The sequence below is a fragment of the Gymnoscopelus microlampas genome (assembly GCF_963454915.1).
Source record: "Gymnoscopelus microlampas genome assembly, chromosome: 19".
Taxonomy (NCBI): Eukaryota; Metazoa; Chordata; class Actinopteri; order Myctophiformes; family Myctophidae; genus Gymnoscopelus; species Gymnoscopelus microlampas.
Window position 1 is genome coordinate 47,701,135 of NC_139956.1, and position 72,089 is coordinate 47,773,223.

At 41.8% G+C, this 72,089-nt stretch overlaps 2 protein-coding genes across 2 annotated transcripts in view; both read left to right on the forward strand.

Annotated features, from left to right (window-relative positions):
- Window positions 1-33,302: 33,302 nt before the first annotated feature.
- On the forward strand, window positions 33,303-38,325 carry LOC311035135 (uncharacterized protein; the record flags this gene model as incomplete). Its single annotated transcript, XM_084043217.1, has 5 exons — window positions 33,303-33,397; window positions 33,954-34,270; window positions 34,539-34,658; window positions 35,720-35,845; window positions 36,647-38,325. The coding sequence occupies 5 exons, from the start codon at window positions 33,303-33,305 to the stop codon at window positions 36,928-36,930; spliced, it is 942 nt and encodes a 313-aa protein (XP_083899343.1). The 3' UTR covers window positions 36,931-38,325.
- A 33,283-nt stretch (window positions 38,326-71,608) lies between these two features.
- fga (fibrinogen alpha chain) overlaps window positions 71,609-72,089 on the forward strand; it is a 12,457-nt gene continuing 11,976 nt past the window's right edge. The window contains exon 1 of the mRNA XM_084043001.1: window positions 71,609-71,708. Coding sequence (XP_083899127.1) covers window positions 71,652-71,708 — 57 coding nt within the window. The 5' untranslated portion in view covers window positions 71,609-71,651. The remainder of the gene's footprint in view (window positions 71,709-72,089) is intronic.

A 72,089-nucleotide genomic window follows, 5' to 3' on the forward strand; every position in this document is an offset into this window, starting at 1 on the left:
TGTACACTGTACACTGCCCATGGAATAAGCTATAGGAAACTATTAGAACTGTGTTCTCTGTACACTGTACACCGCCCATAGAATAAGCTATAGGAAACTATTAGAACTGTGTTCTCTGTACACTGTACACTGCCCATAGAATAAGCTATAGGAAACTATTAGAACTGTGTTCTCTGTACACTGTACACTGCCCATAGAATAAGCTATAGGAAACTATTAGAACTGTGTTCTCTGTACACTGTACACCGCCCATAGAATAAGCTATAGGAAACTATTAGAACTGTGCTCTCTGTACACTGTACACTGCCCATAGAATAAGCTATAGGAAACTATTAGAACTGTGCTCTCTGTACACTGTACACTGCCCATGGAATAAGCTATAGGAAACTATTATAACTGGCCTCTGTGTACACTGTACACCGCCCATAGAATAAGCTATAGGAAACTATTAGAACTGTGCTCTCTGTACACTGTACACCGCCCATAGAATAAGCTATAGGAAACTATTATAACTGGCCTCTGTGTACACTGTACACTGCCCATAGAATAAGCTATAGGAAACTATTAGAACTGTGCTCTCTGTACACTGTACACTGCCCATAGAATAAGTTATAGGAAACTATTAGAACTGTGCTCTCTGTACACTGTACACTGCCCATGGAATAAGCTATAGGAAACTATTAGAACTGGCCTCTGTGTACACTGTACACTGCCCATAGAATAAGCTATAGGAAACTATTAGAACTGTGCTCTCTGTACACTGTACACCGCCCATAGAATAAGCTATAGGAAACTATTAGAACTGTACTCTCTGTACACTGTACACTGCCCATGGAATAAGCTATAGGAAACTATTAGAACTGTGCTCACTGTACACTGCCCATGGAATAAGCTATAGGAAACTATTATAACTGGCCTCTGTGTACACTGTACACATCCCATAGAATAAGCTATAGGAAACTATTATAACTGGCCTCTGTGTACACTGTACACCGCCCATGGAATAAGCTACAGAAAACTATTATAACTGGCCTCTGTGTACACTGTACACCGCCCATGGAATAAGCTATAGGAAACTATTATAACTGGCCTCTGTGTACACTGTACACCGCTAATAGTAAGTAAGCTAAGGGAAACTATTCTAACTATGCACTGTGTACACTGTACACCGCCCATAGTTGCAAACGCAGTGAGCCACTTACTACCAGTAAGACTCCCTAAGCGGGAGATAAGCGACCGTCAGGTCGCAGTTATAGGGAAAGTTGCATCACTGGATGGCCTGGTGGTGGCGCTAGAGGGGTCCATGTGAGAATTCAGGGCCGGAGGTTGAAATTTATCCCCCAAGGAGTGTGTGTGCAAAGTTTGGCGTAGATAGGGTCAATGGTCGCGGAGATATAGCAGGGCGAGAAGTGTCCAAAAATGTGTTTGACAAAGGTCGGGGGGAAGGCTTTTGCAGAAAATAGCAGCTCGACAAGCTTACAATGCGTCACAGTTGTAAGCTTGTCGAGCAGTTATTTTCTGCAAAAAGCTTTTCCCACAATAACCAATTTTATTGGATTCAGCCCGCCTCAAATATTCATAATGAGTCTTGCTTGGAACAAAAGGATTGTTTCTTTGAAATATTTAATCAATTTAAGGTGCAGAGGCCGCATTCTAAGCCTGAGCTAGATTTGGCCTCTGGGTTTAGAAGGGGGGGGGGGGGGGGTAAACATGGACATGACGCGTGTCTCCATATTTGGGTGTGTTTTCACAATTTTGATCAATAAACTAAACTAGAGACACTGGGCGAGGAGCATAGCAATACACAAATAACCTGAAATCTGCAGATCTACAAGATAAACTTCCAATAAGCATGAACAACAACCGCTTAAATGGATGTCAAACTAGGCACACTTTTCGGTTTTTGATTCACTTTACAGTGGAATGGACATTCAACATAAGGATTAGGATATTATCAGTGTCAAGCAAACACCCCTCCAAAAGGTTTGGTCTTTCCCGATGGGAACACCCCTCATCAAATGGACCCTTCCAGGCCAGTTGGATCTGCACAGTGAACAGGCTGCAGTGCTACACAGACAGAGAAGACAGAAATATACAGGAATCAGGTAACCAACACTTAACTTTGTTTAAGCCACTGGTTCTCTAAATGTAAAGGTCTTCTTATGTTTATACACGGAATGGCACATGAAATAAGTCCTTTGCTCAACAAACAAACTCTGCTGTCTGCTCTCTGGGTGGCTTGATCAATAATAAGTCACAGGTGTGTGAGCTTCTCTCTGGCCTAGAGCCTTTCTCTAGGACAGTGCCTCAGAATCAGTTGATAATATTTGGAATTCACCAACATCACTTCATTAAGTTTAACCAATTAGATCCTCTTAGTAGAGCCCCCAGGAGGGGTCCACGCGCATCCCCCTTATTTTTTAATTTATTTTTTTCTAGTTTGGATTTATTGCATCCTTAGGACCTCTAATATAGATATTTTGATGATCCCAAGAAGAAAAAGTGTCCCTATTGTGTTTTTCTTTTTTTTCCTCAATGTTTTATAACCCCTATGACACCTCTGTACAGTACAGTTCAAAAACACTGAAACAAACATGTGTATAGATTGACCCTGATGCCCGGATACCTGGAATTGAAAATATATGGTCAGAGTGCCCAAAATTGAAGGGCTCTAATGCAACTCCGCCCACTCTACATATTAAAGTCCACAGAGTTGAACGTTGATGACCAACACATGTTAGGGTGCCCAAATCTGAAAGTAGGGAGTCAAATGACCTGATATGTAAAAAGGTGATTTGCAATCTGAAATCTTTCTCTTTATGATAACTGTACAGAATGGAACCTGAAGACATTCCACGACGCTGTGAGGAGAAGGAGGAGGAGGAGGAAGAGGAGGAGGAGGAGGAGGAGGAGCTGGAGGAGGAGGAGGAGGAGGAGGAGGAGCTGGAGGAGGAGGAAGAGCAGTTTGAGATAGTTCTGATTGTCAGCCCGAACTCGAAGCATCGTGGAGCTTCAGTCTGAAATTTAGGGAGTTAGTCACAGAGAAGCTATTGCTTTACTATTTTACTATATTGTGAAACTATTGTAATAACATCTGTGTGATGTTATTACCCCTGAGTCCCCTCAAGGAAGATTTTGAAAGGAAAGGACAGAGTCCGTCCGTTCTCCAGATATATGACGTGACACTCACGGGTGGCAAAATCGCACCGGAAGTTCGATGAATAACATTGCAGTGGATGGAGCCAGCTGGAGCAGCTCATGAACAAACATTATTTCTGAATGATTGAGATCATTGTAAAATAATCGTTTCAGGAAAATAAAAGAAAACATATCACTCATTTTTTTCTGCTCTTGTTTTTCCATGTACACTCTACATACATTTATGTAGGTATCCATGTACACTCTACATACATTTATGTAGGTATCCATGTACACTCTACATACATTTGTGTAGGTATCCAAAGAGCAGAGAGAGTAAGATTCTCGCTGGGCAGCCAGACTGATTGACAGTCACTGATTGACAGCTGTCTGCCAATCAATCAGTCAACACCTGTTGACAGCTCACACACGAAAATACCAAAAGTAAAAGTACTCATTATACAAAATGTCCCAATTCAAGTTTTCAAATGTATACAAATCTTTTGAAAATAGCAGATCTACAAGCTCACAATGCATCAAATTGTGATTTGTGATGCATTGTGAGCTTGTAGATCGGCTATTTTCTTACTGTATGTTTTGTAATAATAATCAAATCAATGTAATACTCAATAATCAAATAATAATTAAAAAGTAATGAAGTACATGTACTCAAGTACTGTATTTAAGTACAATTTTGAGGCATTAGTACTTTACTCGAGTATTTCCAATTTCCAATACTTTTACTTCTACTCCACTAAATCTCATATTTTTACTCCACTACAATTATTTGAAACATGTATGTATGTATGTATGTATGTATGTATGTATGTATGTCAGACATTTTTTATAATAAAAAAACCCCGAATATATTATCAAACATCTACAATGTGAACTATAGTGTTAACAGAGTGACAATGACATATCACATGAGTCATTGTGAAACAATTATGATTCATGGTCACACACTATTTCAGTAATATAATTAAATTGATATATCTTATTGCATTTATTTCATTTTATTTGAATGCAGGGTCATTAAAATGAGTCCATATAAAAGAAAATATGTGTTGAATTAACTGTGGAAAAAGTCATTGGTTAAAGATTGGAGTCATTGGACTAACAGCTATATCACAAAACTTGAAGAACAAGGCACTGGATTAATTAAGCTTGGCTGTTAGCCTGGTCCTGACCACTTTGTAGATTTTGATTATTATTACAGTTTTCGGTTTTTGATTCACTTTACAGTGGAATGGACATTCAACATAAGGATTAGGATATTATCAGTGTCAAGCAAACACCCCTCCAAAAGGTTTGGTCTTTCCCGATGGGAACACCCCTCATCAAATGGACCCTTCCAGGCCAGTTGGATCTGCACAGTGAACAGGCTGCAGTGCTACACAGACAGAGAAGACAGAAATATACAGGAATCAGGTAACCAACACTTAACTTTGTTTAAGCCACTGGTTCTCTAAATGTAAAGGTCTTCTTATGTTTATACACGGAATGGCACATGAAATAAGTCCTTTGCTCAACAAACAAACTCTGCTGTCTGCTCTCTGGGTGGCTTGATCAATAATAAGTCACAGGTGTGTGAGCTTCTCTCTGGCCTAGAGCCTTTCTCTAGGACAGTGCCTCAGAATCAGTTGATAATATTTGGAATTCACCAACATCACTTCATTAAGTTTAACCAATTAGATCCTCTTAGTAGAGCCCCCAGGAGGGGTCCACGCGCACCCCCCTTATTTTTTTATTTATTTTTTTCTAGTTTGGATTTATTGCATCCTTAGGACCTCTAATATAGATATTTTGATGATCCCAAGAAGAAAAAGTGTCCCTATTGTGTTTTTCTTTTTTTTCCTCAATGTTTTATAACCCCTATGACACCTCTGTACAGTACAGTTGTCCACATATTCACTTGTACTACAGAGATTCCGGTCCTTTAGTGATAGCTAAGCATGACAGTCCATCTGTTTCCTTAACTGGTGCAAATATCTTTGTTTTTGTTTCTATTTAATTGGTATTTTTATGCTAATGCCTACTTATATAGCATTACTATGCTTTGATTTAACCTGTACATCACTTTGGGTGGCCAGGTCATGTTAAATGTGCTTTATAAATACATTTAGAGTTGGTTGAGTTAAGATGCAGTATAAGTGTCTATAAATACAGTGCAGTGGTCAATGCGTGTGGTCTACAGGTGCAGTACAAGGGTCTATGTATACTGTATTTTGGGTTATTGATTCAGTACAGAGGTCTATAGATTCTTGGGATCATCAAAATATCTATATTAGAGGTCATAAGGATGCCAAAAATCCAAATTAGAAAAGAATAAGGGGGTGCGCGTACTACTATGTATACTTAGTAAAATAACTGATGTGTGTACTCGATTGAGTCATTACTCTATCTACACCAACTCTCTTCACCAAAAATAGCAGATCTACAAGCTCACAAGGTCACAACGTGATAGAGGTGTGAAAATATCCTCTTAATGGAGCTCCCTCCCTTATCTTTTCAAATGGGGATCTGCAAACGTGTGTCAATTTTGGGGCCCTTGACATGAAAAGGTTTGGTAGGCTATGTGATTCGTAATAATGTTTTGTCTCTGAGATGCTAAATCATCAAATGGCGGTCTATTTGCTCACGATATGTGTATATACATGGAACGCATAATAAGCGTTAGGTTATATCACCCATCCCAAAATAATGGTGGGCCCCAGTGGTTGAGTTAGTAAGGGTGGTGGTCCCTGGCTCACAATCAGTTGAATCCCTGATTTATAGACATTCTTTGTACAATAGCATTCTTGCCAATATTGTAATCTTTACTTGCAAATCAAACTACTTTGCCATGCCTTATGACATCAGCCAATGTCTCTATCAGCAATATTTACAATCAATTCAGGCTAAATATGAGAGACAATAATTTCTTTCCTGTTGCAGTCTTTGACAATGCCTCCCTCTCTCTCCCCCCCTCTTAATTTTTAGCATGCCATACTGCTACCTGTGTGGTACTTTGTACACGGTGGGCTACCTGCCCACCCACCTCAAGGAACAGCACCAGGTAGAAAATGGGCGTGAGCGAAAAATTATGCTGAACCTCTGCAATAGGAAAACCCGGATTCGGGAATGCCCATGCCCGATTCCAGAGTGTGCTGCCGACGGAAAACAGTTGGAGAGACACGTGGAATCGGTCCATAAGAATCTCGGCCATGCCCAATGCATAGTCCTATTGGTAAGCCTTCAGGTTGAATTTAGTGTGAGCTCAATTCAATGCTTTTCATGAAGATTAAAAATATATATTTATATTATTATTGACTCAGTTTTTGCGATTTTATCAGACATTTTGTCTGACTGACTTGATAGCCACAAACATGGTTTTACATGCTATCAATTCCAAGGGGGGCGGTCTGCTGTGATGTCACATAGCTTTATAAGTGCCCTTCAAGCTCCTCGTGATTGTCCATTTAAAAACTTTGAGCAGAATTTATGGGTTAATAAGGTAAACTATAAATAATGAAATGAAATGCCAACTTAGTTACTACACTACATATAATTGATAACTAGTGTTTAACCTGCATGTTCCACTTTAAAGGACCAGGTCAGGAGGATGCAGACGAAGAAGCTGCTCCAGGAGCTTCGCGATAGCAACCCCACGGTTCCGATGGTGACCACCTTGGACAATGTATGTGCCACATTTTTTACATTGAAAATCTTTATTATCCACTTGAACCCTGTGCTGTATGGGTGTCCGGAGTCTCTCAGGGTTCAATGCTTGTGTATTTCCAGTTTTCTTTCAACGTGACTCAACGCGACGCGCCGTGCGCTTGTCGGTCTGTAAATGTCAGTGAAAGCTTTCCTCACAATACCAATGCTTGGGTTTAAGTGTTTAAATGTGATGAATATGTACATGTGTGACTTCGTTATGGTCCGAAGGTGCATTATGTCAGTTGTAGTTGGCCTTGGGTGTTTTAATTATTTTCTAATATTGCCCCCTTTTGAAAAAAAAAAACGATTGGACACCCCTGGAGTATACGTACTATATGTTGGGCAATGGAACAGTGAGGTTACCTTACAGAAATGTTGTTTATTCAATGCATTTTTTCTAAAGAATGGTAAACAAAATATAACACTTTTATAACTCATCAGTTTTGGGGTCAATGTAAACACATTTTGACTTTTAATATACTGTCGAAAAAAGGAAGTTACAGGAAAAATAATAAAGCATTGCATTTTTCAATTTTTAATTAACTTGTCAAGTGCAGGTCAAACTCACACAAAAAGACCGCATGTGGCCACCGGACCACCTAATGCCCTGATTTGATCTATATAGTGCTCCAATTGTGGCAAACCCTCTGAGAAGAAATGTTCGGAGGTTTACTAGATGGCGTGCATATCTTTGCTTTAGTTAATGTTTTTGTTCTTTGACTGGCACTCGTCAGATGTCTTTGGATGTCTGTGCTTCTCCTGACCATTATCTTCTCTCCCTCTCACAGGTAAATGAGGTGATTATGGACGAGCTGATTGTGGACCAGCCAGACGATCCAAGCCCTGACCACCAGCAAGCCGAACGTTGTGACAGGCTTGGATGTCGGGCCCTCCGGCAACAAGTGCAGGTTCTGCAAAGGCGGCTGTCTGCCAGTCAAAGGCAGCACAACAGCCTCAGGGCCAAGCTCAGAAAAACCAAGAGAGACTTCTGGGCCTTCAGGAGGGTTGCCCAATTGCAACAGAGCTCTCTGCAGGTGGGACATTCATTTGTTGTTATCTGTCAAGAAACTGAATGTTAGGTGTCATTGGACCTTCCAAAAGGACAATGATCCAAAGCATACCTAAGTCCTGGAGGCCCTTGTCCATGAGCAATGGGCTAAGACTGAACACTGTTTTCTAAATAGCTGCTCGCTTGTACGTTTTACAAATAAACCTCATTTGCAGTGGGGGTGGAATAATTTAGATTGCAACTGTTTAACTTGCTGTACTAAACGAAGTCCAGGTTGTTTAACTGTAGTTCACTTCTCCACACCAGCCGAGTCCAGAGTCCCCCAGGTATGAACGAGGACCAGGCACTGACGCTGAGCTGATTCAACACAATGATGCCATGGTTGCGCAGAGTTCCCGGTTCCACTATGACGCCCTCCATGAGCGGAGTCCACAATATGACGCTCCGTTGGTGTCCAGTCCAGACCTTTATGGGCCTGGACCTTTCCCCAGTGAGGACCAAGCACAGGACGTGGCCACAGCTTCCACATCCCAGCAGATGGAGACCCGCATTGAGGTATTAATTTCTAATAAATTCACTTTTCCACTCAACATCAGGCACACATTATGTGGAGATGTCTTCTGTTTGTGTTTAATTTATCCAATGGTTGATTTGGGCTGGTACATTACTGAACTTTGTTTTATTGAAAGGGTGGGCAGATGGTTACCGCCGGCAGCCCTTCTCACATGGCCACACCTGACCCCTCTCATACCCCAGTAAAGGTATGAACCTCTAATAATTTCACTTTCTCCTCAACATCATGCACACCTCATGTAGAGATGTCTTTTAATCACATTCTGTTCATGTATAATTTAGGCAATTGTTTTTGTAGTGTGGTGTTTTACACATACACATACAACATAAAATCTAAATTGTCAATCGTCTATGGCAAATCAAGTGGCAAGAGTAACAAAGTGAGTTTAACATTGTTTAAGCCAATCGGACTGCATTAAATCAGGACTTTTCAATGACTGTATGAGACGTCAAGGCCAGACAGTAGTTTTTTGCCACTCATTATAGTGTTTATGAACAACTTCCAGGTATGATGATGATGTCACGCGCATACCCTCCTTTATGAGATTTATTTTAATAGAAATAGGATAGAATACTAAACTTTGTTTTATTTTGTGTGGACAGATGCCACCCGATGCAATGGGCTCTGCCGGAGCTTCAAAAAGGAAGGGGACCCCAGTAAAGGTATTCACTGTACCATGCAACAAGCACAATTCATGTAGTGATGTCTTTTAATATCACTCTGTTTACGTATAATTTATTTATGCTACACCGGCATTCCTGAGTAGCAGCACATACATGCACTCTACAGGTGCTGCTCAATTAATTAGAATACTATTAAAAAAGGGTTGATTTTATTGCAGTATTTAACTTCAAATAGTGCAACTTGCATAATTCCACATGCTTTGCGCATACAATGAAATCTTCCAAAACCATTAATGTTTTTATCTTGACTTTTTGTAGATGTGTTGTAAGAGTTCAAATTGGTCTTGTCTTCATTATACCATGGTCTAAGAAGTACTTCACTTGAAAATAATTCTTATTAGTCATTGATGTCAGAATGCTATGTTAAAGTGTCTGTTTAATCATTAAGTTCTTGGTAAGGGTAATGTATTGAAAAAGCATGGCAACTCCACTGGTAAACAATCCACTGTATCCATAAATATGAGTACTGTATGTTTGCTCTGTGTCTTGGTGTACATTCAAGCAGACATTCTGTGTCAAGCACACAATCTGTTTGCATGCTCGTCACTGAAGGTAGCAGAATCTCACCTGTGATTATTATTATTTTTTTTCCTTTTAGACGGTGTCATCTAAAAAGGGCTTTAATTCATTAAGTCTGGAGTTGACTACTCCAGACTGGCCCTGGTCTGTTAGGGGGCGCGGAAACCCAATGCGCAAACTCCTAATGCCTGCATCCTTTGGTGAGTGCGAGTCTCTCTCTCTCTCTCTCTCACGCACGCACGCGAGCACGCTCTCACACACACACACACACACACACACACACACACACACACACACACACACACACACACACACACACACACACACACACACACACACACACACACACACACACATTAAAGTTCTCAGTCCCCAAGACTGATTTCAGTGTTTTTGATCTCATAGATTTCAACGAGTCTTGTATGGCAGCGTATCATGCACCAAAAACAGGGAATCTACTAGCTTACAGCATGTGTGTGTGTATGTGCGTGTTACATTGTCTTTACAGAGAAGGTCCTCGAGACTTTTCAGCACGCCCGGCAGGGAGCTGAACCCAGTCTGAATGCACGAAACAACGCTGGATCCAAGGTGTCACGGATAAAGTCCTTTATAGTGCACATGAGCCACGGAGTCCAAACAATGTCAGACTGGAAGTTTCTCGCCAACACCGCCAAAATCAACAGGTGATATTAGGGCCAGTCAATTCTATTGTATTCAATAATAAAAAATGACACCAGTGTGAACTGACCAGTGCCTTTATTAGCCATACCTTAGGTAGTTTTCTGTACTGTGCTGTTGCACTTTGAGAACCCAGTAGTCAGGAACGGTATTGTTTTTCATGCTACACACAACCCCAGCCAGCCAGCCACACACACTGTCATTCATTGGACCAGTTGGCACTGGTCAAAAATAGTTAAAATGGGGAAGTATTGACAGCGGGAAGTGATACAGTGTTGTGTAAACAGCGCTAGATCACATTGTGTCATTATGGCATACATGTTGAATCGAGTGAATAGCAGCAATCATGTGGCATTTTCCATCATGACTGTTTAGCTAATAAACAAAAAGACAAATTCAAGATGTGTTCAAAAGGTAACATCTCTCTTTGCATGTGCTGTATGCGTTGTCTCATGTTGCAGCTACTACAAGAGCCTAAGGCAAAAATTGAAGCCTACATCCGTGCTACACTACGTGCAGGGAATAAAGCAGTTCCTGAGCCATGCAGAGAGGAGCCACGTGCCAGGATGTCGGCTCACAAGGGCTGAGTGGTATTCCATCGACCAAACCATGTCGGCGTTGGTCAAAGGTCAGTGCTGGTCTGGTTAGAGTGTCCGCCCTGAGACTGGGAGGTCGTGGGTTCGATCCTCTGGCCGGGTCATACCAAAGACCGGTAAAAATGGGACCCAGTTCCTCCCTGCTTGGCGCTCAGCATCCAGGGTTGGATTGGGGTTCGCTGCGACCAATGTGGTGTGAGCGTATGAATTGGCTCTGTAATAGCCTTGCGGCGTCGCAGGTTCGACTCCCGGGCCTGTTGACCTTTCCGCATGTCTCCCCCCATCTCTCTCCCCCTTTCCTGTCTACCTACTAGTCTATCTAAAAACAAAGGCAACCAAAAGATTCTAACCAATTAGATATTCTGAATTTAGAACTTACAAAATGGCATTGGGCATGCAGGAATGACATTGGCCACAGAGACAGATTATTGTACTGGCATGAATCTATTATTTTTCCTGTTAATCTCTGATGTGTAAAATGATGCATATACACTGTATATGCATCATTTCACACATATCGCATACTGTATATTCTACAGCATGCGAAAGAAATTGGTGCCAATTCTCCCCACACCGATTATAAAGTAATCTCAAAACCACACCAGTGTGGACTGACCAGTGCCTTTATTAGCCATAGTTTAGGGTAGTGTACTGTACTGTGCTGTGCTGTTGCACTTTGAGTATACAGTGGTCAAAAGCGGTATAGATTCTTGTGCTACACACCCAGCCACCCACCCACACACACACACACACACACACACACACACACACACACACACACGCAATGTCATTTATAGGACCAGTTGGCACTGGTCAAAAATTAAAGTTTAATATGTCACATCAATTAGTAATGCATTACCCCCGTTTATAAAGTAGGAGTGTTATATTACGTATTTCCACGATTGTGTAGTATAATGAGTAATGCCGGTATGTAATTTGACGTTATTCCCTCCAACACTGCTCAAGGTGTCCGTCCGGCTGTGGTTCAGCACCAACAAACACACAAGAGGCTTAAACATGAGCAGATCCCGACTAAGGAGGAGCTCATAAGGTTCCAGGAGTACGCTAGGGACAACATCCCAAAGGTCTTGGGTATGTTCAGCCTCTTTTATATTTATATATATATATATATATATATATATATATATATGCAAAAACACAGCACCAATGTTTATTGATCACACTTCTGTCGTCCCCTCCCCCCGACCTGTTAATCCAGATAAACTCAAGAAGACGGGGGGGGCGAGGACAAAGGCCACGAGAGACCAATTCTACGGCCTACTGGCAGGCTATTGGTCTACACTCTACGGCCACAGGCCCTGTGTTTTAAAAAATATGGTAGACGAGGACGTGCGGGAAGCGAGGAGGAGCAGGGAAAAGGCGGTGATGAGGACCAAAGGCCCAGTGGACTTCTTGATCCTGGTGAGTGCTCAATTATATATTCACTTAATTTCTGTCACCATATTTTAACTAATCAGTTGACCTTCATGCAGGTGGCATGGTAGCTGAGTAGTTGCAACTGCTGCCTCATTAAGTTACCTTTATTAGCACTAACGCTTTCATTTCAGCAGAGTCCTGTTGTTACTTTAACTAACTTCTCATCAGCTCTAACGCTTTCATTTCAGCAGAGTCCTGTTGTTACTGTAACTAACTTCTCATCAGCTGTAACGCTTTCATTTCAGCAGAGTCCTGTTGTTACTGTAACTAACTTCTCATCAGCTCTAACGCTTTCATTTCAGCAGAGTCCTGTTGTTACTGTAACTAGCTTCTCATCAGCTCTAACGCTTTCATTTCAGCAGAGTCCTGGTGTTACTGTAACTAACTTCTCCTCATCAGCTCTAACGCTTTCATTTCAGCAGAGTCCTGTTGTTACTGTAACTAACTTCTCATCAGCTCTAACGCTTTCATTTCAGCAGAGTCCTGTTGTTACTGTAACTAACTTCTCATCAGCTCTAACGCTTTCATTTCAGCAGAGTCCTGTTGTTACTGTAACTAGCTTCTCATCAGCTCTAACGCTTTCATTTCAGCAGAGTCCTGTTGTTACTGTAACTAGCTTCTCATCAGCTCTAACGCTTTCATTTCAGCAGAGTCCTGTTGTTACTGTAACTAACTTCTCATCAGCTCTAACGCTTTCATTTCAGCAGAGTCCTGTTGTTACTGTAACTAACTTCTCATCAGCTCTAACGCTTTCATTTCAGCAGAGTCCTGTTGTTACTGTAACTAGCTTCTCATCAGCTCTAACGCTTTCATTTCAGCAGAGTCCTGTTGTTACTGTAACTAGCTTCTCATCAGCTCTAACGCTTTCATTTCAGCAGAGTCCTGGTGTTACTGTAACTAACTTCTCATCAGCTCTAACGCTTTCATTTCAGCAGAGTCCTGGTGTTACTGTAACTAACTTTTACCTAATCCAGCACTAACACTTTCATTTCACCAAGGTCCAGGTGTAACTGTAACTTATCCATTTCAGACAGCCTTGGTGCTTTGGCGCAGGGCCCACCTTCTGTCTGGTCTGCGCTTCTACAGGACTGTGTCCCAGGTATAGGAAAGTTGTTGTGCTCCATCACGGTTCAAAGCCTTTTCGGTTTGTTTCCAGATTTGCACTGCTTCTATGATCCACTGGTAGCAGTTTGCACAGCTTCTGTTATCCACCCATATGAAATGAGAACTCCCAGTCCATCACTTGTTTTTCTTTGCTGTCTTGATGCACCGGTTGTTAAAAACTGTCTTTCTCACATTTTTTTTTATGGTATTGTTTCCTTGTAACGAACAATCGGCCTGTCGCTCATGTGTAGCCATGAGACAGATAACCTGCCGTATTAGCAGTAAGCAATACTTAGCAATACTTAATGTCACTGCAGACATCACTTGGTTCTGCACTGGACTGGCGAGTGGGAGGACCAGGTTCAAATCACCACCTGTGCACATCACTACACCTGTCTTGTATAGGATAGACTCTCACATCACACGTTAAAGGAAAACTTCACAGATTTTCAACCTAACTTCATATCAACTGGTCAAAAAAACGTTTTCCCCCAATTGGTCTGTGACGTAGAAGGGCTGTGGCCGGTTCAGAAAGTGGACTTAAGTGACATTGAAAACCTCAACATGGGGGGGGGGGGTGGGGGGGGTTTATCATCATCATTAGTGAGGACCAATTGATATGAATATAGGTTGAAAAGTATTAAATCTGTCTCACACTTTGTCACACTTTTTCAGGTTCTAACTCACCCCACGTCTTTGAGTGACCACAACATATATTTGATTTCTTTATTTTATTAATTCATTTTCTCATCATATGGTAGGTCAAAGAACACAAGACCGCCAAGTCCTTTGGGTCAGCCTACATCCATGGGACAGAGGAGGAGTTCTCATGGGTGGAGGAATGGCTCACTGTGAAGGTTAGTGAAGTTACATCAACATCATCATCACCTTTATTTATACTCGGAAGTAGAATTGAGGGCAAGTCCTCATTTTCAGGCTAGCCGAGGTTACAGTAAAACACAGAGTATCACAACCATAAAAATATATAAAGAATACAAAAAAATGGCAAGCAGCTATTGAAAACGACAAATAGTTAATTAAAACAAGTACATTTGCGATTAAAAGTATTGTGGAGCAATCCTTTGAACTCACCAAGAGAAGGCAACGTGGTCAGTTTTAATGACTTTTGCAGGCAGTTCCAGGATGTTGGGCCGCCAACAGAAACAACTGTCCTGCCCAATTCTGTTTGGGCTCGGGGAACCTTTATTTGTACTCCGGTTTTGTGCAAACAAGCAATTGAAATAATTTTCCTTGTCTTTAGGAGCGGTTCAAAGGAAAGAAGAACAACTATGTCTTTTCAACTGGGGGGGAACAGGCCTGCGAGCAACTCCTCAAATTCTTTCGGAAGGAGTGGAGTGACTGTGGCCTCCCTGGGAGGCCATGGTTCATGCTCATCCGTACGGCTATCTCCTTTTATGTAAGCAATATGGCCCAACATTGCGCAACACAATTGTTTTTATATATTTAATAACCTTTCACCTATTTGATATAACCATATTTATTCCTCTGTCTTTGTTTTCCATGAAATAGGCGCGGCAGGCCATGTCTGTGGAGGAGCGCAAGAAAATAACGGACTTCATGGCACATGACACAGAGACAGCCGACCGGTATTATGCCTACAACCCAAGCGCGCAGGAGACTGCAGAGATCCGCCGCCTCATGCAGCAAGCTCTTCATGGACCTCAGCCAGAGGCCTCCATTGAAGAGCTGCAGGGCCTTGTTGACGATGCCGTTCAGGAGGGTATCGCAGAGGGGGAGGCCATTGAGACGGTCTGGGAGGAAGTCCAGAACCAGGCAAGTTGACTTATAGGGGATTCACACTAGGCCAAGTGGTTTTGTTATCATTCATATTCTCCTAAATAAGGACAAGAAACCTAAGATTTTGTCTATGTATGTAAACTTTGGAGCACAACTGTATCTGTTCTCTCTCTTTACCCAGTCACAGAAGGCCAAAGAGTCCACCACCCAGTCAGCAGGGCCCAAACGCCCTCCCTCCAAGAAGTGCGGGAAGAAGCGCAGAGCCAGCAAGGACAGTGAGGGGGAGCTGACCGAGGCGACTGAGACTGAGGAGGAGGGAGAGGTATGTTGAGTTACTTGGGTCCAGCAGGTTCTTAGAAAATAAAAATATTGTTCCCATCTCATAATGTCTAATAATGTCTTTAGATTAGTGATGAGTGACCTTCTAAAGCAGTGGTTCTCAGCCTGTGGTAGAGGAGGGCCAGTGGGGTCGGAGGGGGGGGGGGGCAGATGACAGTGAAGTGATGATTTATGGACTTGTAAGACTCTCAAAGAAAAAGGCTGTTATTGCATGAAAAGTAATCAACAAACTAGGCTAAAAACACTGGCCAAGTTGTCAAACAATATGTTAGTTAAGTTATTGTCCACGAATGGAAATGTGTCTTTTGTTTCATTTACAGAACACAAAAACATATCAACAGCAACAGCATCAAACACTTAACATTTAAATACAAAACATCTTAGCAGCAAAGAGAAGGGGAAAAACATCTGTATAATGGGCAGGTCTACAGAGATGTTATCATTAGCTGCCTTAATGGCATTAGGAATGAATAATGACTTGAAATATAATTTTTGTTTTGCCTTTGAAGCCTCGTAGTGTATGCCTGAGCCAAATAGTTTGAACTCACTGTTTAGTGGGAGGCCAAAATTGTGAAAATAGCAGATCTATGGGCAGAATGAATATCTGTGTTCCACAGAGCCTGAATCTGTTGAACGGAGTCACACAATTTGGGGGGTCCCCAGTTCTAAGCGATTATTTTGGGGGGTCAATTCTGCCTGGTCCACAAATTAAATAATGTCTCTGTCTGGTCTATACTTACCCATTATCAATGTATAGGCATAAACAATAGGAAAAAATCATTCTGCTTCAGTAGTAGGTGAAGTGTCAAATTAGGGGTTTTTCATGGTTTTGGATCAATTTGTTTACACAAATTTGTATTTCTATTTTTCTATTCTTTTTTCCCTTCTCACTTGAAAAATTCTCTTCAGGTAAAATGCCAGGAGTCGGGAGGTTCCTATCTATCCACCACAGAGAGCGAAGGAGAGGTATTCATGGATATGTCAATCTTTGTTTTTATTAACATTCCTAATCCAATAGGGCATGCCATGGAGACACACTTTTTTATGTTTTGGCGAAGTCAAATCAGGTTTTCTTTTTATAGATTTTGGTGTGTACAACACACAAGGCAGTATGTATACTGTAGCCTATATATACATGCAGTGGATATATATTACTCAATGCAATGTTAACTACAATTATGTCAATCATAATTTTATGGATTTTGCTAGGTTGACCAAATACTTGTTTCATTAATCTTCTACACCGACGAGACGAGTTGCTCAGACATGAGACTAAACTGTCTTAAGAAAAAATAGAAAAAAACTTGACAAATTTCTGTTTGTCCACCCCCCAGTCAGACACTCCAAGTGGTGTGGGAGAGACGCCCCCGCCTCCTCCAAGGAAGCAGAGGTCTAGCAGCAGTAACGGCAGAGCAGAGGAGGACACGGAGAAGCCACCAGCGGTATGTTTTTTTTTTTTAAACTGATGGCAGTCTCTGGATCACATGGTTTGTAATCCCAGATTACTATTTCGATGTGCATTCCAGGGACTGGACTCCTTTCTAAATTGCTTCAGACTGCAACTCTGTGAGCCCCTGAGACACGCACGCACACACGCACGCACACACGCACGCACGCACACACGCACACACGCACGCACACACACACACGCACATGTCCTGTTGCATCTAATGCATCTATTACTATTCACAACACCTCTCATGGCATCAGAAAACCGAATGACGCCATCTAAGGGCGTGTATGTGTAATTGCAGCTTCAACATCTTTTTTCCAAAGTGATGTGTGCTGTGTGTGACACAGTGATTTGTTCTTTAAGCAATGAGTGATTATGGCTCTATTAAACATGGACTAGAGGACGCTTTAAACAGACTTTTCCATGCAGTTGTTTTGAGGATTTTGTTGTTGGGAATATGAATGGTTTCGTCTGGTCTCTTACATTTAACAACTTTAGCAGTGGTTTCAGCAATCTTCTAAACAAGAATCCAGAGTTTGACCTGCATTAAGGCTACATCCATTGAATGCCCTTTCTATCTATGGGACAAATTGATGCTCTTTGGGATTGTCAGAATTTAAACTAATTGAACATTTGTGTTCTACACCTAAATCTGAAAGTTGACATGTATGGCCAATAATTTGAATTGTCATATTTGGTTTAGACTTTGAAAGGACGGCCGACAGAAAGCACTCGCTCACAAACTATGGAGCATTCGTTAACATTTAATGGAGCGAGTGAGTCTGTAAACCTCCCTTGCAGTCATACTTGGTTGGAATTGATCTGGACACATAGGATGCTTTCAGTCGTTGCAGGGATTCTTATAACCTTCTCATCTCTATCAACAAGAAGCTGAGGAGAGTGTATGTTGTCTTGTATATTAAAAATCTGTTTGTCCACCCCCCAGTCAGACACTCCAAGCGGTGTGGGACAGACGCCCCCGCCTCCAAGGAAGGAGGAGGACACGGAGAAGCCACCAGAGGTATGTTTTTTTTTTGTTTTCTTTTTTAACTGATGGCAGTCCAAAGCTAGAAAAGTAAAGTGCCAGTGCATTATAAGAGACTAGCACAGAAAATAAACCTACAGGGATGCATAGAAGTCATACAGTATACAGAACAGATCACCTGTTATAGGTTTTGTTATGGAGCATAACTGCAGAGGGGACGAAGGACCTTTTGATCCTCTCAGTAGAGCAGCTTGGCATGAGAAGCCGGCCACTAAACTTGCTCCTCAGGTTCATGATGCCATAGAGAGGATTCTCTGTATTGATGAGAATGGCATCAAGCTTTTTCTTAGTTCTTATTTCCATAATGGCCTCGAGGGAGGCAGGGGTAATGCCGATTATGGATCCTGCCTTTTTAAGCAGTTTCTTAATTCTATTTTTGTCATCAACATTAATGCTGTTTCCCCAGCATACAACGGAGTAAAACAACACGCTGGCTAGGATGCTCTGATAGAAAATTCATAAGAGTCCTACTAACACCAAAGGATCTTAGCTTCCTGAGGAAGAACAATCTAGTTTGGGCCTTCTTTACTACAGCATTAGTGTTTTCCTTCCAGTTGAGGTTTTTGTATAGATGGACACCCAGGTATTTGTAAGATGGGACCATTTCTATTTGTGAGCCTTTAATGGAGATAGGAGTTACTGTGGCTTTTTTGATCCTAAAATCAATGACAAGCTCCTTGGTTTTACTTAGGTTGAGATCCAAGAAGTTCTCCTCACACCAGCTGACACATTTGTTGATCTCCTCCCTGTAGGCTTGGTCATTATCAGTTAAGATATGGCCTACAAGGGCGGAGTCGTCTGAGAATTTTTGAAGATGGAATCTTGACTGATTAAGCCTGTAGTCAGCAGTGTATAACGTAAACCAAAAGGAGGATAGCACTGTTCCCTGGGGGGCCCCTGTCTTTGTATGGATGGTGTCAGACAATGACTTATTAAGCCTGACATACTGTGGCCTTGATATTAGATAATCCATAACCCATGGAATGGTCGAACTATGGAGGTTATAGTTCATTAGCTTCAAGGCCATTAAATGAGGCTGGATGGTGTTGAACGCGCTAGAGAAATTGAAAAACATAATACGAACAGAGCTGCCAGCTAACTATAAGTGGCTATATATGCTTTGCAGCATGTATAGCAGCGCGTCATCAACACCCACCCTTTTCCTATAGGCAAACTGTAGGGGGTCCTGAAACGGACATACCTGCCTAGTGAGGGGCTCTAGGATGGTCCTTTCAAAACATTTCATGATCTGTGAAGTCAGGGCTATAGGCCTAAAATCATTAAGTTCATGGACTTTTGTCTTCTTGGGGACAGGGACAATACAAGATGTTTTCCAAGACATGGGTTTGGAGACATTGACAATGATAGAGAGAAGATGTAATGTAACACGTCACACAGCTGGTCAGCACATGTTTTTAATGTGCGGGGATGAACCCCATCAGGACCTGCGGCGTTGTTTGTGTTAAGCCGCTTCAGCTGAAGACGGACCTGATCAGCAGTGATGGTAATCGGGGGACATGTATTATCATCGTCTCTCTGAAATAGGGTAGAGGAAACCTGTGCATGTTCGTTAGAAAAATCATGCTTATCAAACCGGGCAAAAAACGTATTGACCTCATTTGGGGTTATCCCTTCCTCCTGAAGGCTCTTACTGGTCACACCACATCCAGTAATGAGCTTTAAACTGTTCCACACAGCTTTACTGTCCTGATCTTGTACCTTTTCCTCTAGCTTAAGGCTATATTCTCTCTTGCCCTGCCTGATGATTCTTTTCAGGTCTTTTTGTGCTGCTTTCATCTTAGTTGTGTCTTTACTATGAAAAGCAGCCTTTTTTCTATTTAGAGCAGCTTTAACTTCCTTTGTCACCCAGGGCTTATTGTTAGAGAAACATTTAATGACCTTACAAGGGATAACAGAGTCGACACAGAAGTTAATATAGCAAGTGACATGATCTGTAACAGTGTCCATATCATTCCCTTCATAAAATATGGACCAGTCAGTACAGTCAAAACAACCTTTAAGTTGCTCACAGGCTTCATCCGACCATACCCGTACTGATTTAGTAGTGACAGGCTGCCTTTGCACGATCGGGATGTACTTAGGGCTTAGACTCACAAGATTGTGGTCTGACTTTCCCAGGGGAGGTAGAGCGGTCTGAGGAGAGTGTATGTTGTCTTGTATATTAAAATTATGTTTTGATTTATCCTCTAGATTGCTTCAGGGGAGGAGCCCAAGAAGTGGGTTCGATCTAGTCCGATTGGAACCAGAGCACGACCTCCCAGAGCACGACCTCCCAAAACGGTGTCCCCAGGCAGAGTGTCGCCAGGCAGTGCCATTCTAAGGCCGAAGACGACCATGACCTCACCCTACAAGCGCAAATTGGAAATCCATCAGCTCCAACAGAGACTGAGAGTTAGAATCAAGAGGCTTAAATTTGAATAGTTTGCATAGTGTAAAGTACATTTCATAATCATAAATCATATTTTGTTTCTGATATTCACGTGTCTTGGAATGTTGGGGTTTTGTTCATATGCCCCTTAAAGGGCAAGACCACTTTGGTAGAGGTTTGGGTTGTGTAGTTACCTTGCCATGATGTAACTCCAAAGGTGGGCAAGAAATAAAAAATAATTGCTGCATTGATTAGAAATTGATAATTCAAAATATGCTCCTCATTGACTTACATTGTAAGGTAAAACTGCTCTCAAAGTCACTCTTTTAGCACAAAAACGAACACAAACAAAGTTGATTCAGACAATATAGAACATCACCAAACCCAGTACTGTTTTTTTTTTTAAATAAAAATGTCAACTTCCTGTTGATTTTGCCATTTTTAATGAGTAGAAAACCCGGACTGGATCGGCGGATCCGGATCCAGATCTTCAAATAGTAAAATCAACAGGAAGTTGACATTTTTATTAAAAAAACAAACAGTACTGGGTTTGGTGATGTTCTATATTGTCTGAATCAGCTATGTTTGGGTTCATTTATGTGCTAAAAGAGTGACTTTGAGAGCTGTTTCATCGTACAATGTAAGTCAATGAGGAGCATATTTTGAATTATCAATTTCTAATCAATGGAGGAATATTTTTTTATTTCTTGTCCACATTTGGAGTTACAGTACATCATGGCAAGGTAACTACACAACCCAAACCTCTACCAAAGTGGTCTTACCCTTTAAATAATTGTTTAGATTGGTTCTTAGTGATCTGGGTGTACAGTGTAAAGATGATGTCACGCACTTGTGGCTCTACCTCTAAAAACACTTAAAGGTGCTGCTGGAAATTTCCAGCAACAGTTCAAGCCCCTGAGATTATCTCCCCTTTTTGTTTATTTAAAAGCTGTATTTTGTTTATGTTGCATTGTATGGAAAAATTATAAATATACACTGGCAATAGAAATTGGCATTCAGTGTACTTGTATAAGCCTATTTTCACAATGTTGGTCTCTTTCTTATGTAATATTTAACAATTTGGCCTATTGGTATATAAAAAAGGTAACTAGAAGTCATTGCATTTAAATGTGCAGATACCCTGTGCGGTATGTTTGTTTATTTACTGTGAAGTGAGAGGAAAATGTTGCACATTAAGCTAATCATATGGAGACCCACTGGACATAATTTGGGAATCCCCAGTATGGAAACAACTCTCTCAGGAGAGCAGTGCAAAGACTAGCCATGGTCTGTGTAGAACAAGGTGTCTCTGGGGAGGGGATGGGAGGCTGCCAAGTGGGATGAGACATCTGTGACAAGGCTCAAGCCCCATGCAGGGGCTGCTGATGTTCTCTGTAAATCTTTGTGAAATGTGCTGTTCGTGGCATTCCAGAGATTTCACCTTATTTGTACCTAATGGCCCTGTAAGAGTATGCAGGGACGAGAGGAAAGTTGGATGGACTGAAATGTCACATCCTGTTCAGCTAATACCTTCATTCACAATTTTGGAGAATAAGTGACTATTTCTTTGGTTTTTTGTTAGATCTTTATTTGCTCAGCATACACCAGGGTTTCCCAAAGTGGGTGCCGTGGCACCCTAGGGTGCCTTGATGCCTGTCCAGGGGTGATGAAGAATAATTTGATAATGTTTGGAATTCACCAACATCACTTCAGTAAGTTTAACCACTTAGATCCACTATGCTTAGTAAAAGATCTGATTTGTACTGTACTTGATGAGTTATTTTTCCATCTACACCAACTCTCTTCACCAAAAATAGCAGATCTACAAGCTCACAACGCATCACAATGTGTTGTGAGCTTGTATATCTGCTATTTTTGGTGAATGTTCCCCTCAGAATAGGGACTCGATTGGGTAGGTTCGAGTGGTTCAAAGGTCAATAAGTCATTTTCAGTCAGTACAGATGGAAACTGAGTTTCCATCAGTTTTGACATGCTCCAACTCAGTGACATGCTGTATCTCAGGTGCATATTTTGGTATATGATATAAGATTCTAAGCATTAACAGAGTAATTCAGGGGTGCCGTGAATGAAAAGGTTATTTACAGGGGTGCCCCGAGTCACAAACGTTTGAAAACCCCTGGCATACACACACATTTTCACATTTCATTACAGTTCATTATATTGGTACTTTTCTGCAGGGTTTATTCATCTGAATTGACCACAGGAAGTATGTTACACATCTATTGTGGGTGTTATGTGGGTATTCACATTGTTTTGTTTCTGTTGTCATGTCAGCATCATTCAAAATCAAAATAGAGAAAGACTTTAGATTTGAGTCCCAAGCTCTGGATGTGTGGTATTGGTCTTTCAAGCACAGGCTGTCTTCTTTAACGCTGTAATCTTTAACGCTTCTGAGATATTAACATACAACTTAACATGTACTCTGATCATCGATATGTATGTTTGGTGTCATGCCACTGCTGTAGGCCTACTGTGTTTCATTTTGGTTGTGTACATCAGACCCTTCCCCCTGTTCTGTTGGGAAGGTAACGCAGCGAATTGTTAATAAGGGTGTTCCAACTCTAAATGCTGTGCTCGGGAATCTGATGTACAGTTTTGGACCAGGCTGATAGACTCCAACAATGACAGCATTAGGACTTTAACCATGCCTAGGCTAAGCAGCATGAGATTCTCATGTCTCTGGAGACACTGGAAAAAGTGTCTGTATGTCTGTTAGATGTGCTTCCTTTTCTTTTTTTCTGTTTTTGTGTTTTTATTTATTGTTATGTTGGATACTGTATGGACCCATGTGAGTCTGAAATAAAGAGTGATTGATTGAGAATCAGCATCATCAAATTACTCTCAGGCACCGTTATATGCGGCTTACTTTGAATATGGATGGACATGACAGAAGTTTTAGATTTTCACAATATGTCTGGAGCGATTTATTACAGATGTTATGCCCCTCACAAGTTTGGGGCCGCAGGGGGCGCACGGGCTGGTCGGCGGGGGTCCGCGAGGGGGTCCCCGGCCGCGCTGGAGGTGTCAGAGTGGAGCGCACGCGAAACGAGCTTGCGGATCAGCAAGTGTGAGTGAAGCTGGTGTCCACCAGGCGGCGCCAGTGCAGCGGGGGGTCCACGGGGGTCCCCCGGGCCGAGGGAGAGGGTCCCGGGGGTCCCTGGGGCCGGCGGGGGTCCGCCAGAGGGGTCCCCAGTGGAGAGCAAGGCATGGTGAGGCCTGGAGAGCCGCGGGGGTCCGCGAGAGGGGGTCCCCCAGCCGAGGGAGAGTTCCTGGGGGTCCTCTGGGTCCCTGGGGCCGGCCTGGCCGGCGGGGGTCCGCGAGAGGGGTCCCCCAGACAGAGCAAGGCATGGCAAGGCATGGTGAGGCTTGGAGAGCCGCGGGGGTCCGCGAGAGGGGGTCCCCCAGCCGAGGGAGAGTGAGGGGGCAGAATCACAATCTATTGCCTGCCGTGTACAGACAGAATCACAATCTATTGCCCGTGTACAGTGCAGGATCATGCACTGTACACGGGCAATAGATTGTGATTCTGTCTGTACACGGTGGGCTGTTCCAATAGCTTTGAAAATAGCCTGCCACACTGTGGAAATGTGCTTGAACTGCAAGATTCCTAGCAGTTATAAAAAGGAACACATAAAAAGGAATAAAAGATCATCCAGAAGGCTGATGGGCGATCAAGTGGCGTCCATACGTAGATGGGGTCCCAGAGAACATGCAAAGCCCACCCCCTTATTTTTCACGCCCACAGGATCCATATGGTTGGCCATGGAAATTTGGTGCCGTACACCAGCAATAGAACTAAGTGTCGTGTACGCAAATAACGATAGGGGTAATAATAATAATAATTATTATTATTATTACTAGACCATACCCGGTGAAGGGCGCAGACGAAAGTCGTTGCAAACGTGGGGTTAATGCACGTCCTGTCGCGCGGTTTCTCCCCCGCGCGCGTCCCGTCGTGGCACCCCCCCCCCCCCCGGTCGCTCCCGTCGCGGCCGGCGCGGGGGAGAAACCGCCATATGAAATCCGTTTTATTTTTTTCCCAAATTCTGTTTTTTCCATTTTAATATTTCTGAATTCTGTATTTTGCTTTTTATGCTCATTTTTACCATAAAAAAAGTGTCTGGTAAGTGGAAATGAATAAATGTTCAAGATATAACAGTCCATACATGTCTCTGAAAGAAATCTACACAATTCCAAATCTTTAATATTTGCAAATTATATGCAAACATAGAACAGTATATAAGTACATTAAATAGCACCAATATAGGCTTGCTATTTTAATATAGCAAAATATAAATATAAAAACGGATATATAAATACTATGTTGTTATAGTTCTATATATATATATATATATATATATATATATATATATATATATATATATACATTTGCTATATAAAATAGCAAAATAGGCTTGCTATTTTCTGTTGCCCTGCAGCAGGCTTGAGTATATTTTTTGATGGCATTTTACACCACTAACAACATTAATCAGAGAATCACACGTCTTTGTCACAACTCGTGTTTTGTCTTTTTGTAGTTTTATTTTTAACCAACACAGTACAAAGTACTGGACACACAGATGACACACAGGTCATAGATGACACAGGTCATAAACCTGGAAATACAGGAAAATAAACATTGTATTACCATATATTCATAGCATATATGATTCACAATTAAACAGCAGGTAATGTAGCACAGTCTATCACAGTAGAACCGAAATAGCAGAAAATGACTACAATACCCATGAGGCATTCTGAACCATGAGCCAACAACGCGTCGCCCCAGCTACCATTAAGTTACAGTGTCCAAGTTACAATACACCAAAATAATACTTTTCAATTGACTACTTGGGTAGCACTGATAATATTAACCACAGTAAGGTTCATAAAGTTTGTTGATGAAATGTTTACATTGTTGATTAAGTCACGATGACGACGTTAGCATTAGCGTTAGCCGCATGCTAGCGCCAAACGTCCGTTAGCTTAGCATCACGCTAACGGCTCATATTAAGTTGGTTTGGCTAATAAACATTAATCCCAACTAACGCCAACACAGTAATGGATGTAAACATACACAGACATGCTTTGGACATTATTATCAGGTTGCATGTTGGTGGTATAGGGTTCGTTTGGTTTGGCCTCGTTTTCATAGACCTCGTTGCTTGTTTCTCTCGCGAAACCTGGCAACGACGCATGCGCAGTTTGATCGGAGACCCAGGACTCCATCCACCCACCCACCGTCAGGTTACTAGAATTATAGTAGGATTATTATTAATATTATTATTATTATTATTATTATTATTAGAGTGTTGTGATTACAATGTGCAAACATTTCAATATGCTTTTTCTATGTTGTTCATCTTGGAGAGCTAAATAAATACCACAAAACTTCGCCGCCTGTCTGGACAATGGACTCATTCCAATTAACCCCTGATCTGCATAAGATTCGCTGCCTGGTGCCTCAGTCGCTTTTGAGTTTTTATTGTTGTTGACAAATAGCCACTACAATAGTGTTATTATAGATAATTATATATAAAACGACATACCATTTAAAAAGTGGTATAAACCAATTTTGCATACCACTCCCAGGAACGGTGCATACCGGTTTGGAAAGGCACATACCGTTTTGGAAAGGCATACTGTACCATTTAAAAAATACGGTATATGCCATTATATAAAACAACATACCATGGTATTAACCTTAAAAAGTGGCATAAACCATTTTTAGAACGGCGGGTGCCCAGTTGCCCACATGTCCCTAGTGCCCAGATGGTTTTGGTGCCCACCTCTCCAGGTGCCCACATGTCCCTAGTGCCCAGTTGTCCAGGTGCCCACATGTCCATGGTGCCCAGATGGCTTTGGTGCCCAGTTGTCAAGGTGCCCACATGTACCTAGTGCCAGTTGTCAAGGTGCCCACATGTCCCTAATGCCCAGTTGTCCAGGTGCCCATATGTACCTAGTGCCCATATGTACCTAGTGCCCAGATGTCTCCACCCCTAATTGCCCACTAGTCCAGGTGCCCAGATGTCCCTAATGCCCAGTTGTCCAGGTGCCCACATGTCCCTAGTGCCCAGATGCCTCCACCCCTAATTGCCCACTTGTCCAGGTGCCCACATGTCCCTAGTGCCCAGATGGTTTTGGTGCCCACCTCTCCAAGTGCCCACATGTCCCTAGTGCCCAGTTGTACAGGTGCCCACATGTACCATAGTGCCCAGATGTCCAGGTGCCCAGTCGTCCAAAACAGCCATAATAGACATTAATATAATTTATTTAATAGAACAACTGTGTGATGGATGACTGCAGATGAATATGATATGTTTAATATACATACAGTAACAGTAGGCTACTGTGTGATGATTGCAAAAACATTCCGTTCTGTTTTCTCTGTAATAAATGTGTGTGTAAATATCATATGTATAAGATTTTTTAAAATATATATTTAATTTATACAGATATCATAGGATTTATGATATAGATTTAAATTTGTAATTGTTTATATGAATCAGGAAGGATACATACGAAGGGGGTAGGAGTAAATACGTCTTCATTTCTTCCTATTCCTTTTTGAACATGTTGGGGATTATCCCCAAGCATTTATTTATTGGGGCGGTGTAGCCGCCCCCTATAAGTGAGTCTTGGACACCGACCAAAAGATTTGTATACCCCCTAACCCTTCCATTGTTAATGCAAATCGATACTTTTGCAAAGTCAGCCAATCACATTACAGCTAGTGTCATCACCACTAACTGTAATGTGATTGGCTGAATTTGCACATTCAGGACTGTGATTGGCTAGCGAAACACATGACACATGTGCAGCCCTATGAATAGCAGTATGGACTTTAAAAAAAGTCATTTAACCTTTTTTTTAAAGTGAGTCATGTTGTGATGACCACACACTGCCCACTTCACACTGGGTGTGATTTTTGTTATATATTATTTAGTTTTGCTTCATATTTTTAGCGGCGCCAGCCACTCTATATCTGACTTTGTCCGTGTGTATGTCCGTATGTCCCTCCGTATGTCCGTCCGTCTGATTGGTCAAGCTTCACGTGACACGTGGCTGGGCTATAAACACATATTGATGACAAACAGTATGTATGTTTGAGCACGGGGCTCATCAAAGGTGCCGCTTCCTTCACACAGGGTGTGATTTTTAAATATATTATGGCTTTCATTGTTATTTGTTAATTTATCAAATCAAACCAAATTATTATGAACATAAACGCAGTTATCATCATCAACAAAATAATAATACATTTGACCACTGACCAGCTGTATGGGCTGGAAGTTATTTTTTTGGTGTTTGATCGCTCTGGGTTTGATTGCTAAAGCCTGACTGGTACGGCAAGACACGCCCCTTCATTAACATACCGTCAATGAAATACGGCATTAAATAAATGTTTAAATAAATGTTTAAATAAATAATTAAATGTTTAAATAAATAATTAAATAAATAAATACGTAAATAAATACATAAATAAATACATAAATGTATAAATCAATAAATAAATACATAAATAATTAAAAACATAAATAAAAACATACATATAAAAATAAATTAATACATAGATAAATACATAAATATATAAATAAATAAATACATAAATGGTGACACAAATTAATACATTTCAATATTTAATTGTATATTTCTTTGCACAATTATTTATTTATTTTAGCATTTATTGCTTTATAAATTCATTTATTTATTTATGTATTTATATCTAGATACGGCAGCTTTGGCATTCCATAGCCTGGAGCCAGCCAGCCTGCCTAAAGCCACCCCTTATATATATCCAATAATGTAATTTTAGCTATATATATATAGCCATGAAAATGAATTTGGGATTTATGGACTGTCGGAATGGCGGGACTAAATGTCGGAATGGTGGTATGTCGGAATGGTGATACGTCGGAATGGCGGGATGTCGGAATGGTGGGATGTCGAAATGGCGGTATGCACCCGTGTGTGGCAGTCCTGAGACAGGCATTAAATGTGGCATGGTCCAAGTATTCCATGTTTGGGATTTCTATAATTTATCTTATCAGTACAGACAGTGCTTCCATCTTACATGCCACTTAGCTGCAAAGGTGATAGGGTGCATATTATACTTCATACGGTTATTTTAGACTGATGGCTTTTCCGAGGACAGTGTTACTTGAGCTAAACTTGTGTTTTTGTTTGTCAAAGAAGTTTCAATAGTACTCAAGTACAACTTTGAAGTATTTTTTTTACTTTACTGGAGTATTTTCAGTACAATTTACTTGTACTTCTACTCCACTACATCTCAGAGGCAAATGTTGTGCTTTTTTCTTCTAACAGAGTATTTCTACACTTTTACTTAAGTAAAAAAATGGAATCCTTCTTCGACCACTGAACACACATATAGCAACAACAGAACAAATCCAACCTCTTCCTTAACTCTCAAGTCAAATGATTGTCTGCAATGTGATATACTTCTTTTTGATTTCTTCTTTATCTTCGTCTTCTTTAAAAAGTTAAATGCTCCTTTAACATTCTGTAGTGTTCTAATCTATTACATTCCTTCTCATTTGTACGTACGAACTGATGTTGAAAACGGCTCATTATTCCCTGGGGTAAGTATTAAAGTCCCTATGCGACCTGTTAGTCTAGTCTCACGCCAAGCACAAACACGCACACTCTCAATCACTCAAAATAATATTTCACACGCCAGACAGAGTTGCAAACAATCAACTCACTGTCAATCAACAATGCTTTGTCTTTAAGAAGACAATTATTACTCGCATGCATACATGAAACAGGAGCAGAGAGATAAGTATATGAATGTCAGAAATGTACAAACCTTCCTCATACTTTAGAAGGCAGTCATTGCCTCGAGGAATGGGATCTGAAAAATCTAACATCCTGATCACATGACCCGAGAGATAATGTGTACCGCTTTGTGTGAGTCTTGGACACAATCTTTAGGAGTTTGCAAAAAGTGTGTTTTGAAGAAAACGTATAATGGCGGAAATCGTAAACTGGCACTAGTGGCCTTTATATGGAGAGTGAGAATCCAAAGAATTCAGTGAAAAACAGATTTGTTTTTTACGAACTACGGTTCAAGAGTTATTGGCCAAAACGTTAAGTGGGCTGTTGTAGGACCACCATGAGGTCCATGTGAAAAATGGGAGGTGGAGGTTCTTCCTTGTAGTGTTTTCCATGGGTCCAACAAAACGAACCCGAACCGAAATGGACCCGTGAGATTTGGTCCGAATCCGAGCCGTTCTTTTTATGGACCCGGACCCTAATTGGACCTGTGAAATTTGTTCCGAGATTTTACAGACCCAACCCAGGCACCCCTTCAAAAAAGCGCATATGAAACAAACACAAAAATAAATAAATATTAATAGGTATTCATTTAATAAGCGTGACAAAATATTTTCTTAAATAAATGTGGACTTTATGTGCATATGTGCACTTTTACCTTAGCGCTAGGTATACTCTTGGTTAACTGTTTTAGCAGAAAATGCACTTAAGACTTCTGGTGACTAGTAGTTTAGTTCCCTACCTATGTTGAATGCACTTATTGTAAGTCGCTTTGGATAAAAGCGGCTGCTAAATGACTGTAATGTAATGTATGAAATAATAGCGGACCTATTGAGCAATGACCACGGCTCATTTCCACCACGTTAAAAAGAAATGGTGGTATTAAGCTTTTAGTCTTAATATTTTTAGTTTTAGAGAGAGAGAGAGAGAGAGAGAGAGAGATACTGTACATACTGTACATACTGTACATACTGTACATACGAACAGCGCTATTATGTTCAAAGGTAAAAAACATACATAAAAACAATAATAAAATCTTCATTAAAAACAGACGTAAGGTCATATGTCGTGTGTGTGTGTGTGTGTGTGTGTGTGTGTGTGTGTGTGTGTGTGTGTGTGTGTGTGTGTGTGTGTGTGTGTGTGCTGGTGGCAGTCCTGAGACAGGCATTAAATGTGGCATGGTCCAAGTATTCCATGTTTGAGATTTCTGTAATTTAGTCTCATCAGTACAGACAGTGCTTCCATCTTACATGCCACTTAGCTGCAAAGGTGAGTGGGTGCATATTATACTTCATACGGTTATTATAGACTGATGGCTTTTCCGAGGACAGTGTTACTTGAGCTAAACTTGTGTTTTTGTTTGTCAAGGAAGTTTCAATAGTACTCAAGTACAATTTTGAAGTATTTTTTACTTTACTGGAGTATTTTCAGTACAATTTACTTGTACTTCTACTCCACTACATCTCAGAGGCAAATGTTGTGCTTTTTACTTCTAACAGAGTATTTCTACACTTTTACTTAAGTAAAAAAATGGAATCCTTCTTCGACCACTGAACTGAACACATATAGCAACAACAGAACAAATCCAACCTCTTCCTTAACTCTCAAGTCAAATGATTGTGTGCAATGTGATATACTTCTTTTTGATTTCTTCTTTATCTTCTTCTTCTTCTTTAAAAAGTTAAATGCTCCTTTAACATACTGTAGTGTTCTAATCTATTACATTCCTTCTCATTTGTAGGTACGAACTGATGTTGAAAACGGCTCATTATTCCCTGGGGTGAGAATTAAAGTCCCTATGCGACTGTTAGTCTAGTCTCACGCCAAGCACAACCACGCACACTCTCAATCACTCAAAATAATATTTCACACGCCAGACAGAGTTGCAAACAATCAACTCACTGTCAATCAACAATGCTTTGTCTTTAAGAAGACAATTATTACTCGCATGCATGCATGAAACAGGAGCAGAGAGATTAGTATATGAATGTCAGAAATGTTCAAACCTTCCGCATACTTTAGAAGGCAGTCATTGCCTCGAGGAATGGGATCTGAAAAATCTAACATCCTGATCACATGACCCGAGAGATAATGTGTACCGCTTTGTGTGAGTCTTGGACACAATCTTTAGGAGTTTGCAAAAAGTGTGTTTTGAAGAAAACGCATAATGGGCTTTACAGTGGGTGACCATTGACTTTGTCGTTCATTTTCTTGCTTCTCATGCGTTTCATGCAGGGCATGTATTATTTCCACTCTGTGCCACTAGGGGCAGCAGCGGTCTACTGCCTACAGCTGCCTACAGCCCACAGCAGACAGCAAGAATATATGTGTTACTAGTTACTGTATATCCTCTCCAAACTGTACATATCTTTATCAATTGCACATGTGTGCATTGATACAGTCTTGTTGTTTGCAATGCACTTTAAATGAAGTCTGCACCAAGTGAGGCTTGAACCGGCTACCTTGATGTTGTGAGACATTCACTTAAGCGGGAAGCCATTGGACCAACAGACCTGATCTACTAAAAATGGAGGTCAGACAGGTGATAATATTTCACGCAGTGGCTCAGGGGTAGAGTGGCCGGGTAGAGTGGCCGGGTAGAGTGAACTGGAAAACCGCAAGGTTCCCAGTTCGATCCCGGGCTGGGGCGCTCCCCTAGAGTTAGTGTCGAAGTGTCCTTGAGCAAGACGCTGAACCCCTAATTAATGGTAAATGGTAAATCAATCAATCAATCATCAATGTAAAGCGCTTCGGATAGAAGCGCTATAAAAATGCACCATTTACCATTTACGCAAATAGCTGAAAAATCCTGGGTTTAAGTGTTTTTCAAACTGCTCAAAATTGCGGACAATCTAAGGGCGGAGCTTACTGGTAAAAGTGATACATGTGTTCCTCATGAGTCAAGGCACATGTGTAAGCAGGTTTAATGGCTGTCGGTCAAATGAGGCATGACTTTGGCCTGTTTAAAGTTTGCATTTTCAAAAAATTGCTATAGCGCCCCCCTTTGACCAATTGGAGTAAGATTGGTTTCAGTGATATTTGGAATGACCCTGTACATTACTGCAAATTTTCAAAGAAATGTGAGTCTGCATGTATGTGTTAGGGGCAGATGAATAATTGTCATAAAACTGCAATATTCATTGGCTCATTAAAGCTTCATTTTTTCACTTAGAAAAAATCTGCTTGCACCGTTTGGTCGGCATAGGTCCAAAGTTCATGTGTAAAACGTTTTGTGCAGATTGCTCAAAAAACCCAGGAGGAGATAGATTTTATCAGCTTTTCATGTAATTCAAAATGGTGGGAGATCTAAAGGTCAGAGGTCAAAAGTCAGAGTGAAAGTTGTTCATCATGAATAGACGCATGTGTGTATCAAAGTTTTATGGCTGTAGGTCAAACAGGGCATGAGTTGTACCTGTTCAAAGTTGGCATTTTCAATTGAGTGCTATAGCGCCACCTTTTGACGAAAGATTGTGAGAATTATTTCTTGATCGTTTTTCATGACCATCTACCATATGGCCATGAACCGTGCATACGCTTTCATAAAAAGCGTATGCACGGTTCAGCCAGAACTGCGAAAAGTGGCAGAAGAAGAAACGGAATAATGCCAATAACAAAACGGGTCCATGCTGGAAGCCTGGCCCCGTAATAATGCCAATAACAAAACGGAGACATGCTGGAAGCCTGTCCCCGTAATAATGCCAATAACAAAACGGGTCCATGCTGGAAGCCTGGCCCCGTAAATATGTGATCGTATGACCTGAGGTTCAAGAGCTATTGGGCAAAACGTGAATATGCCTGTTAAAGGGCCACCATGAGGCCGATATGAAACATTTGGCATTTCTTCCATGGCCTAGTGGTAATGTGTGTGCAAAGTTTCACAGTAATCGGACGCTGCATTCATCATTTGAGGCATTATGTTCAAAACGGCCACTCTGCAAACCTTGGAAGCCAATCTTAGCCAATCAGGATGGAATATGAAAAATCGGCCCTTGGTTGTGAGCAGGGATTTAAAAACCTCAATGACTGCACTGGAGTTAGTGCCTTGCTCAGGGACACTTTGACACATGGCTGGGGCCTCCGGCATCCCAGGCAGGCTCTCAATGGGCCAAGGACCCATTGAGAGACAAACCAGGGACAACGCGGTGCACTGTGACGCATTGTGAGCTTGTAGATCGGCTATTTTTGACGGGATAGGGTTGTTAGGGTTGAAGTGGTTAATGTAAAAGAAAATACATCACAAAGATGCAAAGATGCACCCAAAGATTTGGCGGCCCCCCTGTAGTAACTCCCACTGTTGAAGACCCATGGTGTAGAGAGAAACCAGGAGGATATGTCCCAGTTGGACACGGCTATCGATAGGTCAAAGGTTAAGATCACAATCAAGGTCATAGTCAGAATCAGCTTACAATCTTGGTCAAAACTCAGGAATGGAGAGACGTGCCAAACGTGCCAAAATTCTAAAATAAATCTACAAAATTGAGGAGCAGGGAGACAAAATACCCCCAATTGTATAAGTTATATGGTATTAACAAACATACTCTACCATACATATTGTATAAATAATATTGTATTAACATACTCTACCATACAGATTGGACACAAGTAAATTGTATTCATTTTAGAAAAAAGTACAGTACTTGGGTTAACGTACTTAGTTACTTTCCACCACCAAGCATTTCCTGATAGATGGGGATTCCCCTTCACCCTCCCTGTAGATGTTTGTTGTCAGGTGACAGCTCTGGCTCTGCTTATATAAAGGCCTTTACCCCTACATCCTCTGTCTCAGTGTATCCAGTGCTACCCAACAGGTGCATCAAGAACATAGACATCCTCATGATGGCAAAGACACACATCCTGGTCCTCTTGACCTGGACAGTTCTGCAGTCTGTCGCCATATGCGACACCGCCGACACCTGCGTTGCAGTCAGGCCGTGCGACAACGCCAAAAACATCGGATCTCTGGAATCCACGACGGACAAGAAATTGGCTGAGCTCGAGGCTGCAGTGAACACACTGACAAAGCAGAATGCAGGTAAGCTCTGCCAATCAGATACCTTGAGAATTGTTTTGTTGATAAAAATCCAAAATGCAGTTCACCATAAAATAATATTATCTGACATTAACCATTCAATTTGATATCTCTAAAATGTCAGTGATACAATGTGTGCGTGTATTATCATTTTACCACAGCTAGATTTAATGCACAGCTGTAGATCATGTTTTGCTTACTGTGCAGTTGGGCATTAACACAAAGCATTTAGTGAAGCCTTTTTACTGGATATCTCTTAATGTGTTCACAGATCTCACGTCTAAAGTGAACGACAGGCAAGGAAGTTGCGTTGACTTTGCAACACTGAAGCTGGAAACTAAAGCACAACTGACCACCTTCAGCAATGACCTCGGAAACCTCAAGAGAGATGGTAAGTTAATAGTGATACCCGGTGAAGTGTGCAGGCGAAAGCAGTTGCAAACGTGGGGTTATTGCGCGTCCTGTCGTGCGTCCCGTGTATATATATATATATGTATATATATATATATATATATATATATATATATATATGGGAGACTCCTTTTACTGAACAAACACTCAATGAGTAGCCTACTATCAGAATACAGAGCTATTTAACACTTATTTTAACCAAAGTAAATCACTTACCCTACCTTTAAGAACTAGTAACAACTAAGGGTGGTGAGTGAGTTGAGTCCCACGCACGGAGAACAAGATGTCACCAGGCAGTATCACACAAGATCTGAAGTTTAATACACACATAGAGAATATATATATAGTATTGGACACATGATGTGACCAGGAGATATGAGACAAGGACAAAGACAGAATGGATAGAATAGAACATGCATCTCGTATCATTGTGCACAGACGTCAGTCTCTCTGATAAAGTAGTTGATGGTCATCGTATCACGGATATCAATATGCTTACGTAGATGAGATTCACCACATGTGTGTACTGGGTCAAGCAGATAAATGTCATAGTGATGTTTGGAAAAAACATCACTGCGTTCATGATTTGAGACATTTTATTAAAAACGGGCCACTCCTGCAAACTTTGGAAGCTAATCTTAGGAAAAATGCAGACAGCAGACACTCTAGTGAGTTTTTTACATTCCCGATACCTGCTACTATATATGTGCTGCACACAGAATGTATAATTGTTTCCTTGTTCAATTTGCAAGTATGTGCTGCACCGAGAAACTACCTTGTTTAAGATGACGATGATGATGATGTTTTGAACCCGGTTTCCTGCTTAAGTGATGATATTTTTAATATGGAGATAATAGAGCCTGCCTGCTTGCTCAGGGGATACATTGAATCTTGACCATCAGGTCACAATTTGTGTCGGATTTGAATGCTGTTGATTGATTGAACTGATTCATGGATTAACCAAAAATGTCAAAGAAAATGGAGTGAAATTATGAGAAATTGTAATGTTTTCTCCCTGCTCTCTTTCTCTTTTGTTCTCAGTTGGTCCGAAAGTGGGCTTTTCAGCATCGTTGGCAGATAGGAATAATGTGCTTGTTGGTGGATCCCAACCCCTCGTGTTCAAGAATGTCTTCATCAACAACGGCAATGCCTACAACCCTGCAACAGGTACTGAGAGCCACCTGAAATTGTGTTGCAGATTAAACTTTTTCATAGATTTCATAGATGGCTTCATAGACTTGTTTTGACAGCACTATCATTTCTAATGGATTCATGTTAATGTGTATTTTCAGACATTTAACCACTTAAACCGTCAATACTTAGTAAACTTTGGCTCTGTACTTGGTTCGCTCTTTATTCCCTTCACGCCAAACCTTTTCGTCGTACAATTGGCGATCTACAAGCTCAAATTCGCTTGTGAGCTTGTAGATTTGCCATTCAAGGGTTTAAGTGGTTAATGTAAAAAAATACAGAAATTTGTGCTCAAGTGGTTAATGTAAATTCACTTGACAGTAGTACCTACAGTCAAAGGTTATGCTAAAAGGATATAACATAAAAAGGGGAGGGGGCTTGTTTCCATTGTGGTCCATTATTGCACTCAATTCATCAGTATACATAGAACGGACACGGCCCCTAATGATTCCATATTAAAGGAATAGTTCAACCAAAAAGTACTTATTTTCTATCAATTACAAACCCCATGAAGCCTTGAATTCATGGAGATTTTTTTTTGTTTTTGACGTATTGCTGAGCCAATAATTTGGTATATTTCCGGTAGGAGACACAGACTCATTTGAGTCTCCTACCGGATACATTGCATCTTTCCACCGGTAATGAAATTATTGGCTTAGTAATGCGACAAAAACAAAAATATCTCCATGAATTCAATGCTTCATGGAGTGTGTAATTGATAGAAAATAATATATTTTTTGGGGTGAACTACTTCTTTAATGGTGATGTGTCTATCAGGTGTCTTCACTGCTCCGCTGAAGGGAGCGTTCCAGTTCACCTTCACAACGTTCGGCTACAGTGCTCATTACTCCGGGGCCAAGCTGTTGAAGAATGGCCATCAGCAAGTCACCACCTGGCAAGCCAAAGGAAAACATCACAGCGACAGCACCAGCGGAGCAGTGATTCTGTCACTCAATGCCGGGGACAAAGTGAATTTGATCAATTGGGGGAACGATTTTCAAGTATTCGACAATGGGAACCACCACTCTACTTTCAGTGGCTTCCTGCTCTTCCCACTGTAGACTGTACTGCCTGTAGACCAAAAGTGTTCTCAACCTTTTCAGGCCATGACCCCCCCCCCACCCCCCTTATATTTGAACTGAGGACCCCCCACCATGACAAGCACTTGGAATTAATTGAGCATTACAAGCATTACATTTAGTTTGACTCGGTTCCACAGATAAATATAGTAAAATATTGTGTGGCGTTGTGAACTTGTAGATATTTTTTCACAATGTTTACCTCTTACGTGACATTTGACAATTTGGCCAATGTGGTCCTAATAAGACCTTAAAAGTCATTTGATTGTAACTTTATAAATGTGCAGATACCCTGTAATACACTTACACTGCACGTTGGTTTGTTTACTGTTGAGTGAGAAAACAATGTTGCACATTAAGTTAATCATCTGGGGACCCCCCAACATAATTTTGGGATCCCCCTGGGGGTCACATCCCACAGTTTGGGAACCACTGCTGTAGCCTGTAGGCCAGTGGTTTTCAAAGTGGGGTCCGGGGACCCCCAAGGGGTACTTGGGGGGCTCCAGGGGGTCCCCAAGCAAAATGAGTTAATATAGCATCAAGATCAGTTTAACCCCTTCAAACCTATACCGTATATACATGTGGTATTTGAAATTAGCTGATCTACAAGCTCACAATGCGTCACATTGCGAGCTTGTAGATCATATTCTTGAATCGTTTTAACAACACAACTCATGTGTATATGAGGGTCTGCAGCCAAAAGCATATTAATGTTGGGGAATTGACATGAAGAAGTGTGAGAACCACTGGTCTATGCAGTTGAACACAAGAGGAAGTGTAGAACATAATGCTTTTTCAGATAAAACACCTAATATCCAATAGTGAAGCCTTTCTTGCCTTTCTTTTATAATTAGACTTAAAGGGGTATTTCACTTTAAAACACGTCTGGAGTAATTTTAACTTCTACTCTGGCTTTTGTGTTTCATCCAGGACAGTTTGTTTTAAGTTGCTTGATTCAACATTTAAATATTTGATATTAATTTTAATATTCATGACACTCCACACTTGTAACTTCAAACTCCATTTGAACCATTCCGGTGACTGATATTATCCTAATGCCTTATTTGTTCAATTACTTTTTTTCATTTTTAAATATCTACATATTTTTAGTTTTTGTTTTTAGTTTTATTAAACCATTAAATACATATTGAATGTATAACTTTAAACTGGTCTGGGGTGAAACACAAAAGCCAGAGTAGACATTAAAATGACCCCAGCAGTGTTTTGAAGTGAAATATCCATTTAATTGACCTTGCCTAATAGTATCTTCTTGATGTCATCCTATAGTTTAAGTCCTACTGGTTGTTTGGGTCTTACATTAAAGTACATTATTCTGGTGTGTTTTCCTTCTAAATAAATAATCCACTGTGCATTTAAGTTGTGTGGCCTGCCTTACACTTTTTCATAGATTTGTTTAGACTTGTTTGACAGCAAAATCATCAGTGTTGTATAGATTCATATTTTTTGTTTGTTTGTTTACACATTTTATGTTCTATTAATATGTTGGCAATGGTGGAAAAAGTATTCACCATTTTTTTCACAAGTAAAAGTATCAATACTGCAGTGTATAAAAACTCTGTCAGGTATCGGCAGAGTATTTATGTGACCTGTGTATGCAAATAGCATGTGCCATTCCACGCATATGATAGGCATTCCATGCATATGATAGGCATGTTTGCTGTGTAGCTGTGTGTGAATCCACGGAGACGATTGGTGGGGTAACTTCACATTTCGGAGAAGTTCCTCTTCTTGGCTGTATTCCGCTTCCTCATGTTAAAAAAACAGGTGGGGTGAAGCTCCGTCACATTTATCAACAGCCGGCAATTTGTACGCTGTAATTCACATGGTACACCTGCCTGATAAATCACACGTGGACGTGGTCGTAAACTGATTCCTGGGCTCTAATAGGGCTTCAGAAGTGCACTGCCACAGGACTAGAGATTACATTGTTGCGGATTGTACTGCTCAGCAATGCGTGTTTTTAACAATCTCGAGGTCTTACCAATGCACAGACATTTTAACGGGTCATCACATTGGCTGTTGAACATGAAATAATGCCTTTGATTTTATAATTTTTCCCTGTATGAGGGTGATTGACCGAGTTAGAAATGCGTGTGAAATTGCGCTGTTGGCAATGGCCACAGGGCTAGTTGCCAGATGGAATAGCGCTCAGAAAATGTGAGGGTGCTGGGGGAGGTAAGTCGGCCCGCGCGTACCAGCATATTGAGCAGATTGGGGGGCAGACAGGAAGCCCCTTATTTTGAAGACATTGTGCCAGCTGCTGGGAATCAGTTGATTGGGACCCAGCTCAGCTGTGGCACAGGGGTTAAAAACACTGCCTGCCTAACTGTCTCAGGTAAGGGAAGCAAGGCTTGAAAGAACCAGTGCTACAACGTGGGGACAAAAGTTAGTTTGTGTTTGTTACGGACGGAAGGGATGGAGATTATTAAAGGAGCACTGGTGGGGTGAGAAGGGGTGGTGAGTGATTCCATATCTGCTGAAGAGACATGCTATGACACTAACAGATCATTGTTTTTGATTGATTTCTGCCACTTGCGGTCAAAGTGTTCTCTTTTATTTTTATTCCTCTCATTACACAGTAGGTTCTGATATTTATTACTTGTCACCGTCAACCAGCTGAACTAGTTTTTTGGACTAGGTAATACCATATTATGTTCCATAGTTGATTCTGTTTTTCATGCTAATTATCAGTAGGTTTATAATGCATTAAAGACGTCATATAAAGTTTTACCACATTGTTCGAATGAATGAATGAATTAACAAATGCATTAAATAGATACATACATAAAACCAGTCTCTACATGCCAGTGGAACAATGGAAAAATAAACTTTCAAAACAGATGTACATGATAATGGATTAAATAATTAGGGAAATGGCACTTTCGATGTTGTATCCTGACAGCAGCAGCCATTCAACAGAGAGGGAGGGTGGGGGAAAATTGTTTTTCATGTCATTGTTTTCCATTGTTGACCTGTAGACAGTCCAGAAACACAACTGTCCAGTTCATCCACACTGAACCCAGTGTTGCCAGATTTTGTGCCAGAAATAAGCAACCAGTGGTTAGATTATTTTTTGTTCTGTGTGTGCGCCAGGCAGTGCATCTGTCTCCCTGCCTGTGTGTTGTTTGAGAAGGGCGCTAGGACCCAACGACCCAGGGGGTGCTGCTTGCTTGCACGTGTGTGTGTGTGTGTGTGTGTGTGTGTGTGTGTGTATGTGTGTGTGTATGTGTGCGTGTGTGCGTGCGTGCGTGCGTGCGTGCGTGCGTGCGTGCGTGCGTGCGTGCGTGCGTGCGTGCACATGACATGACATGACATGACATGACATGAGATGCGATGCGATGCGATGCGATGCGATGAGATGAGACACAAATGTGCGTTTTTTTTTACCGGGTTTGTTAGTTTTTTGGGTGTTTTTGTTAAATTAATTTGGTTAATTTTTTCTTCATCCCAAAAGTTGGGGGGGGGGGGGGGGGATATCCCTCCCCCAATGAAACTGAGTATGTCCAAATTTCTATAGCTGCTTATTCATAGTTAGCACTGAATTGATTGCAAACTACAGTGTATATACACACAGTCAATATCATTACTTGACTGAGTTGACTAACCTGTACAGGTGAGGCTGACTTTTAATAATAAGGGTAATAATAATAATAATAATAATAATAATAATAATAATAATAATAATAATAATAATAATAATAATAACAATAACAATAACAATAATAATAACAATTTCTGCCAATAATGATATCCCCATAACCAAGACACCAGGGTTAACTTGGTAAAAGTGTCATCTTTCCTGGTGCCCAGGAAGCACATATGGGCACAGCGTGAGGCGTTGTGAACTTGTAGATCGGCAATTCTTGGCATAAAGGTTTGGTGTATAGGGAAAAAAGAGCAGACTAGGTACAGAGTGAAAGGTCAAGTTTACTAAGTATTGACGGTTTAAGTGGTTAATAACAGAGTTTGTCTACAGGATAAACCCTGAGGATGGCAACAAATGCTCTGCCACACAGGGACAGAGAACAAGGACACCAAGAGGGTGGTGCAGAGGAAGATGATGTCCATCAGCAACATGTTGACATTCGGTCCTTGGGGGAGTTTGAATGAAAGACTTAATTAATTGAAAATCTGCCCCCCCCCCCTGCACTCTGTGTGTGCTAAGCCGTCACAGGGGCCTCATATGTTGAAGGCCCCCAAATACAAAGTCCACCATTGTGTGGACTTGTGCTCTATTTTCCAGACAACTGTGCATGTTTATCTCACTGAGCCCTTTAACACCTACATTATGGACTTCAAGTGAAATTGTGTTAGAAAATGTACCAAGACCCTCCAACTTCAATCAGATAGACCAGTATTCTGTTGACAGACATATATCGTCGCTTTCGGGTGGAAACCTTACATGTAGAAAACATACTTTAAACCTGTATATCAATTGATCCAAAGTAGTTATTATTTAGTCATAACCTCTTGTTAATACTTTTCATTGGTTCAATAGGTATAAAACCCACAGACAGACTTAACCTAATAATTTTTTTGGTCTCACTAAAGCCCAAGTTCAGGGGTATATTATATTATTCAGTCATGTGACATGCTCACTACAGTGGACTACAGTACAAGTACTTCCATGGGATGGAGCAGCAACCCTCTGCCAGGCCGGCCGGCCAATGGCTGGACGGAGTAAAAGCAGGAGACTATGTTTCACTCCTACAAATTACAAATTCAAACATTTTTCAAACGAATTTCATAATTAAAATGAAAAAATAAATCCACAAATTTAGCTTTTAAGAATAAGTGAAAATAGCCGATCTACAAGCTCGCAACGCGTTGCAATGCGTTGTGAGCTTGTAGATATGCTATTTTCACTAGTTTGAGTCCCGGGGAGACAGTGTGTGTGTGTGTGTGTGTGTGTGTGTGTGTGTGTGTGTGTGTGTGTGCGTGTGCGTGTGCGTGTGCGTGCTATCCGTCCGTGTGTCCATCTGTGAATAAGTGCAGTTGCAGTCACCTAAGTGCAGTTGCAGTCGCAACTGCACTGCAGTTGCAGTCCACCCCAAACGCCACTGACAGCTTTTATCAGATGCTTGTGTACTCTCTAACAAGACAGTAAATCTGTAGTGTGCACACGTATTGGACATTTGGACCTTTGAATGGCAGTGACTCTCACATTATATGAGGATATTTTGTTCTGTACACAGCATATCGTAGAGTTATTGAGGATCAAAGTGCAAAATGTACAACATATCTAAACTGATCTGCTGCCCCTTCTTCATGGGCTGGCAGATGTCTATGAGAACTCACAGCATTAAAGGAGTAGTTCACCCAAAGCATGACTATTTTCTATCAATTACACACCATGAAGCCCTGAATTCATGGAGATTTTTTAGGTTTTGTCGCATTCATAAACCAATAATTTGATGACGGGTCATCGGTCAGTAGGAGACTATTTGAGTCTCCTACTGGTCTTCAAATTATTGGCTCAGGAATGCGACAAAAAACGAAAAAATCTCTATGAATACAAGGCTTCATGGGGTGTGTAATTGATAGAAAACAAGTATTTTTTTGGGTGAACTACTTCCTTTAATCCTCAAAATAAAATGTATGTGTGTATATACATATATACACATATAACACACATGATATGGCTGATCATTGCATACAAGGACATTCAAATGTATGGCAACTTGATTGTTTATTGTTTATTACGGATCCCCATTCGTCATCACCGTAGTGAATACTGTTCTTCCTGGGGTTCACACAAAACAAGACAAAATGTATGTTACAATACAATATTGGAAAACTAAAAAAAAGTGCTCCTCGGAGCACAAGTCTCCGCCAGGTCAGGTAGGTTATTATGCCTCCTGGTGGCGCTATAATAGGCCAATGTGAAAAGGGTGCCATTTCTTCTTTCTTCACCTTTCACGGCAATCGGACACTGCATTCATGATTTGAGGCAGTTTGTTCAAAAATGTTGTTGTTGTTTTTACTCATTTTAACATCTTTTATGTATTTTTACTCATTTTAAGTATTTTTACTCATTGTAAGTATTTTTACTCAGTTTAAGTATTTTTACTCAAAAGTGTGTGTGTGTGTGTGTGTGTGTGTGTGTGTGCGCGTGCGTGCGTGCGTGCGTGCGTGCGTGCGTGCGTGCGTGTGTGCGCGCGCGTGTGTGTTGCACTCCTGTTTGTGTATAATTAGTGTAACTACTTGCATCTTTGTGTTGCAATCAGCCGCAGCTGTTGAGGTCATGCTCAGGTCATGCTCATACGGACACCCGTGAGGCCGTGCTCATACGGACACAGAGCTGTTGAGGCCGTGCTCATACGGACACAGAGCTGTTGAGGCCGTGCTCATACGGACACAGAGCTGTTGAGGCCGTGTTCATATGGACACAGAGCTGTTGAGGCCGTGCTCATACGGACACAGAGCTGTTGAGGCCGTGCTCATACGGACACAGAGCTGTTGAGGCCGTGCTCATACGGACGGACACTCATACGGACAAAGTCATGTATAGGGAGTGGTTGGCACCACTCAAAAATGTTTTCTTTGACATTGTAATGTACAGTATTATTAGACAGAGGGATGGTCTTCCTGCTAGGCCTTAGGCCTGTCACACCTCCAACAGTGCCCATGGTGGACTATGCATGGCATGGGCGTCCTCTTCCCTGAGCCAGGCCTAAGCCTGACCGTATACCAAAGATGTACTGTTCTAATTTACAGTACAATTTACATGATACTGATTTTAATTTATTCTCCCTTCTTTTACTTATTTTTTACACTTTTAAACTCCATACATTAGAGTTTCACCTCATATTTACATGTAGTTGTGTTGTGACAATAACATTGATTGTTTGTTTGATTGTTAGTTTGTTTGTTTGTTTGATTGATTGATTGATTGATTGATTGATTGATTGATTGATTGATTGATTGATTGATTGATTGATTCTATGGGCACATTAAATGGGTGGTTTAGTGTTAAGAAATGGCGCATTTATATTGCACCTTTTATCCAAAGCGCTTTACAATGTGCATTACATTCACCCATTCACACATCGATGACAGATGCAACCATGCAAGGCTCCAACCTGCTCACCGGGAGCAGTTAGGGGCTCAGTGTCTTGCTCAAGGACACTTCAACACTAACCCAGGAAGAGCTGGCGATCGAACCGGAAACATTTTGATTCCCAACAAGCGGCAGCTTATACCTCCTGAGCCCATTATTACCATTACGGTAATAATGTAATCAATGTTAAACATTTGGCAAGCAATGGAACAGGAGCGCACACCAGTAGTGAGGAGGTGCTGACCACAGGAGATCAAATATTTTCAAAGAAAGGAGGTCATACAGCTCATAGCCACGATGCTATAAATGATTTGATTATTTTACGGTCTCGCCTCCTGTTTTTTTAAGGTTTCGACAGTAAAATGTCTTCTTCAAGGTATTTATTGCGGCTGTATCTAGGCTGTTAAAAAGGCCGCGAGGAGCTAAACATGAGAGGTAGAGACACGTGTATGACACGCACGCAAAACAATTCAGGTCCACTCCAATCCTTGCGTTTTGACCATTTATTCTCCACACGACAACACGTTAAGTACCACAGTTCCCAGCAAACTATTAATACTAAACATGGATCTTTTTTTGCGATACGGTCAAATGAAATTGTCATCTCCCACGCTCACCCCCTCTCTCTGTCCAAATTCCCACACTACTGGGCCCAGGTGAACGCCATGATTCCTTATTAGCACGGCAGCGCCCCAGCTCTGTGATTACGCCCACCACCTACTAGCAGTGCAGTGCCCAATATGTCAATCAATGTGAAATACTAATGTCAATAATAATAAAACACGAGACTTGTGCCAAAGTCACATTATGGCTCCTACAGTATTCTTACCCTGTGCAACCTCCTTTCTTTGAAAACAATATTAAACATTTACAATTCATTTCAGAACCCACGAAGGCAGTTCATTAATGATTGAATCTGTGATTTCAGAGAACGGGTGTGGCTCCATTATTATAATATATTGTTTTAACATTTTCTGAGCACAAATGCTGTTCAGCCACCCCCCCGCACAATCACACATTAAAACCTGTGACTTGTCCAGTACAATCACAGTCACTGTTGGCCAGTGACGGAAGAAGTACTTCCATGTTTTACTTAATACTCAATACTGCAATGTACTGTAGATATACTCTGTTACAAGTAGAAGTCCCATATTTAAAGTACTTTAATAAAAGTACAGAGGTATCGGCATCAAAATAAACTCAAAAGTAAAGTATAGTAGTCATTGGGCAGAATGTCCCATTTCACATGTTCAAAATGTATTAAAAAACGTATTGAAAATAGCTGATGTACAAACTCACAATGTGTCGCAATGTGTCGCAATGCGAGTAAATGACTAAAAATACAATATTTTCCTTTGAGTTATAGTGGGGTAGAAGTAAAAGTATTGAAAATTGTAAATACTGAAGAAAGTAAAAATACCTCAAAATTGTTACTTTACACCACTGCTGTTGGCCACTGAGCATCAGTGCTTTGCTCAAGGGCACTTCAGCAGTGTTGAGGGAGGGGTGAGTGCCTGGTGGTCATTCACTTCCACAGCCAGATTGTTCCGGTCCAGCAAGCAAGCGCCTCAAACCGTAAGGATAACGCTGCCCCTTGTTCATCTTCATAAGCTCTATTCAGAGGGGTTGGGAAGACCCAGGTTCTGGAACCCCCTACTGTATGTGTTGGTGACTGAAGAGAAAAAATAATGTTTCTGCAGTGCATAGATAATACTCCTGATAATTATGAGTTTATAAACCCATTAAGACCTGAGGCTGATTCTACAAATGCCTTCTAAATCAGTAGTTCTCAAACATGTTTGTGCCAAGGACCTACAAATTGATTATGTTTTCGGCCGCGGAACCCCATCTGAAAAAGTTACAAAAGTATTTGTCATGTTTCAAACACTTTCAAGATTTTTCAAAAATGTAAAAATAAATAGCAGATGTACTGTACAAGCTTGCATCGCTGCACGAAGTGAAAGCTTGTAGATCTGCTATTTTTGAATAGCCAACGCTAAAATCTAAAATGACACAGTTTTAATGGGTTAATGATCATATGAGAATGAATAAAACCGTAATTGGACATTGACCTTTATTTTCGATAAGCCTCTTATATTATTTTTCTTGATTCACTGGTAACTACCGTTGCAAGCAAATGTCTTTGTATGCCTTATATTGCACTTTGAATTGCCTTTGTGTATCAGATAACTAAATGTGGCTTACCTTTACAAGTAAGTGGTGGGGTTAGATGTGTGCATACTGACCAGAAATGTTATGCCGTAGCCAAAGCTAAGCTGTGCTCTTCATCTCATATCCAAAGTATTACTATAGTGATGATGAAAACAGATGCAATTGTGTCCTTCAGTGTCTGTGTTTGAACTGGAGTATTTAACCCATTAAAACCGGCAAAGCATCTATATCGTTTTAGATTTTACTATGTATACAGTATATATAGCAACATACGTTTTTTCAGAAAACTCTTAGGATTTAGAACAGTGGTTTAGAACAGTGGTTCTCAAAAATAGCAGAGATACAAGCTCACAGCGCGTCAATTTGTGCCGCGCTGCAAACCTGTACATCTGCTATTTTTGGAAATGTTTTGAAAAAAAGAGTTGATCTTTTAAAACAATAATCTTCTCTTCTGGGTACCGCAACCAAATGTATATCATTTTGGGGATCCTTGGCACAAAAGAGTTTAAGAACTACTGATTTAGAAGGCATCTGTAGAATCGGCTCAACCACACTGGTCCCTGTAACAGCATAATAAAACCTTTCAAACATTACCCAAACCAGTTTGTCTTACAGTATATCAATTACCAGAGAGACTCTTATCTCTACCTGCATGTTCAAAGTTAGATTTTCATGTGATTTTCTCTGAAATCACATGACCACTGAGGGACCTGCCTTTTCATGATGTAGGTAGAACTGGCTTCAATTCTCCACAACTTCATCTGACAACCAGACAGAACAGGTAGGAATTATACATAACAAACTTAATGATGACTTGTTTCTTGATATTCTGCGCTAAATTGAGATACATGTGGTGTATATGAAACAAAATATAATAGCCTACATAAAAGTCACATGCCAGCAGAAATGCCTGGGGAAAAAAAGTCACTTTTTATTTTTTATTTTGTTTTACATGTAGGTTTTTAAAGTAAATAAAGACTATAGACCTTTAAAAAAAAAAGGGAAAAATAATCTGTTGAGGATACTGTTACATGACATCTGATGTCAATCTTAACACACAGTCTGGTCCAGGGGTCAGTAACCCCTGGACCAATTTTCTAAACCGAAAATCCTTTCTCTCACTTATGCCAGTGTGCCAGTGATCACCCTCCCCTGTGCCAATGTTGCCTACCCCTGGTCAACAAAAAAAAAGTGTTCAAAAATATCAATGATATGAATGGTAAATCATCAATTCATCGATTTGCACACACACACACACGCACGCACGCACGCACGCACGCACGCACGCACGCACACACGCACACACACACACACACACACACACACACACACACACACACACACACAAGCTTCCACACTCCCTACACAAAATAGCAGGTCTACAAGCTCACAATGCGCCACAACGTGTGTGTGTGTGTGTGTGTGTGTGTGTGTGTGTGTGTGTGTGTGTGTGTGTGTGTGTGTGTGTGTGTGTGTGTGTGTGTGTGTGTGTGTGTGTGTGTCCACTGTAGCTGGAACTGACGAACACCACATCCAGAGACCAGAGTCTCCAACACCAAGCTGTGAGTCTAGTGAGGGACGTGGGTCTGAAGATCCTCCTTACTTCAGCATGGGACATGGACCGTCAGACTCAAAGTAAGATCACTGATCTCTCAATGTTAATTGTAGTAATAAAGGTATTATTAAAGTAGGCCTATATCAAAGTGCAAATAAAGGTATTATTAACCTTATTTGTATAGCGTATATATATCACAGTGCAGATAAAAGTATTATCAACTTTATTTGTATAGCGTATATATCACAGTGCAAATAAAGGTATTGTTAACTTTATTTGTAAAGCTTATATCGCAGTGCAAATAAAGGTATTGTTAACTTTATTTGTAAAGCTTATATCACAATGCAAATAAAGGTATTATTAACCTTATTTGTATAGCGTATATCACAGTGCAAAGACATTACAATTTACATGCTAATTAAACATAAAAGAATGAAGGCAAACATAAAGAGAAAGCTAGGAAAGGGTGAACAGATTTTTGTATCATTTTATTTGCAGTGGGAACAATCACCATGTCCAGAGACCAGATTCTCCAAACCCCAGCCGTGTAGCTATGCAGAGACGTGGGTCTAAAGATAGACCTTCTGACCTCAGTCACAAAGTAAGTTGAATGATCTAGAAGCAAAGGAAACCAAAGTTCTGCTTGTGGTGAGGCAGACTAGGGAAAAACTGAGGCACTATGTCTTCAGATGAAAAAATATTGATTTATTTTAGCAGATGAGCAACAAGCTGACCGACGCGTTTCGACACTTAGGTCTTCAACAGGGTCTTAACAATCAGGGTGATTAGTCACTCTTTCAGAGTAGGTTGTGGGTGGCAATCACCAATGAAAGGATTACACACAAATTACATCATCATATGCAAAATAAATGAAAATACATAATTTGCAAAAAAAAAAAAACATAATAGCCTACTTATGCACACCATAAGTGACAAAACCAACACCAAAAGTAAAAAGTTAACTGGGGAAACAATCATCACAGTATCAGGAAATCAGCTATAAGAACGGCAAAAAGTCAACTTCATCATTTAGGCCTGGAAATGTAGTGGCTTGTAGAGTGACAATTCAGAAAACCTGCCTTCAGCACCTTCAGGTGCTATAGCACCTGACGAAGCCAACATGGCGAAACGCGTCATCTGGAGTGTGCGGTGCCTTCCAAAGAGAAGCAGTGGGAAGGTTCCTGCTTTCTTTCTTATGCATTATCTTGCCTAAACCAGCTACTCTACCCTGGATGTGCACGAGAGCTACTTGTTTGATATATATATATATATATATATATATATATATATATATATATATATATATATATATATATATATATATATATATAAGCCTCTTTCAATTTCCCTGGAATGCCAATTTCCCTGTGACATATATCACTCGTCACCTTCCTAAAATAATGGAAGATGTTGTCATAAACTTCTTGGGTGAAATGATTAAGAAATATCATACAGCTTGTTTTGGTTCAGTTCTTTCTATTTTCTGAAAAACTTGATAAAATGACAGGCCATTATTTTAGCAAGGTGACAACATGTTTTCACCAGTTTGGTCATAAAGGTAGGGCAACCAAGAAGGGACAACTTCTGATCCTTATATCTCTGCTGTCCAGCCCGAAACTGCTAACTCCAAAACGCTCATTGTTCAGGAAACGAAAAAACAAGATATACGTTTTTCAGAAAATGAAGAAAACCTTATATTTTTAAAACAAAGCAATACTACCTCGTCAAAGTTGGTATAGTGACTGTATATATTGTGAGATACTTGCATGTGTCATTATATTATCAACACTTTACCCAAATCGCGGGTAAATCAACACTTTACCCAGCGTGAGTGGAGTTAGAAGTTTCAGACGAGCAGAAATCAAGCTGAAATGGAGTTAGGTGTCCAAACAACAGTAGCTCCACTCGCTGCTGAGGGAGAGGTTTCAAAAGGGTACAGATTCCCAAAAGCCAACAATGGATCTCCAAGCTCACAATGCATCATAACAACGTGTGAATTAATGCCCTGATGCTTCATGACACTTATTATATAGGCCTACAACAATAAACAGGACTTTAAATATTACAATAACTTCTGCTAAGAGGTAGTAGAACACTAGCGCGACAGAAATGCTATGAACGTCTTTCTTCTTATCACAATGCTCTCCTCATTAAACACTTCATAGATTTTAGAAATATAATTACTTGTTTTCATAACATTAGCGTCAGTGCTGTTTGATAAACAGGTACACTGCATAGTTTTAACAGACTACGGGGAGTCTGTTTACGTGTTGTTCCTCCTCGTTCACTGCGCACTGCTAATGCTGTGCTGTAGCACTGTAGAGGAGAGGGGGAGTTGTTTGTTTTTGACGGACAGTTTGAGGATCCAATGGAGTTGGGAGTTTTCGTCTGAGGCGCTTTTTAATACTTTTCATTGGTTCAAATGTTTAGATTTTTTACACAGATGTGAAGGGTGTTCAATAGCGTCGATTTATGAAAAAAAAACAAAAAACTGAAAATGGAGTTAGCTGGTCCCGGCTGGACACCGACGATATACATATACTGTGTGTGTGTGTGTGTGTGTGTGTGTGTGTGTGTGTGTGTGTGTGTGTGTGTGTGTGTGTGTGTGTGTGTGTGTGTGTGTGTGTGTGTGTGTGTGTGTGTGTTGTGTCCACTGGTGTAGCTCAACCTTGAGAGGTTTCATGGAGACAAAGAAGCTGAGTCTGCCTGGGGAGAGAGGAGGAGAGAACTGACAAACACCACATCCAGAGGCCAGAGTCTTGTGAGGGACGTGGGTCTAAGGATGATTACTTAAGCATGGTACCTGGACCGTCAGACTCAAAGTAAGTTGAAAGAGCTCTCAGTGTTGCGTGTAGCAATATTAGTGATAATAACTTCATGATACTTTATCATGTGTAAGCCCTAGAGCACATTTCTAATAAAAGTGGACCGGTGAAAGTGATTACAATTTAGAACAACATCATTTCATATTAAATCATTCAAATATTGAACCAATGAAAAGTATTAAAAAGCACTTTTGACTAAACCTCCTAACTCCATTGGATCCTCAAACTGTCGTTCAAACCACCTAACTCCAACTTAGGAGATACAGTAGCTGTTTTTTCCATCATTGATAAGAATGATCAGACAAGAAAAAAAAATCCACATTAATGGTCAAAAACCTCCTAACTCCACTTGAGCTGTATTTTGGTAGTAAAGTGATGATAAGGACACATTCAAATATCTGACATTGGGCCTCATGCAGCAACCGTTCTTAAGAGGAAATGTCTTCTTAAACCCACTTAAGAAGTTTTTAAGAAGATTTTGGTATACTCCAATGTTTTCTTAGCTGTGATCTGTTAGGTAAGAACAGAATCTACGCACACTTTCTTAAGAGGACATTTTTTCTTAGACCCACTTAAGAAGTTTTTAAGAAGATGTTGGTATACTCTTTTGGTATACTGTTTTCTTAGCTGTGATCTGTTCTCAGGTCCAGGTTCACACTGAAGAGCACTCTTAGGGTGGCCTTTGAGTTCTTAAGTGTGACATGTTTGTGCAAAAATAATTAATTCTCAAAGTCTTTTCAATTCTACAGTTGAATAATATAGGATTTAAATTACAATAATATTTTTTATCATATCTTTAGAGAAAAAAAGCTTCTCAAAAGTGTGGTCTGGGGACCCCCAGGGGTCCTTGAGGGAGTTCCAGAGGGTCCACAGCAAACGAGGAACAGTTTAATCACTTTAACCCTATTTTATACTTTGAAAATTGCCGATCTACAAACTCACAACGCGTCCCATTACTGGCCATTTGATTGGATGATCCCGCCCCTAGCAGCCGCTGATTGGTTAGAACACGCAGCGGTTCGGGCAGCTTTACTCCCTGAGCGATCCCAGACCTCCTTCCTGAAATCAAATGCAAATGAGATTTCCGGAGGGAGGGGGGTTTACCAGGCTAAAGCCCCATACCCACCCCATAACCCCCCACCCAACCCACCCTCATCGCCCCCCCATATCCCCGACATTCGCCACACCCCCATTTTCCCATCCCCTTCCTACCTGAAAGCCCCCCTATACCCACCCGTCACACCCATCCCCATACCCCCCACACAGCCCCCTACACCCCTCCTTGCACCACCATATCACCCACCACACCCCTATTTCCACCCCATTACCTACCAAGCAGCTGCTACCTTAAAGACCCTCCATATCCATCCACCAGCTTTCAGTAATACAATGTTTTATATCCACTACTAACGCTACTCCTGAACATGAAATATGGATAACATGCTAATTTCAGCAAATGTACATTGATGTCTAGTGGTGATATGTTGATTAATGTGAGAAAAATAATAAAAATACATTCATTAATTAAATAAAATAATTTGCTGTTCACTTCAGAAGTACCTCCACATAACTATTGATTTATTTATTTTTATGTTTGGAGTCTGGTGTTCAACCATCTTTAGACTTTAGTTTAGGTAGTCTTTACTTCATTCTCTCAACTTTATTTCTGTGTGATTTCCTGTGATTTCTGTGAGCAGCAATCACACACAGGTGTGACTGCAGGCAGGGCCATGCAGTCATATACCCAGTGCCATCTATTAGAGAGTTACGCCAACTCTGTTCACTTCTTCGGGCCAGGTCTTCTACATACACATACATTGGCGAATAGTGACAAATCCCTAAACCGGAAGTTCATGGAATGCATTGAAGTCGACGGCTCCTTGTCACTATTTCCAGCTACATGAACCACGTGACCGACGCTGTTTCTGACCCCTCATTGGCGCAACTCACTAATAGAAGGCTCTGGTCATACCTTATGGGGATTGGTGGGGCGGCTACCTATGGTAATTAGGATTAACTGGCACACCCCTTCAAGTTACGAGGATTGTGATTCATCATCATAAGAACATAAGTTACGAACAATTCTGCCCTTTAAGAACGTTTCATGAATCTGACTCGACTTCTCTTAGGAATTCACTTAAACATTAGGAACTTATTGCTGCATGAGGCCCAATGTTGATAAGGCTCTCGCCTGCCTTCCCCTTCTAGTGTGCTATGAGCGTTGCTGCTCAGCCATTAGAGAGAATCTTGTTACATTGGATTGCAAGGTTTTTATTGAAACAAAATTGGCTACAAAACAACTATGCATTCAAATAAAGATTTTGGAATTGATAACTTTGATGGATACGGGTCAGTATATTAATGTAGAATGTGTGTTTACATTTACGTTTAACAGGGACAGGGGCATGAAGAGAAAACTGAAAAAAGAAAACTTTAAAGAGGGAATAAAGAAAGCCATAAAAACAATCAAATATCAGATACAACCAGATAAAAATCTGGATCTGGATGCTGAAGAAGAGGATTCTAGACTCAAGTGGTTTACCTTTGGAGAGAAAAATCCAGCTATACCAAATAAAACTATCCTACTGGTTGGAGAGACAGGAACAGGGAAGTCCACTTTGATTGATGCCATAACAGACCACTTAATGGGCACACAATATGAAGACAACAAGTGCTGTAAGGTTATAGGTGAGGTACAAAATCAGGTAGAAAGCCAAACTACAGCCATCACAGTTTATGAATTCTTTGGATTGAATGAAAATGTCCCCTACTCTCTGACCATCATTGACACACCTGGGTATGGATCCACCAGCGGTGGTATTGAAGATCGACAAATAGAGAGAACTTTACAAAGTTTGTTCATAGCTGAAAATGGCATCAAACAACTTGATGCTGTGGGCTTGGTGTTGAAAGCAGGTACAAATCGTCTCAGTGACAGGCAGAGCTACGTTTTCAACTCAGTAGTCTCTCTTTTTGGGAAAGACCTGGAGAAGAACATTGTGGCTCTGATTACTCATTCTAGTGGACTAACTCCCTCTGATGAACTTCATGCTCTTGAAGTTGCTAAGGTCAAGATGGCAAGAGATAAAAACAAACCAAAGTACTTCTTATTCAACAACTGCCCAAATGAATTCACCAGTGCGGAAAAGGCAAGGAAAAACGCTTGGGAAACATCTCAGGAAGGTATAATCAAATTCTTGGAGTTCCTTGCGACAGTGGAAACTCAAGATTTGAAAGCGACAGCTGATGTTTTGACGGAGGCATGGTGCAACAATTTGAAGGAACAGATTGAGTTCATAGAAATGAAACAAAAGGAAATCCAACAACTCAAAGAGGAAATAGGGAAGTTAGACGATGAAGATGACAATGCAATACGTGTGGTCGAAGTTGATGAAGCCTACAAAGACCTAGGAAGTATTGGTGGCTGGTGGGACAACAAGGCCACCCGCTGTACAATCTGTAAGGAAAACTGTCATCACCCAGGGTGCATATTGGCCTGGAATCCTTCCATGTGTGGGGTCATGAAAGGTGGAAACTGCACATCATGTGCAGGGAAGTGTCACTACTCCAAACATGTCAGAGATGAGCAGAAATATGTTCCCAAGACAAGAATGAAAGAGAAAACAGTAGAAGATTTCAAGAAGAAGTATGAAATTGGTGAGAAGAAAGGTCAAAAGAAAGCATTGCTGGCAGCAATTGAGAAAGACCTGGAACACACAGAAGAAAAGAGAGAAAACCTCATTAGCAGAATCTACCAGTGCATTGTCAAACTGGATGAGATTGCTTTGCATAGTGACTCATTCTACACCTACATCCATCTGGATTTTCTGAGCAAAAAACTCAATGAGACAGGAAACGATGAAAGGATTAAGAAAATGATTGAAGTGAAGAATCGCATTGAGAAAGAGGAAAGCGCAATAAAGTATGCTGAGTAATATAAAATGATGTCTGGAGACAAGATATGCCAGCTAGACCTTGTCAGAAATATGCAACCAATATTGAGAAGTCACTTGCACAGCTTAAAGGACCACTTCACCCATTTTCAACCTATCTTCATATCTTTGGTCCTCACTAATGCTCATTATAATATGATACCATTTTTGTTTACGCCGTCTGTGTCTCAGAGTCAGAGGAGGGCTGTGGACAGTTCAGAAACCCGCCAGTGACATCATCGGGAGGCAGGTTTGGTCATCTCAAACAAGAACAAATTTGAATAATCCGACGACAATGCTTCTATAATAGCATGTTAACGTTCCAGGAATAAAAAGCCTGCAGTTTCTAGCTTGGATTACCCACCAATGATGTCAATGGTAGGCAGGTTTCTGAACTGTCCACAGCCCTCCTCTGAGAAACAGACCGAATAGACAGAAATGGTACCACATTATAATGAGCATTAGGGAGGACCAATGCCATGATTCACACCTGGGACCACCTGGTGATGCCATGGCACGTTCTTTGTAATCGTAATGAGCACATTTGCCTCTTTTATGCCTAGCTGCTCTCAGTGGGTTGATTCACCACTGAACTAAGCAGCCAATCAAAGGCTCAGACAAGACAATATGTGTGATCGCTATGTCAGCACATAAGGTGAGGGCAACACAACTGTTAACAACAACTGTTTGGACAGAAAAAGGTTCCATTCATAACTTTTTCAGCATCACCCAACATGTAGATTTCCCCATCCATGAAAAAGGATACACCCTGACCCTGATGATCTGCACCTGTGGAATCGCCATCAGCAACCTCACCGGCTCTGCACCCCCCCCCCCCCCCCCCCATCCAACTGAACTGGTCAACAACTATACCAAACCACTCACCTCCTGTCTTAATCAGCTCGCTCCCATACACACCAAGTAAGTCTCTTGACTTACATTAACTCTCCTAACTCTGCCCAGACTGCCGCCCTCAAATCCAAGGCCTGCCAGATAAAATGGCTTGCCAAAACAAAAAGGAAGAAAACTGTCTCACTGTCCACCCACAGGCATGCAAACTACACCAACAGCAATACAAAGACCCCCTCCACAGTGCTCCCACTACTCCTCCGCCATCCAGTATTGCATTAACAATCCTAAATAACTTTTCTCTACCATCCTCAACCTATGGATACCATCTCAACCTCCTTCACCATCATGAAATGTGAATCTTTTTCATACAAACAATTAAATAAAAAATATATACAATACACGCACGTCCAATCTACCCTTCCTCTCTAAAATCCTGGAACAAGCTGTTTTTCTTTTCCAACTCAGATGGTCTCTTTTAAAGGTCACCATTCACCAACAACATTCCCCTGACTCCAGTTTCCTCTCCATCCTCATCCTCCTTGACCTCAGCGCTGCCTTTGATAACATCAAGCACTCCATCCATCACATGCCTCCATTCCCGTTTGGCATAAAATGTCCCCGGTTAAAATTATACCTCTCCAACAGACATCAATTCATCTCCATCAACAACTGCCCCACTTCCCAGTTACCCATGGTGTCCTCCAAGGCTCATTGATTGGTCCCCTCCTCTTCATCCTCTATATTCTGCAATGCAGAGAGATCCTCTGCCACCATGGCCTCCAGTTTTACTTCTACGCCAGTGACACACAACTCTACCCCTCTCCCATCACTGCAGCCCCCCGTTCCGTCCTCACCACCTGCCTCACAGATGTAAAAACATGGATGCAAAATAACTTTCTCAAACTAAATAAATCCGAAATTATCATAATTTCCCCCAACTCCCTCACTTGCTCCAGGAATGATCACTCAGCATTGAGTAATATTGTCACCGGCCTCATTGTCCCCGCCTCCACCCACGTCCGGAATCTCAGAATGATGCTCGACCCCAACTTCTCCTTCCTCCCCCTCGAAAACTCAGCTGCTCACCTGCTCACCACATGACACAAACAAACCAAGACCTTCACTGGCTTCCGTTAAAACGTCTACAAGGCCCTCAACAACCTAGCTCCCCCGTCCCACTCCAACCTCCTACATCATCATGCCCCTCCCACGGGCACAACTAGGCTGATTGTGTAGTTTGTTTTCAACCTCAGGTCAAAAACTACAGCAGGCTAAAAAAGCATGTTAGGCTGCATCACAGTGACCTTTGACCTTATAGTACACAGCATGCATGGGCAACTGGCGGCCCGGGAGCCACATGCGGCCCCCACCTTCACTTAATGCGGCCTCCAAGTTAATATCGGAATACTGATATATTATTGATTTCAGCTGTTACAATTCCAAACATGACCCGCTTTAATTACTTCAGCCTATATTAGTAGCTTGATGACTAGTATTAAAATTGTATTATCTTTTTTATGTCCAATGTATATGTATTTAAGTTCATAAAGTTAACATAAGTATAACTAAATGCATTTGAAATGAAATACAAATGTTGCTTTTCAGGATTCCAATTCAAAAGTAGCAACTACTTTTGTGTGACATAGAATGGCCCGACAATATATACAATGTGGCCCTGTGGAAATATAGTGGCCCTCTCCATCATCAAAGTTGCCCACCCCTGGTACACGGTGATGTTAGCAACACAGCTGCAGCTAATCAAATGAATAATGGGTGTGTTTGATTTTAAGTGTGTAGTGCTTGCACATTGGTATGCCCTTGGCTCTGGACACACCTATGAAAATCTAACACACTCATTATTAATTTGTTTGGTGCAGTGTGTTGCTTACTAGTCTGCCATGTTTTTAGCCTGGCATAGTTTTTGACCTGAAGTTGAAAACAAACTACAAAATCAGCCTAGCGTGTTGTGCCCCACCTCCCTGCTCTCCCATCCACCTGCACTCAGAACCCACCTCTTCAGAATTGCTTTCCCCAGAATTGTTTATTTTTTACTCTGAGACAGAATTAGATGTTTTGATTTGTTTTAATTTTTAATTTTGTACATAACATAATTGTTTTCCCGTTTAAAGCGAGTTTTACTTAGAAACGTGCTATATAAATCAAAGTTTCAATCAGAGCATTTACTCACAGTACCGCTCTTACATTACAAAATCAATAAGGAACCTTAAAAGAAAATGGTCAACTTTTGTTTTATTTTTGTGCTTCCTTAATACTAATTTGATTGAAATCACATGTATCAGAAATATATTAATCATAAATCTTACATTTTATTTAGTGTCGTTGATACTTAGTTGTATACTTGGAACTTAAATCTAAATTTGTATTCCACTTTCACCTAATGTAGTTTTATTTTTATTTTCCTTATTTTATTGTATTGTCTCCGCCAGGCCAAAAGGCATGGCGAGAGAGTATGTTTTGCACCCTGTCCGTCCGTGTGTCCGTCCTTCTGTCTGTGACCAGCTGATCTCCGGCACCGTTGGCCCGGTCACTGTGAAACTGTGCTCACACACACTACCTGGATGCCAATTCAGAACCTCTGGCCCGAATTTTTCAGATTGGCCTGTTTTAGCGCCACCAGGAGGCCGATTTGTGTTAAACACATTTGTTTATACTACTCCTACAGTTTATACTACTCCCACGGATCTGTCCGATTTCCCATAATCCATCCTGATTACCTAAGATTGGCTTCCAAAGTTTGCAAGATTGTTTTTTTTTTTAACAAAATGCCTCAAATCATGAACGCAGCATGCAATTTCAGTGACATTTTGCACACATATTCCCACTAGGCCGAGGAAGAAATGCCACCCTTTTCACATTGGCCTGTTATAGCGCCACCAGCAGGTCTAATTTAGCAAAACACGTTTTTGGAACAAATGGCTCAAATCATGAATGCAGTGTCCGATTGCCGTGAAAGGCCTAAGAAGAAATGGCACCCTTTTCACATTTTCACTGCGCCACCAGGAGGCCACAATAACCTACCTGACCTGGCGGAGACCTGTGCTCCGAGGAGCACTTTTTCTAGTTAATGTGCTGTTTTATTTCATGTTTGTTGTGTTTTGTATTGCATTATTGTACAAACATATTGTTAGTTGACAACGTTGATTGATCGTTTTTTTCTCACAATCCTATCAGTTTATGAAAAAGCGAAATACATAATTATATTACTATAAGCTGTTCATCTGCTGTGATTGTTCTTTGATGTTGCTTTAGTAAAAACAAAACATTTAACAATTTCTTAAGATTTGAGTATTTTACAGTAGCATTGTTTTCTGTCCACAGTTTCAGTCATTGCTCTCCACAGTTTTCCAGGGCGGGGGCATGATCCTTCCTCCCTAAAATCCCTGCAATTTGACATACTGTATATTATTACTTATTGAACATAATACTTAAGTTCAAAAACATGGTGAATTATTTCAAAACTCCACAAATCTGGGCATTTTTATATCTCTATAATCTTTATATTAGGCTAAATATTTTATATATGTATATTTGTTTATAGATTTTTGTAATGTCATTTATTTGTGCTGTTATGGTTAATGCAAATTACACTTCTACACTAGCTTCTACTCTGCTGCCAATACTCATAACAATTTGCAAACTTTTCTCTGCTTCTCCCAAACATTTTAATGGGGCATGTATTTACAGAAGAATACTATACCCACAATGTATAGTAATTTAAAGAACATTCAACCACAGATGAAATGGACCTGCAGCATGGTAATAGAGTGTATTTTCACAACACACAATAGTAAGCAGCATGAGAAATGAGACAGACATCACATACAGTAGCATGTTTTGCTCCATTGCTAATCTGCTCTGCCTCCTTGAAATCACTATAAATCTCACCCTAAAATAACCTACCTCTTCCACTAACATTTTCAATGACAGATGAGATTTTCCTATGCATCATGACCAGAGGATATGAAATGGAGTTCAATGTTTTGCTAAATAGAAACTGTGATAATGATGGTACAAAGCACACTGCTTTGTATCTGCTATTTTTGATCCACACAGCTCCATTTTACTAACATTAATCTGTTAAGACCGGGAACGCATCTGTGTCATTTTTAGATTTCTTTGGCTATTTTTATTTTTTTAATCGTGATAATTTGTGCGAATATTTTAATACATTGTTTTAAAGGGAACATTTGTAACTCAAATCTTTGCTTCATGGGGGTCCCTGGAACAAAATATTTTGAGAAGGGGGTCCGCGGCCAAAATACATATAATTTTGACATGAAAACGTTTGAGAACCACTGATATCATAGCAACATACGTACTGTATGTTTTTCAGAAAACTGCTAGGATTTAGAAGACATTTTTGATTTGAGTTTGATCTACAAGCTCCTAGCTCATTTGATCTACAAGCTCATTGCGCGGCACTCTGTGCCGCACTATGAGTTTGTATATCTGCTATTTTTGAATAGCCCAAAGAAATAAAAAAAATGGCACAGATTCTTTACCGGTCTAAATGGGTTAAATAAGTTGCTGTGCCATGACTATAGTGAGCTAGAAGGCTAAACAACCAGACCGGGGGATGTTTATGAACAATAAATACAGCTATAGCTGGATCCCTGAATGGGCATGCCAGGCCAGGGGCCCAATGGACATACAGTATACAGTATATGTTCTGCCCATGGGGCCAGCTTGAGGCGTTGAGCTTGTAGATCTGCTTGTAGATTTGCTATTTTCAGGCAAAGAGGTTTGGTGTAGACGAAAAAAGAGCGGACCAAGTACAGAGCCGTCGGTCAGGTTTACTAAGTATGGAGTGTTTAAGAGGTTAAATGTCTGAATATACGCATTAACATGAATCCAACAAATTCATATAAATATATGTGTAAACACTGATGACAGTACTGTCAAACAAGTCTATGAAGCCATCTATGAAATATATGAACATTGTATACAGTGTATAGTAGGGGGTCCCTGCTTCATCACTCTCTCAGCTAAAAGGGTCCTTGGCCTGAAAAAAACGTTGAAGACCAATGGTCTAAAAAATTACCTCTGCTCACTAAAGACCAAATATGTATTTTCGCTGTCCTTTCTGGTCAACTGGTTATTGATGGCACATGGCAGGTCACACGTTCTCAGGCTTTAACTAAAATCTCCAGTATCACTGTCTGATAGAACTGTAGCATGGCGGCATCTAGTGGTGAGATTATATAAAGACGCATGGGGGACTGCATTGTACAGGCATTTCTAAATAGGCTCTATTCACAGCAGCCATATTATGAAGACATTCACAGACGTTACCAATGCTACTAATGAAGGCTCTGTTCCATTCTGGTCAAACAGAGTCAGGGTGCTGATGTTGTGCATGTTGGCCCACTGGAAACACTTGCACTTGGGGTCCAGGGACCCTCATGGGCTTCCAAATGGCCCCTCACGGGTGTGTAACTCTGAGAGTGTACAAATGGAACCAAATTTGGTTCCATTTGTACACTCTCAGAGTTATGGGGGTCGTGGAAACCACTGTGCTACACTAATGGAACAGAGCCTTCATTAGTATCATTGGTAACACCTGTGAAGGAAGTGATAATATGGCTGCTGTGCCTAGAGCCTATCGAAAACAAACTAACTAACACAAACAAAATGACTTGCCTATCAACAGTAAACGTCTGTAACCCCATTTCATGAACAGACCTCAAATAGCTTGCCGTCTATATAATGAAGAGTTGTTACTAAATAAACCAAGGCAATTCAAGCCCATTTTATTTGTATAGCACATCTCAACAACAAAGCAATTAAATGTGCTTTACACAGAACATCAAGCAAAGGAAACACAATACAATTATAAAATTACATTAGGATGCATAAAACAAAATAAGTAAAAATGTATAGATACAGTTACAGTGCAGAGGAGAAAAGAAAAGAAAAGAGAAACATTTATTAATTAAATAACTCAGTGGCAGCCCTGCAGTTTTCTGGGACCTTGTTCCAGATATGTGGTGCATAAAAACGAAATGCTGCTTCCCCACATTTATTTTTGGTTGTAGGGACAGAAAGCAGGCCTTTCCCAGATGACCTGAGAGGTCTGGATGGTTCATGATATCGTACAAGATCAGAAATGTATTTTGAAATCAATTCTTTGACACACAGGGAACAAGGGAACAAGTGACAAAGACACACCATGAATTTAAAAAATATATTTGATATTTAATATCATATGGTGTATGTCCCTCAAACAATTTTCAAAAGGTTTGAGCCTAAATCAACACTCAGATATACTCATCCCAAGTCAATTCTCTCAGGCTTATAAAGCACTTTCAGCTGCAATACCAAAACGTCCTGTTGGGCAGAGGGGTGCTACTGAGCAATTCTAAATACTCAGAATACATCAAAATACATGGGCAGAAAGTTTGGTGATGTAAGCAAACTTGCCATTCTGAGATGGCCTGTTCAGACACGCCCATTCTGAAAATCTCTGAAATGAGAATGAATGACTGAATGTTAAAAAAAAATATTTTTTTGGGGTACAAGAGACACTGGGGAGCCCAACAAATACCAAAAAAATAAAAAAAAGTGAAATTCATGGTGTGTCTCCTTTAAGTAATCTCTCAAGACACAATAGGCTCTATGCACATGCAGCAGCCATATTGGGAATGAATTGGGCCCCTTCTTACTTCCTTCATGGGTGTTACCAATGATACTAAGTAAGGCTCTGTTCCATCTGTTGCCATAGTGGTTGTCTTATTTTCGGTAACCGTCTTCCATCCCGTCATCTCGCCACTCCGACTAGTGGCTTCCGCGTGCGGTTAGGGTTAGGGTGAGGGTTAGGTATAGGGTTCGTACGTCGGAAAGGCGACATGTCGGAAAGGCGCCATGTAACCCTTATTTTCAAGGACCCCCATAACTCTGAGAGTGTACAAATGGAACCAAATGGACCCTTTCGGGTCCATTTGGTTCCATTTGTACACTCTCAGAGTTACACACCCACCATAAGGGGCCATTTGGGAACCAAAATGGAGTGTTTCTAATGAGCCAACATGCACAATATCAGCACCCTGACCAGAATGGAACTGAGCCTTCATTAGTATCACTGTTAACACCTGTGAAGGAAGTAAGAAGAGGCCCAATTTCTTTCCAGTATGGCTGCTGTGCATAGAGCCTATTCAGAGCTCCGCAGCTAAATCTGTCGGCAACTCCCATTACGACGCGTAGAGTTGTTGTTATTGGGAATGAAAACAAAGGAGCACCACTGGAAGAGGAGGGCTGAAGGACACAGTGAATGGGCCGACATCCGGTCTCTACACAGGGAAATGTACGGTGCCCCCGAGGCATTTTTCTTTTATTTTTTGTTGCTGATGGGTTCCCAGATTGGGAGTTAAGAACTGGAGTGATATGCTCCACTTTCTTGGTCCAAGACGTCCACGTTACTCATAAATCGTCTCATAAATCTACAGTAGTACTGAATCATTCCACCACTAGATTTGTATATTCTGAGATGTGTTGTCTAAGCAACGATCAAGATTTGAGGTGACACATCACACCGGGGTATAGTTTATTTACTTGTGCCACTTCCCTCTCTGTCTCACAGAGGAATGCCTTTATCCAATGAACGTTTTTCACTAATATGGTAATTGTACATCCTGTATGTGTTACCAATGATACTAATTAAGGCTCTGTTCCGTTTAGTGTAGAAGAGCCTTTCCAGTGAGCCAACATGCACAATAACGATGTATGAGAAAGTGACCATCCAAAAATGTTTGATGCATGGACACGTGATTAACATAGACCTCAAATAGTTCCATTCACATGATAAATTGATTCAGATGTGATGATAATAGGATTCTTTAAATTGCTTAGAGCTTTTAAAAGTCCATCACAAAGAGTTGTTCTGTTCTGCTGCTACCTAACCGGGAACTATTGAGAGGCTTCACAATCCGAAAATTGCTGTTAAATGGGGTTGTCGCCAGTGGTGTACTCAAGTACTGTACTTAAGTAAAATGTTGAGCTATTTTTACTTTTACTGAAGTATCTTCAATTTTCAATACTTACCACTCCACTACATCATAGAGGCAAATATTGTACTTTTACTCCACTGCAATCTTTTGAAAACTTTAGTTACTAGTTACTTTGTAGATTTTGATTATTATATATATTAAAAAAAATCACACCCTGTGTGAAGGAAGCGGTGCCTTTGGGGCGGTGCTTAACTCATTTCAGTTCGTCCCTATTGGTGGTCTGAGTCCACTTACCAAATTTGTACTTGGTAGCATGCTGCAAACTGGAATGATGGCTGTTTAAAGCCCAGCCAATGGGCAGACAGAGGGGTCGGGGCTTAAGTAATGACAGTTAGTCCCTATTGCTGGCTTTAGTCCATGTACAAAATTTGTACTCCATAGCATGCTGCGAACTTGAGTTATGGCTGTTTGAAGGCCAGCCAATGGGAAGACAGAGGGGGCGGGGCTTCAGCAATTTATGCTGGTCCCTATTGGTGGTCTAAGTCCACATACCAAATGTGGACTTGGTTAAACAGCTAGTTATAGCTGTTTAAAATCCCATGCTCATCCCGTGCTCATACGGGCGCTGGGGGTCCCTGGACCCCTCTTTGATAACTTGATCAATTCATGCTCGTGCCTATTGGTGGTGTAAGTCCACATACCAAATGTGGACTTGGTGGCATGCTGCAAACTGGAGTTATAGCTGTTTAAAATCCCGTGCTCATCCCGGGCTCATACGCCGTGCTCATCCCAGGCTAATAGACGGGTTTCCGAGCGACGTCATCACAGAGCAGAATGCGCAATCTGCGCATGCCTGGGGGTGGAAGGCGCGTTCGAAAATACAGCCCTGAGCGGCAGTGAGCGCACTGGCCAATACAAACTAATAGGCGAGTGTGCTCCGGTGCGTAATTTCCAAACGCACCCATAGGCTTCCCCCTCCTCTGCGCGGTCATATTCCTCTCAATGTTTACTAACAGGAAACCTGTCTATACGGACACACAGACACGGAGTAAAAGCCAAGTGTAGAGCGGTTGGCACCGCTAAAAACATACATTAACCACTTCAGCCTTATACTTTGGCTATGTGAAAATAGCCGATCTACGAGCTCACTTTACTTTACTTTAGTACTTTAAGTATATTTTGATGCCAATACTTTTATACTTTTTTTCCTCTAGTACATTTTTAATACCAGACAACCAGAGTACTTCTTCCACCACTCGTTGTCACCACTCAGTCTTTACACCGCTCTAACAGCACCATGTCTCTGCTTGACCTGAACAGAGAACAGGATATAACATGACACTACTATTTATGCCAATATGGCTGCTGTGAAACATTTATTTTCTTCCCAGGTTCTGCTCACTTTGAAGGACATCTGGAATTTGGAATATTTCATCATAAAACTGTTGTTTTGTGTGGTGCCAGTGAAGGCATCAATAAGATGTTCACAAGTCAATCCTTTTGTCATTTTCTACCTGCTGGTTGTTTTTACATCATACTCCGCACCAATGGTCTACGGGTAGTGTCCTATACATCCCAAAACAATCAGAATACCAATATTTGGTTCTATTGTGAATCAGCAGCCTTTCATATAAGGCTTTAAACAGGCGGAAATAGCAAAAAGTTTACTTTTCTGAGCAATATATTCACTTGTAATTTTGGAACTCCCTCTTTCAGGGTAGGCGTTTTGCTCAAAACTATCTAAAAAACGAAGGCCCTTTTTGAAGGTTTGTCCCTGCACTAAGATGCTTTCCCGGTTTTCATGGGTTGAAGTATACATTTCTATTAATATGGATACTTCCCTGGTATGTTCATGGCTGTATAAATGGACGACATGTTACAACACATGAAGCCTGGGTCCCTATTTTGGGCATATGGCGTGCAACGGAAATAGCAGATCTACAAGCTGAAGAATGATCACACTTGGATTGCAATAACGAATTAGAAGAGGTTTGTGAAATCACCTAATGTGTGATTACCAATTAGTGAAATCACCTGGTGGGGTAATGTTGGTTTGGAGAGTGAACTGGTAAACTATGGGTACGTGGCGCTGCTCCGACACCCCGCTACTCCGACAGCTGGAATCCGGGCTCCAAAAGGCTGGAAAAAGAGCAGAGCCAGGGACCCCCGGGGGTCCCCGGAGTGGAGCGAGTACCCAGCCTCGGGGCTCCCTGGTCCGGGTCGAGGCCTCGCCGGGGGTCCCCGGTCGTGGGTGTGTAAAAAGGACAGAGTCCTGCCGTGGAAAAAGAGCAGATCGACAAGCCTGGATAGGCCTGTGGTGGCTGCGGGGCGCAATACCGCCGGCGTCCACAAGGCGGCGCCCTCCCCGGTCCCTGGTCCCCATCGGGGGTCCATGGACCACCTCCGTGCCCAGGGACGGTGGCTCCCGGGGCGGGTAGAGCGGGCGAGTGCGCACCCGGCAGTGTGCCGTGAGGCCTTGGGCTCCCTGGCCCTTCCCCTGTGTGAGTGGGGAAGGTAGGGAGAACCGCCGACTGGTGCCATCGGATAGCTAGGGACCATGCCCGGGAAGAGGCTCCTTCCTGGGGCAGAGTCGGGGCACGCGATGGGTCCAGAGAGGCCCCAAATCATGGTTCTCAAAAAAAATCAAAAAATCGCGCTATGTGTTGGTATGGGCTCCAGGGGTCCCCGGGGACCCCCTGGAGGACCCCCGGCCAAAAATCTAAACTTTTTCGGTCTCTCAGGCTTGTCGATCTGCTCTTTTTCGGGCTAAAACGGCCGGTATCTCCCGGACCGTGGGTCGCCCGGGGCCGGGTGAGGGCTCGTTGGATCTGGGCCGGGGGTGCACACGCGTCGGTGCCCACCCCGGTTCCCGGGGTGGCCGCCCGGGCAAACGGCGGCCGAAAAACCCGGAAAAAATGCGGAAATCGCACTGTGTGGGGAGGCCACCGGGCGGCCTGGGGCCTCGGCCTCTCCCCTGCGTGAAATTTCGCGTGGGGGGCGAGCGGCCACTGGTGCCAGAGGGTAGCCAGGGACTGTACCCGGCCGCGAGGCAGCATCCCGGGGGCGTCCCCGTGCCACGCAGGGCCAAGGTTCCTGGAGGTTTTCGGAAAAAGCCCGGAAGTCCAGAGCTCCCAGGAGCTCTGGACTTCCAGGGCCAAGGTTCCTGGAGGTTTTCGGAAAAAGCCCAGAAGTCCAGAGCTCCCGGGAGCTCCCCGGGCTCGCGGCCTCTCCCCTGCGTGAAATTTCGCACGGGGGGAAAGCGGTCACTTGTGCCAGAGGGTAGCTAGGGACCGTGCCCGGGACCGGGGCACCTTCCCGGGGCACCTTCCCGGGGCAGCGCCGGGGCCGCAACGGGCCCCCTTCTCCTGGATATCCACGTCGTACCTCCCCGTCCCCCACCCCGGGGCCCTGGAGGCGCCCGGCTCGCCCTTGCCTCCCTCCTTTGAAAAAGTCTCTCGGTAGAGACGCCCACTGGCTCCAGAACGTATCTATGGAGCTTGGCCGTCGCCGTGCCCGACGCGAGGCTCCGTCTGGGGACGGCGGCGCGGCCACCTTCCCCTGGATCTCCGTGTCGTACCTCCCTGTCCCCACCCCGGGGCCCTGGAGGTGCCCGGCTTGCCCTTGCCTCCCTCCTTTGAAAAAGTCTCTCGGTAGAGGCGGTCACTTGCTCCAGAACGTTCCTATGGAGCTCGGCCGCGGCGAGGCCCGGCACGAGGCTCCGTCTCGGGGCTGCCGGGCGGGCCGAGCCGGGCGCCGGTGGTGGTGGCCATGGGTCCCTTTCCCTTCTCCCCGATAGGGGGGAAAGAACCAGGAAATTGGAGGCCACGGTGGCCATCGGGTGTATGGGAAGAGAGAGGCCTCCGGTCGGGCACGGCCGGGTGGCCGTGCGCCCTGGAGCTCCTCCGCGATCCTGGGAGAACCTGGGCTTTTCCGTGGCCCCCTCCTCTGAAATTCTCTCCCGAGCACATCGGCAACTCGTGCCAGCCCGGATATATGGAACCGGCGTGCGGACGCCGAGGCTGGGGCCGACGGCAGCCGAGACAGAGGCCTCTGTGTCTGCCCCAGTCTCCCCGCGGCGGGGAACGGGGCAGAAGAGGAGGCTTGTCCCGGAAGGCTTGTCCCCGAAGCCTCCTCCCCGCGTGGAGGAGGCTTCTCCCCGCCCCGGCAGAGGCCAGGCCCCCGGTCGCACGGGGGCCTGGCCGGTGTCAGTCTGGCCACAAGTCCACGATAGTCCCGTGGGCGCGCGTCGCCATTTGTACCACCAGGTCCCTGCGGTGCTTTGGCCGCGGCCTGTGAGTCCACTTAACGCCCGCCGAGGGGTGCTTAAGAGTGGGTCCGCGGGACCGGCCGGTGAGCCGGTGAGCCGGTGGCGGGGGTCCCCCGGACCAGGAGCCAGTACCCAGCCTCGGGGCTCCCTGGGCCGGGTCGAGGCATCCCCGGGGGTCCCTGGGGATCCCTGGCCGGAGAGTGCCTGAGCCGAGCGGCCAGGGTGGAGCCTCTGGAGCCAGGGACCCCCGGGGGTCCCCGGAGTGGAGTGAGTACCCAGCCTCGGGGCTCCCCGGGCCGGGTCGAGGCCTCGCCGGGGGTCCCTGGGGGTCCCTGGCCGGAGAGGCCTGAGCCGAGCGGCCGGGTGGCCAGGGCCGAGCCTCTGGAGCCAGGGACCCCCGGGGGTCCCCGGTCCACGTCCGCGCCCAGGGACGGCTGTCGGACTGGCGGGGTGTCGGAGCAGCGGGGTGGAACCGTAAACTATGGGAGCGTTCGGATGTACAACACTGAGCGCACTGGCCAATACAAACTAATAGGCGAGTGCGCTCCAGTACGCAATTTCCGAACGCACCCTTATGACTTTGCCACTGTATTGAAATCTGCGTATCCACTTCAGCTATATTTGTGTTGTACAAAAAAACGTGTAGATCTGCTATTAAAAATGTTTTAACGAAGATTTTGTATGTGTGTGTGTGTGTGTGTGTGTGTGTGTGTGTGTGTGTGTGTGTGTGTGTGTGTGCATGCGTGCGTGAGTGCGTGCGTGCGTGTGTGCGTGCGTGCGTGTGTGTATAAAGGCAGTGTTGGAACAGACTTTATCCAAAAGTTGATTTTGTTCTATAATTTCAGAGTACACAACAAAACAACTTTTGCCAGGTACTGTAGGTGTGTTGACTAGATATACAATATGGATTAAGCTTTTCCTAATCAGTGTTTGAAGAATCAGGGTCAATTCAAGCAGTGAGGACACATGTTGACATTAGAACACCATACACAACAATATGATGACAATAATAATAGCTGGGAGGGAACTCTCAAAAAACAAGTTTCTGATTTGTGGCATGGTGTTAGGTATGGGCATAAGGTTTTCAAAAACCTTTGCAAACGAGTTGGGTTTGCCCCCTAGCGGTCGGTTTGCAATAACTACAATATTATAGGTGTAGGTATGGTAAAAACCCCAAATAATTGATAGAGACAAATCTTTACGAGTTCCCTTCCTCAGTATTCAGTATTCATGTCAAATACGCTCTATGCACAGCAGCCATATTGGAAAGAAATTGGGCCTCTTCTTACTTCCTTCACAGGTGTTACCAATGATACTAATGAAGGCTCCGTTCCATTCTGGTCAGGGTGCTGATATCGTGCATGTTGGCTCACTAGAAACACTCCATTTTGGTTCCCAAATGGCCCCTTATGGTGGGTACAGTATGTAACTCTGAGAGTGTACAAATGGAACCAAATGGACCCTTACGGGTCCATAACCATTTGGTTCCATTTGTACACTCTCAGAGTTATGGGGGTCATTGAAAATAAGACAACCACTATGCCACACTAAATGGAACAGAGCCTTAATTAGTATCATTGGTAACACCCGTGAAGGAAGTAGGAAGGGGCCCAATTCATTCCCAATATGGCTGCTGTGCATAGAGCCTATTTATGTCAGTCATAATAATGTAATACTATAACTCTTCCCAGGACAGATCATGAATGAAGTTATTCTGCATACACTGCAACAACTGTGTAACGGTTGGAAGTAGAAAAAAGACGAGAAAACTGCTCCAGTCTCATGAGAACTCATTGTAGGCTGTTGTTACCCTATAAAGCCACCAGGTGTCATCAGAACACAATTTAATAGCCAAACATTTAGACAGCTGGTAAACACAGCTGAACATAAACCATACTAACATTAATATTGTGTGTTATTATGACTATGTCCCAGCATGGACAACTAATGCACAAACATGTAATTAATGAAATAAAACCACCGTTAATAGTATTAATAGCAATACCTCAATGTAGAATAAATACTTACATACTGTTACAAGTAAAATTCCTTTATTTGAGTTTTATTACAATACCAAACATACAAGTATAATGGCCCATTTCAAAGTCAATTTATGGGATTGTAGCCTAATGTATTAGTAATAATGTGTTTATTTTAATGATTTTGACACCAAATGTCATGTCATTTGGTGTCACTGTGTAGAGGATTTAGGTCAGTGTGGAGTAGAAGTAAAAGTATTCAAAATTGGAAATACTCCAGTAAAGTAAAAAATACCTCAAAATCGTACTTAAGTAGAGTACTTGAGTAAATGCACTTAGTTACTACACTGCTGACACAGGGGTGAACCTGTGACCTTCCAATTTACAGTACAAGTCAGAGAGCAGTGGTGTAAAGTAACTAAGTACATTTACTCAAGTACTGTAGTTTTTTTGGACAAGTTTGAGGTATTTTTTACTTTACTGGAGTATTTCCAATTTTCAATACTTTTACTTCTACTCCACTACATTTCAGAACCAAATATTGTACTTTTACTCCACTACAATTATTTGAAAACTTGAGTTACTAGTTACTTTGTAGATCTTGATTATTATTACAAAACATACAGTAACCACTTCAGCCCTACATACATTTCGGCCATTTGAAAATAGCCGATCGACAAGCTCGCAATGCGTCGCTCTGCTATTTTCAAATGATTTGTATACACTTGAAAACTTGAAATGGGACATTCTGCATAATGAGTACTTTTACTTTTGGTACTTTAAGTACATCTTGAAGTCAATACGTGTGTACTTTTACTCAAGCACATTTTGAATTCCGGACTTTTACTTGTAACAAAGTATTTCTATATTGCAGTATTGATACTTTTACTTGAGTAAAAACATTTAGTACTTTTCCGCCTCTCTACCCACTCAGCTACTGTAGGATAAATGAATACTGAGGATTTGATGAGATCTGCGGTAAATGGTAAATGGCACATTTATATAGCGCTTCCATCCGAAGCGCTTTACATTGATTGTGCCATTAACACACACATTCATACACCGATGGCGGAGGAAACCATGCAGGGCACCAACCTGCTCATCGGGAGCAATTCGAGACAAATTCTAGGGGAGTGCCCCAGCCCGGGATCGAACTGGCAACCTTGCGGTTTTCCAGTTCACTCTACCCGGCCACTCTACCCCTGAGCCACTGCCGCCCCGTCATTAAATACATTAAAAGGGTTTGGATAGAAAATAAAACGATACAACTTCATTGTGTTGTTGTGAAGGTGACCAGTTTGTCAAGGAAAACTGCTGTACGAACTGTGGTCAAAGGGGAATTTAACCCATTACAATCTCTGGGTGTAAGCGCGTGCTATGAGCTTGTAGATCTGCTATTTTTATGAAAAATTGTGGAAATGTGTGCAAATCTTTGAATATACATATATATTTTTCAGTGAACAATTTTAACTAAAATTTTTGCTTGAGAATGTGTTGCCCTGGAACAACATATTTTGAGATGGGGGTCCGCGGCCACATACATGTGATTTTGGGGGTCCTTGACGTGAAAAGGTTTGAGAACCACTGATATTAAAGCAACATAAGTATAAAAAATAATAATAATACAAAAATGTTAGGATTTAGAAGACATTTGTAGAATCGCCAGAAGCAAGGATTTGAGTTACAAATGCTCGCTTTGAAAATATCGAAATATATTCAAATATTTGCACAAATGTTCACGATTTTTCAAAAATAGCAGATCTACAAGCTCACAGCGCGGCACTCGGTGCCGCGCTATGAGCTTGTAGATCTGCTATTTTTGAATAGCCCAAATAAATCTCAAAATGACACAGATGCGTTCCCGGATTGAATGGGCTATTGGGCTAAACATGAGTCAACATGGTAAACAGACGTTACAGAACCTGACCTGCCTATTATTGACACAACGTGATGACTCAGTTGTTTGCGGACCCGTCTCCCCTTCGAGGTCTTCAAATGGACAGACGGGCAGCGAGGGCTCACCATTCAACTCACACACACACACGCACGAGGAGAAGAAGACAGTAAAGACAAAAGATGGAGCGACAGAATATACTCCTCTGTCTCGGCTTGTGCATCGTGGCCTCAACCATGGTGAGAATGTGCTATCTGTTTGAATTATTGTCTTCTTTGTCTAAATGTGACTTTTTGTCCATTCTTTTCTTTCTATACTTTTTAAACCTTTTTTTTTTTTTCATCTTCAAAACCTTCAAAATAATGACTTCTGTTTTTATTTGGGAATGGAAAACCCACGTCGCCTGTTCCACGTACACAAAGATTATTTGAATTAAAAAGTCAGAATTTACAAATTCATAACAGTTTTCGATTATTTTTTTGTTTGTTTTTTGTTGAGCTACATCAACAACCTTACCTTCGTTACCTTCAGTAGCCTACGAATCCATGGTGTTGTCATAGAACTCTTTGGGAATAACCCTACTATTTACAACACAACATTAACTATTATTAACTATTTTT